A 72,089-nucleotide genomic window follows, 5' to 3' on the forward strand; every position below is an offset into this window, starting at 1 on the left:
CTGCAGGAGGAAAGCTGAATCAGTGAACATGTGAGAATCTCAGCACTGGCAGGGGTCTCCGCGTGGCTGCTCCAGCACTCAGGACTTCATCGTGGTAGGCCCATGTGGCTTCTCCTCAGGGATGTCTTGCAGAAAGTGAACCTTGCCAGCTAAAGCAGGGAACTGGCAAAGGCAGCTTCACCCTGGTGCGACCATCACAAAGCAAGAATTCTGAGAACTAGAAAGGCGAGCCATTTATCTGTTTGTCCTTCAATTAATTTCACATGTGTTTATCGGCCAGGTTGGCAAGGTAAATTTTAACTATATCAAAACATAACAACAGTTGTGAGGATGGCTGAGGACCATGCATTGCTTCACTTTAGTGTACATAGGGCGACTATGAGTCGACTCACCTGCACCTAACAACCACATAACATATTCATTTACACAGCTTCTGAGACCCGATCTGTTCAATTAAATGATAGTTACTCAGGGAGGAGCTAATGGTTTTAAAGACCTGGAAAATTACTCTGATAACCAGTGAACTACTATAAGAAATACATGAACTCTTCTTCTACATTGTATCTTGCTTCTCTAAATTTTGAACACAAGTAACTAAAGTTTTCCTTTAGTAGTGTGAGCAATCTTCTCATTGATCCTGGTATTTTCCTTGTGCTAATTGAGTCATAGTTTTAAAAACTGTTTTATTAGCACTTCATACACGTCATACAGTTCAATAATTCAATAATATCAAGAAGAGTTGTACAATATTCAATTCTAGAACATTTTCTTCTTTGTAGTAATTGTTACTCATTTAATTAATACTTTTTTCTAATTGTGGCAAAAATACACACAACAGAATTTTCTCCAACTCTACAATATCTACTTGTATAATTCATTGTCATTGATTAATGCAATTATATTTTACTGGAAAAATATCATCATGCTACTTGAAGTTGATATTTTCTTGAGTAGACATAATCTCTGGTGAGTCAATGGAGATTGCTGGGGAATGGACAGTGAACATTACATGGAGAACTAGTCATTCCTTTTGAGGATGTTCCTCAAATTTGTCTGATAATAAGAGACTTCAGAGATGTGGTTAAAACACATCTTCTATAGCCCTCCTCGGGAGATGCTGATTCAATGAGGTTAGAACATGCCCCTGGAATTTCTTATTTTCAAGAGCCTGCCCTGTGATTTCTGCCATTAGGGAAGTGTGGGGAGCAACTGCTCTCTGAGGTATTTTTAAAAATTTAAACAGGAATTTTTATTTTATAATAAAAGGGATCATCAGTAAGGTCATGGGAAAAGGGAGTCATAAGAACTAAAGGAGGACTGGGAAAAAATGGCGACCCAATAGGACTCACCCATCCGGAGCTCCTGCTGTCAGACCAGAAAATTGGGAGGTAAGGCAAAGAAAACGGGGAGGTGGAGTTCTGAAATTAGAATTAGGGTACCAGGGTTTCTCCTGAACCCCTTTTTGTGTGTGATTTAGACTCACAAAGCAAACCAAGAGCACTTTAAAGTGCTCTAGCGTTGGCAAGCCTGTGGGCGCCAGCTGTGCCCTTGCTGGGAGCAGGGATTCCTCCAGGCTGACACCCTAAAGGGGACAGAATAACAGACACTAGGAGAACCGCACACCAGAGATCTCCACGCTGTAGGCTGCCTTGAGCTCACAGCCTGGGGAGTGGCGGGACGGGTAGCCATAATTTAGAGTAGAAGAAAAAGCAGATTCTTACCTGAGGTAGATCGCGGTGTGGGAGAAAATAGGCAAATAGTCAGAGTCAAGGGAGAGAATTTAGTTCCAATTGGCCGAGAAGGAAACAGCCCCCCTGATAAGCTGGATATCCCCCTCTGGGTGTCAGCCTGACAGCCCTAAAATCAGAACATATCACAAGGATAATATAAAAAAAAGGTGAAATATATATTATTGGTTAAAATTCAAACCCCATTCTTGTCCCTCAGCTCCAAGAAGCACAGGGGCAGGGGAGTTTCCCTTAACATAAATCAGCATAAGAAGAAACCTAGCTAAGGAATACTAGAACTCAGCTACAGGGCCTGGTGGCTTTTTGAGTAACAAAGACCCGCTGTAGCAAATCTCAGCTTCAAACATAAGGAAGCTGCAGCCCAGAGACTGTGAGAGACAATATAATTTGATTTTATTCTAGCTGACCAGTGGGATAAAAAATAAAATCCTCTGATCTAGAAGGACACAAGCAGTCTAGATAGGACTATAAGCCTAGCTTTCCTCTTAGTGACTCTACACATAGCTGGGGAGGCACTCATAGCACAGGGCAGGTACACCAGTGAACTCCAGCTCTCAACTGATGCCTGGACACGGGTGTGATCTTGCCTTTGAAAGTAATCTTACACAGCATCTGTGGAACCCTACATCAAACGGGTATACCAGCCCGCTACCTTGAGGAAGAGTTGGAACTCCTCCAGCCTCAGGGACAGGTGATCAAGTCTCAGTTATCTCCTTAGCTACTACTCTATTTCTTCTCACTTTATTCAATAGCCCTTCTATCTTTCCCACCGGAGTCAGTCTCAATGAGCTCAGGTTTGTATTGGGTTTGTTTTTTCTCTCTTCTTTTTCCCTCCCGCCCCCCTTTTTTCCTCTTTCTCCTTTTATCTCCCACTCTCTCCTATCATATGCCACTACTGGCTTTCAGGTCACAACCCTTCGCTTAGGGCAAATCAACCCAAATAGCAGGAGGAACTCCAGCCTGCCCTCGGTGGGAGTGCTGTACACCACACAGGGCAGCTGGGACAAACATCTACACTGTGCTACGATGCTGAGGAAGCCTCCGTCGGACTTCTAAGGCAATCTCATCAACTAGGGCAATTCTGCCCAGCATTACTGGGTCCCTGCATTAAAACAGGACACCAACCTGCCATTGTGGGGCAGGGTCTAAACTGTTGTGGCTCCACATTGAAGCAATCAGGGATCAGCTATCGCTTTATACTTTATTTCCTCCTTCTCTCTCTCCTCCCTCTTTACCAGCACAGCCAATCTTAGTGAACTCAGTAGGTTTTTCCCCCTTCCTATTCTATTTTCTCTTTTTCTTCCTTTCCTCTTTCTTTCATTGTTCTCTTTGCTTCTCTCTCTGCGTATATGGTTACCTCTTCTCACTTTCATTCCTTACACATGCCACTGCTGGTTCCCAGATGCCTACACTCTGCCTACAACAACCCTGTACTCTCAGTGTGCAGCCTGACCCCCAAGACAGTGATGCACACAGGGTGTGTCAGTGCTACACACAGCACAACATAGGGTAAGCTATTTCTTTACCTATTTTTCAAATTCCCTCTCCTTCTTTTTCTCTTTCTTTGTGTTCTTCATGATTTCTTCTTTTCTCCTCTTCTAGATCTTCTTTATTTCCTACCGCAGCCTCGTAGCCTCAGCAGATTCAGTTCTCCTTCTTTGTTGTTTTGTTTATTTTTCTTTTCTTTCTTTCTTTTTTTTTTTTTTTACTGTTTTCACTTTTGTTTACTCTGTGCATTTTTAGTTGTGTGTGTGAGAGAGGGTGTCAGTTTGCTTGGCATTGTTACTCAAGTCTGTGTCTTCCTCTTTCTCTCTTTTTCCTCTCCTTTCACTCTCTTTCCTGTCACAAAGCACTAGCGGCATCCAGGCCACTCTCCTCTGCCTAGGGCAACTTTGAAGACCCAACTGGGAGAGCTCTCAACCATATTTATTGGCTTGGAAAGCAGCTGGAGAATTCACATCGGTCCGCTTCCACACACCAAGCAGCGGGGGATTCTCCCCTACAAAACAGTGAGCATTGCCAGGCTAAATACTGAGGCCCTACAAGTGACTGGGGGAAATGCCTGACCACCATTGGAGGGGCTCCACGCTACTGCACAAACATCCACCCAACCTCCAAGGTGATCTCTCTGTCTACGGTAATTCACCTGCAAGCTACAGCGCTCTACAACAAGAAGGGTATCCCCCCACACGCCCTCCTCAGCACTATAGTTGCAGAGGGAAACACGACAGGCCAGCCGAGGTGTTCCAAGAACCGTGAGATCGTGAGATCGGCCAGGGAAGCAACACCCTCATGGGCCCAAAACAAACAGACCTGTGCATATGAGAGGAATATCCAACACACATTCCAAGTAATGGTATACTGGACGGCTAGGATGAGAGAAACTACAGGAAGATATAGCTATAGCCTCACCCATCAGAACAGCTACTGGCAGGTAGTTCATAGAATTCTCATATGAATCCCCTGAGAGCAAGCCCAGGGCTCTTCAACTCAGGAAGATGGCTCCGGGCTACAAAACATCCTTGCCAATCCAGTATGGGCAGAAGATCAACACTCACCGAGGGCAAATAAGAGACCATCACATAGAACACCACCACCCATAGGGCGACAAAGAAGAAACAGCACCCAGGATAGCATCAGCTCAATAGTGGAAAGAAAGCAACTATAAACCACACACACAACACAAATGGGCAAGATAGGTAGATATGTAAATATCCAACCCAAATGGTACAAGATGACATCAGAGTCCACACATGGATGTAATAGCACTGAATATCAATGGCTTGAACTCCGGCATTAAATGGCAGAGGCTAACAGACTGGCTCAGGAAACATAACCCATCAATATGCTGCATGCAGGAGACTCATCTCAAGCTTGCAGACAAAAACAGGTTGAGAATTAAAGGCTGCAGAAAAATATACCAAGCAAATGGTAATGTCCAAAACAGCAGGTGTAGCAATCTTAAAATCTCACTAAATTGATGTCAAGATATAGGCCATAACAAGAGACAAGGAGGGGCAGTATATAATACTCAAGGGAACAATACACCAAGAACCAGTGAGCATAATAAACATATATACATCTAATGAGAGACTAGCAAAATTAATAAATAAAACATTCCAAGAGATTAAAAAAGAGATCACAGGCTCAACAATTAGTCAGTGACTTTAATATACCACTCTCTGAAAAAGACAGATCATTGGGAAAGAAACTCAACAAGGAGGCTACAGATCTAAATAGCACAATTGGACAACTTGACTTGATAGATATTTTCAGAGCTTTCCACCCACATACAAAAAATTCACATTCTTTCCAAGTCAACATGGCACATATTCGAAAATAGACCACATGCTGGGACACAAGTCAAACTTGAATCAATTCAACCACATAGAGTTTATACAGACATCTCTCTCCAAAAACTGTGCCACAAAGCTGGAAATTAACAGAAGGACGGTGAAGAAAACAAGGGCAAACAATTGGAAGATGGACATTTCCTATTGCAAAAGGAGTGGGTATTGACCTAGATCAGAGATGAAATCAGGAAGTTTCTAAAAACAAATGAGAATGAAAATACGACGTACCTAACCTGTGGGATCCAGCAAAGGCATTTATCAGAGGAAGGCTGATAGCAATAAATGCACATATTAAAAAAGAAGAGACTCATGGATGATATGCTGGCACAAAACTTACACCAATTAGAGCAGAGTCAACAGAACAACCCTACTAATAGCAAGAGGCTAGATTTTTAAAAGATAAGAGTAGAGATACAGGAGAGGGAAAACGAGAACACTATGGAAAAATTAATGCCTCTAAAAGTTGGTTCTTTGAAAGAATTAACAGAATTTTAGACCTCTGGCAAACCTAACAACGAAAGGCAAGAACAAACGACATTTGCAAGGATGAGGGAGGAAACAGGGGACATTACAACAGACCCCAATGAAATCAAAAGGATCATTACACAGTATTATGAAGGTCTATACTCTATCGAATTCAACAATTTGGAAGACATGGACAAGTATTTGGAAACACTGTCCCTCCATAGACTATCCCAGATGGATGCCAAAACCTCAACAGACCCATAGCAATGGAAGAAGTAGACAAAGTAATCAAGGGATTACCAACAAAAATCCCCCGGGACAGATGACTTCACAGGTGAATTCTACCAAGCATTCAGGAAAGAACTGACACCAATCCTATACAAACTCTGACAGAACATAGAATAAGATGTAAAACTCCTCAATTCTTTCTATGAATCTAGTATAGCTCTGATACCTAAAGCGGGCAAAGATGCCACAAGAATCGAAAACTATAGACTAATATCCTTAATGAACATTGATGCAAAAGTCCTTAACAAAAACTGGCCAATAGATTACAAAAGCATATTAAAAAATAATTCACCATGACTAAGTGGGATTCATACCAGGGACTCAAGGATGGTTCAATATACAAAACACCATCAGCATTATTCTCCACATTGGGAAAAAACTATTAGAATCACATGATAATATTAATAGATGCAGAAAAAGCATTCGATAACATCCAACACGCATTCCTGTTTAAAACACTCAAGAAGATAGGAGTAGAAGGAAAATTCCTCAATATTATATAAGCTATATATGAAAAACCAATAGCCAATGTGGTAGTTACGGAGAAAAGATGGAAACAATTCCACTGAAAAGGGGGAACCAGACAAAGATGCCCTTTGTCCCCACTCCTATTTAACATCGTACTGGAGGTCCTAGCTAACAACATAAGACAAAGGAAAGATATTAATCTAGGGAAGGAAGAGGCCAAATTATCACTATTCGTAGATGATATGATTCTATATATTGAAGATCCCTTAAGCTCCACAAGCAGAGTGTTAGAAGCAATAGAGGAATATGACAGAGTGGCAGGATACAAAATCAACAAACAGAAGTCTATTGGACTGCTCTACACATTACACAAGATCACAGAAGAGATGATTAAAAAGGTTGTACCCTTTACAATAGCCAAGCACAAACTGAAATACCTAGGAATATATCTGACTAAAAACGAATGATTTGTATGAAGAAAATTATAAAACATTACTACAAAAAATCAAGAGTGACCTCAACAAATGGAAGAATATCCCATGCGTGTGGATTGGCAGACTCAATATAGTAAATATGTCAGTTCTGTCCAAGACACTATATAAGTTCAATGCTATCCCAATATGAATACCACCATCCTATTTCAAAGAATTAGAAAAACAGATTACCAAGTTCATATGGAGAGGGAAGAAGTCCAGAATCAGCAGATAACTCCTCAAGAAGAAGGAGAAAGTGGGAGGGCTTTCTGTATCTGACTTCAGCACATACTATATAGCCACAGTAGTCAAAACAGTGTGGTATTGGTATTATGACAGACATTCAGTTTAATGAAAATCGCTGAAGACCCAGAAATAAAAACAGTAGCATACAGGCAACTGATCTTTGATAAGAGCCCCCAAAATATTAAATGGGAAGCAGATGCCATCTTCAATAAATGGTGCTGGAAAAATGGATATCTACCTGCAGAAAAATGAAGCAAGATCCTTACCTCACTCCATGCACAAGAATAAACTCAAGGTGGATCACAGACCTTGAGCTAAAACCCCAAACAATTAGGGCCATTGGTGAGGGAATTGGGACAAACTCAGAACCCTGGCACAGGGAATACATAGGCTATCAGAAATAGGGGAGGACACAAACACAGAGGAGGCACAAATAGACAAGTGGGACATATCGAAGATAATACACCTGTGTACATCAAAAGAATTCACCGAGAGTAATACGAGAGCCCACTGACTGGGAAAACATCTTTAGCAATGACACACCAGACAAAGGCCTTATAACCAAAATCTACAGTACTTTGCAAGATTACAATAAGAGAAAAACTAATTGACCACTGAGAAGGTGGACAAAGGACCTGAAGAGAAATTTTGAGTCTGAAATATGAATGGCCAATAAACATATGAGAAAATGGTCCCGATCATTAGTCATACGAGAAATGCAAATCAAAACAACTATGAGATAGCACTTAACCCCCTCAAAGATAGCCCAATTCAAATGATCATAAAGCAACAAGTGTTAGAGGGGCTGTGGCGAGATAGGAACTCTCATCCCCTGGTGGTGGACCTGTGGGTATGTACAGCCACTGTGGAAATTGATTTGGCGATTTCTCAAACAGATGGAAATTGAGTTACCATATGACCCAGCAATTCCCCTACTGGGCATATACCCAGAAGAGGCAAGAAACAAACCACGGCCAGATATCAGTGGTCCAATGTTCATTGAGGCACAGTTCACAACCGTAAGGAGTTGGAAACAACCCAAATTTCCATCAACAGACGAATGGATTTAAAAAACTGTGGTACATACATACAACGGAGTACTATGCATTGCTAAATAGCAGTGATGAATGCATGAAGCATTTTGCCACATGGGAAGAACTGGAAAAAACTATACTAAGTGAAGTAAGTCAAGCACAAAAGGACAAGTATAACATTGAGCCCCCTGAGGTAAGTTTATATATATATGTATATATGTGTATATATACATATATATAAAGAACAGAAAGATAAATGCAAAAGGGGCACAGGGAAAAAGCAACTGTATACAAACACTCCAGGGTTGAGGTCCAGGGAGTATGGCAGGGGCCAGACCAAATCCAGGAGTACATGGGTACATATGTCAGCCAACTAAAAAAGGTGGTGGGGAGGGAGGAAAATGGAAAGAAAAAAAGATGTGTGGTGGGGGAATAGGGCGCTGACCCCCCAAGGGGAGGGTATTGTTTGTGTCTCCACAGGGAAAGAGGGGCCAAATATAAAGCCAGTGCCAGATGAATGCAGTGTGCTGGCAAGGAGTCTGGAACCAGTGGAGGGGACTGAGGGCTCGGCCCCAATACCAGCTAAGTGGAAAATTGCCCCCTACCCCCAGAAGGATTTACTTGAGAGAACAGCACTGAAGCTGCAGCTATGGGAGAGAGACATGTCTGATCAGAGCAAAGTGGAGCAAGCCTGGAGGACGATATCCTTGCTCTGAACAGCCAATGCACAGAGTGGACAATATGGCTGATCCCATTATGAGACGCACCATCCTGAAACCACTAAAAGCATGTTGCTGAGCAACGTGGTGGGAGCAGAGCAGGGAGCCCCTGAGGGAGTACAAAGGACAGACTCTGGGGTCAGACCATGGTACCCCATCAGACCCAACTGAAGGACATGCCTATAGATAAAAAATCAGACCTTGATCTATTTATAGGTTTATCTTTCTTTTAAAATGTTTTTAAAAATTAATTTATTCTTCTATGGGTAATTGGTTTTCTTTTTTGTTGTCATCGCTGCGTTCTCATTCATTGCCTATCTTGCTATGGTTTGATCTTTGGTGCATATTATTATCTCTACAGATCTATCTGGATAAGGTGGACTGGATGAATAGTCTGGAGGAGAAAACAATGGGACCAATGGTTCTGGGGGGACATGGGAGAGGGGGAGGAGAGGTTAAAGAGGTGGTGCTGACCAACCCAGGGACAGGGGAGCAACAAGTGATCCAAAATCAGTGGCAAAGAGGGTGTGAGAGGCCTGATAGGGATTTATCAAGAAGAATGTAACCGAGAGAAATGACTGAAACCCAAATGAGGGCAGATTATGATAGTGGGACAAGAGGAAAGTAAAAGGAAACAGAGTAAAAAACTAGGCGACAAAGGGTATTTATAGAGGTCTAAAGACTGGAATGTACATATGTAAATATATTTATATGAATGTGGGGAGACAGATCTAAGTGCATATATTTATTAGTTTAGTATTAAGGCAGCAGATGGACATTGGGCCTCCACTCAAGCACTTACTCAATGCAAGAACATATTGTTCTATTCAATTGATTCCAGGATGTACACCTTCCCGACACAATTGCTGAAGAAAAATGAGTGCATAAACAAATGTGGTGAAGAAAGTTGATGGTACCCAGCTATCAAAAGATATAGCATCTGGGGTCTTAAAGGCTGAAGATAAACAAGGAGTCATCTAGCTGAGAAGCATCAAAGCCCACTTGGAAGAAGCACACCAGCCCGTCTGATGGCAAGGTGTAGAAGGGACCAGTTGTCATACATCAAAGAACTAAAAATCATATCAGTGGGTGCCCACCTTCCTGATACCATTACTGGGGACACACGAGTGCATAAGCATATGCGGTGAAGAAAGCTGATGGTTCCCAGCTATCAAAAGATATAGTGTCTGGGGTTTTTAAGTATTGAAGGTGGACATTGCCCATCTAGCTCAGAAGTAAGAAAGCCCACATGGAAGAAGCACACCAGTCTGTTTGACCACGAGCTATCGAAGGAATCAGGTATAAAGCTTCAAACAACAAAAAAAATCACATCATTGTAAATGTGGGTGAGTGCAGAGTGCAGACCAAAGCCCATCGGTAGCCAACCGGACACCCCGTTACTGAAGTGTAGGGGGGAGGAGATGAGCCAGTCAGGGTGCAGGGTAGCAACGATGAAACATACAACTTTCCTCTAGTTCCTAAATGCCACCCCCTCCCCACTATTATGATCCCAATTCTAACTTACAAATCTGGCTAGACCAGAGGATGTACATTGGTACAAATAGCAACTGGAAACACAGGGAATCCAGGACAGATGACTCCTTCAGGACCAGTGGTGAGAATGGTGATGCCTGGAGGGTGGAGGGATTGTGAGGTACAAAGGGGGAACTGACTACAAGAATCTACATATAGCCTCCTCCCTGGGGTATGGACAGCAGTAACATATGACAGTGTAACATATGACAAAATAATAATAATTTGTGAACTATGAAGGGTTTATGAGGGAGGGGTGAGGGGGAGGGAGGGGGAAAATGAGCAGTTGATATAAGGGCTCAAGTAGAAAGCAAATATTTTGAGAATGATGATTGCAACAAATGTACAAATGTGCTTGACACAATGGATGTATGTATGGATTGTGATACGAATTGTATGAGCCCCCAATAAAATGATTTTAAAAAGAGAGAAACAGCATTAAATTTAGTCTCACACAAAGAAAACAAAAGAACTAAAGGAATTTCCTCTTTTAAGTGATGACCTGCAGTGTGGGAAAATAAATTTTGATGTCTTTTAAGCACTCAACTCACTGGACAAAAAAATGAAGGATTACAAAACAAAGGTCAAATTGGAAGAGAGAGCCTTTCTTTTTTTCCTTGTGAGTGTAGATTTGAGATTGCTCTTAATAGTATTCAAAATTCTGAGCATTCTGCAAAACAGAAAACAACTGAGATTCAGGAGGCGTGGATTTGAGGGCTATTTCCTGCCTGCTGTTTCTCCTCAGTCTTTGTCCACAGGCGAGAAGCTGTGGGACAGTGCAGGCGCAGACTTGGCCTCCGACACTGCAGTGAGGCCTGGCTTGGCCTCCGACATAGTGGAAAAGTACTGTCCACCATGGGGCACTGCCCTGTGCTCCTCCCTGGCACCTGACAGAGGTGGGGGATAGTGAGCTCCTGGGAGCATCCACGTCGGGGTGATGTATGCTTTTAAAAAGGTGGGTCCCTAGTGGGTTAGCATCAACCCATTAGTGCGTTTTGTTTTGAGTTCAGTCAGAAACAAGGAGCCTTTGATTTCCAAATATCTCTCATAATGTCTATGAAGGTTGTTCTAACTATGTTTCCCCATCTCCATTGTGCACCTCATCACAATTTCCATTTACACCCACCTCAAGTTTATATGTCCTCATCAGTTCCTCATAGCCTAAAATCCTTTTCATCTAATTTCATTCTCCTGCCACACCATGAGTCAAAGGAGTACTAAACTATTTTAGGTTTCATGCCTACACCAAGCTCTTAATTATTATTATTATTTTACTTTTTTGTACATTCCATTCTCTTCATGGAATGCCTTTTCTCAGTAGTTTTCCCACTGGACTGTTATTTCTTCATTAAGAGTTCCAACATTACTCCCTTTAGAAGGCTTCTTCAGCTCTCCTAGGCAGAGCTCATTCTTGCCTCTGCGTTCTCTTGCCACTTGGATTTCTCTTATAGTTCATGCACTAGTGTTGTTGTGGGATGCCACTTAGTTCATTCCAACATCTACAGACTCTGTGTACAACAGAACAAGGCACTACCCATTGCTGTACCCCCTCGAAGCAGTTATGCTTTAGTGTATTGTCGCACCCACTCTCTCAATTCATCTCCTTGAGGGACTTCTCGTGTTCTCTCTGCTGTATCATGCATGACATCTGTCTTCAGGGACTAGCTGTTCCTGATAAAATGTGCAAAGTATGTGAGAAAAAGTCTCCCCATCATTGTTTCTAAGGAGCATTTTGGCTCTACTTCTTCCAACATAGAATTGTTCATTATTCTGGCAGGCCATGTTATATGAAAACATGCAGTGTTGTTACTATTTGTTTACTTCTCTTGGTAGGCAGTAAGGATAGGGAAAATGTCTTTATCATTTTATCCCAGTGCCTAAGTAGGACACAGTAGGAATTTAATAACTTTTTTGAACACCTTTTAGACCTAATTATATATATATAATATTTATTATCAAATGATAAAGATTAATTAATTAGCTCTCAGCATTCATTCATCCTTTGATCCATTTATCTGAACAGTTATCTGCTAAATACCTTTAAGGTAAGCATTAGCAATACAGTGATACATAAAAATATCCATATTTTGTTTATGAGGTTTGCCATAAATATATTTATAGAATAACTATATGATTATTAAAATGTTTATTCCTTTAAAAATTTATGAGAAAGATCGGCATATCATAGCTAAGAAAATACATAATGGGGGACCATTGGGAATAACCACTGCTGTCTGTCAGTTTGTCACATGGTGGTGGCTTGTGTGTTGCTGTAATGCTAGAACCTATGTCACTGGTATGTCTAATCCAGGAGGGTCGCTCAGCTTCCAGACTAAGAAGAAACAACAAAGAAGGACTCGGCTCCCCACTTCGGAGGAAGGAGACACTGAAAACCTTCTACATAGCTGGGAAACACTCTCAGATATTAAAGGCCTGCTGAATGGAAGCAGAATGGTGTTGACGATAGCACCAGATGATGGATCCCATGGGTCCCACTCAAAATGTGACTGTGGAAGGGCTGATTTCTCGGGGTGGAGTCCATTATAGAGACGCGAGGCAGGTAAAACCTGTGGGAGCAGAGCCTTCAGGATCCTCATTTGCTGATGGGGCACAATTCATGGTAAGGAGGAACAGCTGGAGAACCCACTAGTGATTGAAACTTGGAATGTGCAGATCCTAATCTGCGAAAATTGGAAGTCATCAAAAGCATAATGGAATACATAAAGATTGATAGCCTAGGCATTAGTGTGCTGAAGTGAACTGGTATTGACCATTTTGAATCAAAACCATATGATTTACCGTGTAGAGTAACGTAACCAAAAGAAATGGCGTGGCCATCATTGTCAAAAAGGACATTGCAAAATCAGTCTTGAAGTACAAAGCTGCCTGTGATAGGATTATATCTCGCCGCTGTCAAGGAACTCCAATCACTACAACTATTATTCACACTTCTGCAACAGCCACAGAAGTTAGTGAAGAAGAAATTGAAGAATTCTACCAATGACTTCAGTCAGAAATTCATCAAACATGCAATCAAGATGCATTGATAATTATTGGAATACAAAAGTTGGAAACAAAGAGGAAGGACCAGTATTTGGAAAATATTGACTTGGCGATAGCAATGAATCTCGAGATCACGTGCTAGAATATTGTAAGACCAAGGACTTGTTCATAACAATGCCACCCCAATAACATAAAAGGTGACTATACAAGGGGACTTCCAGAGATTGAATACATAGAAATCAAATCAATTACAACTGTGGGAAGACATGATACAGAAGCGCAGTTTCAGCAGCTAAATAGGCTGCCTGTGCAACGGACCACCAATTGCTCATCTGAAAGTTCAGAATAAACCTGAAAGAAAATTAAAACAAGTTCTTGAGGGCATTGATCCTATCCCATCTGAATTTTGAGAACATCTCCATTACAGATTTGGCACATTGATCACTAATGAAGATGGCTTGTTGAGCTGGGGGAGGGCATCAAGACTATCATTCATGGAGAAAACAGAGGTATTAAAAAAGAAAAGAAAAAAAAGATCAAAGAGAGAATTTGGAACTTGCTCTTATTCGTAGACTAGCGAAAGCAAATGGTGGAAATGAAGATGTTAAAGAGCCAAACAGAGAATTTCAAAGGACCCAGAACAAAACCATACCCAAGGTGAATGGGGGGAAGGGCAAGGAGTGGGGACCCAATGCCCATCTGTAGACAATTGAAAATCCCCTCACTGAGGGGTCACAGGGAAGAGATGAGCCAGTCAGGGTGAAGTATAGCACCAATGAAACACACAACTTTCCTTTGGTTCTTTGGTGTTTCTGTCACCCCACTATCATGACCTCAATTCTGCCTTACAAATCATATTAGACCAGAGCATGCACACTGCTACCGATAAGAGCAGGCAACACAGGGGATCCAGGATAGATAAACCCCTCAGGATCAACAAGGAGAGTAGAGTTGCGCAAACAGAACAAGGGCATACTATATGGTTTAAAATCAAGAAAGGTGCATGTCAGGGTTGTATCCTCTCAACATACTTGTTCAATCTGTATGCTGAACAAATAATCAGAGAAGCTGGATTTTTATTAACAACCTTCCACATGCACATGATGCAACCTTGCTTGCTGATAGGGAGGAGGTCTTGAAGCACTTGCTGATGAAGATCAAGGAATGCAGCCTTCAGTATGGATTATGACTCAATATAAAGAAGACCATAATCCTCTTAACTGGACCAGTAGGTAAACTCATCATGAATGGAGAAACGGTTGAAGTTGTCAAGGATTTTGTTATGATTGGATCTACAAGTTGTGCTCATGAAAGCAGCAGTCAAGAGAAAATGATGATGGCAACATATGTACAAATATGCCTGATACAATTGGTGTATGGCCTGTTATAAGAGCTGTAAGAGCGCCAATAAAGTGATTCAAAAACAAACAAACAACAAACAAAATGACGCATTTCAAGGCAGTACTGACTAGAATTTGGTGCTTGGTGAGCCCCTGCCTTAGTCTCAGCGGGGATTGTAGGATCCTAGAAAGACAGACGGTCTATAAAGAATATTTACATGGTGTTAAAACAGCACACACACCAAGTTTCCAAGCTCCAGAAAGAGAGAAAAAGATTTTTTTTAAGGAAATAAAGGATGAAGGAGCAAGGAAATGAACCTACTAGTCTTAATTATAATTTCTAATTTGTAAAATAAGGTCAGGATGAGAAAGTGTTTCAAGGTCATCTCCACACAGGTGCCTCACCTCATGGGCCTGTGTTAGTCCTTTATGGGTAGTAGGATGAAAACTACACGGTCACGCTCCTACAAAACTTTAATTAGAAACAGAATCAAGATGCTCTCTCAGATTACATTTGTAGAAATTCTATTATCAATTGTGCTTTTATTGTTTCCATTTTATTTTAAGGGACAAACAAAAGTCTCAGGCTGCCAAATGACTTTACACTTTCCTTGGCCATATACCTGCCCTACCATGTTAATCCACATAATTTTCAAAAATACATTTTTAATGAGAAATTTAGTTCCTTGAAATTTGTCTTGAACAATTTTCACCCTTGAAACCTCTTAAAAGGTTCTGGAATTTCCATAAGTTTGTGCCAAGAGCAAGGCAAAGGAATCTTGCTCAGTTTAGTAATTATCTCGTGTTAGTCTAGCTCAAAGTTGTCTTTCTCCTAATGGCTTAGGAGAGCAGTTTGAATGCTTTTATTCTAGTAATAAAGTTCCAACAGGGAGGGGGGGGTGCATGCCTGTGCAATGTTTACCTTATTAAAATGGCCGAGCCCTAAGCTTTTGCAGAGAAGATTTTTTTTTACCAGGGATTCTAAATAAAGGCTGACAACTTGAAGGGAACATGTGACAACAAGGGGACTAACGTGAAGTCCTAAGACCTTTCCCTGACTGAATTAGGTCCCATGATTATAGCTTTGCTTCTGTCACCCAATCGTTTGTGGGAGGTACAAACAGTGAATGCTCTTGAGCACTAAGTGAAATGTTGGAGATTCAAGCCCATCCAAGAGGTACTTCAGAAGAAAGGTCTAGGGATCTATTTCCTAACACTCAATGATTGACGACATTAGTTGAAATTGACTTGATGGCAACTGATTTTGGTTGTGAATTCCCTTCCGAATGTGTTTCTAGTGTAGCTGCCTTTGCCTCAAGACTTCATAGTGCAGCGTGTACAATAGAATAATTTCTCAGCTATCTGTGATGAAGGACTAGGTTTTCTTTTTTCCCCTTCACAATTCACTGTGGAATGGTACTTGTGGACAATATAATAAAAATGAATTATGCAAGGGGGAATCCTGGACAAAGGCATATGGTAAAAAAAAGGAGGTGTCTGACCTCCTCTGACTTTACAAGGAGGTAGAATTAAACTCAACATTAGTTCAAGGCCCAAATCTCTAAGGTTCAGAGTATCATGGACTGGCAACAGGGCAAACTGCTCTGGGGTGGAAGAAGTATGGACTGAGTGCTCTACCAGAGGCAAGGATGGCGAGGCTTCATCTCGATACTTTGGTCATCTTGTCAGGAGACACCAGCCCCGGGAGAAGGACATCATGCTTGGTGAAGTAGACGGGCAGCAAAAACACCAGGAAGCCACCTAGAAGGTAGATGGTACTGTGTCAACAACAATGGGCTCAACTAGAAGAACAATTGTGAGTACGGACCAGGACTAGGGAGTGGCATTTCATTCTGCTGTGCATAAGATTGCTATGGGTTGGAACTGACTATCTGGCACCTCACAACTACTTCTGACTGTATTTAAACAATATCAGAAATCTATAAGCTTGGACAATGCATATGGCTTTATAGCTTTATACTCTTGCAAGACCTTATGAGTAAAATATAAAAATATTTATCCATATAAAGCCGCTTTTTAAATGAATATTCACAGCAGTATCACTAACTAATTGTAGACAGAAGATTTTACTAATTAAGGTTTTGCTTGAACTTGGCAGGGTTACGATTGTCAGTGGGTTGGCAGCTAACCCTTAGTCATATCCCTCGACCTGATCTAACACCATGTCATCACAGCCAATCGGGTGTGAGATGCTACAGTGATATGAAGTTAGGGTGGAATGCAACACCCTACTCAGGTCACAACTCAGATTCAATGCACTGCCTCAGGGGGATGGTCGGGAACTACTATATTTGGAAGCTGTGGGATGTTTGTTGTCCTATTGCTGGGTCTGGATCCTGTATCTGGTTCACTGACCTTGGGGTTTAGACTTGAGAGTGTCATATTGCTTGTAGAGCCTGGGAATTCTGATCCATCCCTTTCTGCAGTCATCAGCCTGTCATCTACCTGTTGATCATCAGTCTCTGTAACTCTGAGAGTCAGAAGGAATCTTCATCATAGCATCTGGCCCATGGGCTTAGAATTTGCCTCGATTTAGACTTGTCCACTTCCATACCTATGTGAGGCACTTACTTAATATAAATTTCCCTTTATATACATACAAATCTATACCTTTGATATAAAATAAGATACAAGATATTGGTTTTGCTTCTCTAGAGAACCCAGCCCAAGACATTTTAATATGGTAAATTTGTAAAATAAATATACTATATCTACTAATATAGAGACATGAAACACTGATACATATTAAATATTAAATAACCTTGAAAACACATAAAGTTAAAAAAGCCAGATATTGTGTGGCTTTATTTGTAAGACTACCCAGAATAGAATATTCCAATTGGTAGTTTAGGATTTTAAAAATGTGGAGGCCAGAGATGGATGGACATTCAACTGGATCTTTTAAATGGACACATTGTCTGGTATGTGAATTACATCTCAACATATAAACTCACTGCCATATTTCTAAAGAAATGGTGAAGTAGGCAGTCACACTACACAGACTCTTTAACACAAAGACATAAGAGATCAAATATCATAGGTACAGGTGATAATCCTGGAACTCTGAGCCTCAGAGGAAAGGATAGAAAAGTAGATTGAATGCTGACTGGGAAGCTGGAAAAAAACCAGCAGGAGGATGATGATGATGGGTTAATGTCAGCTAGTCTGACACAGAATGGTTATCTTGACTTTGTAAGCAGAATTCCATCCAGGCAGTGATCTGGCACACACACTGAACTTGCCATTAACTGTGATATTGGAACAGAAGACTACGCATACATTTACTTTCTCTGTTATACCTACTAAGAGACAGGTGGTGAATGACCAAGGTCTCAACAATATACAATCATCAATTAAATATAAATACAAGAAACCATAATGTCTTGCAGCCAAAAGACAATTTCAGCTCACCTGAACAAACAAGAGCAGAGTGGCTCAAATCAGTGACCAATATAGAGGCGCAGAACGAAACACTGCCCAGTCCTGCGCCATCTTTACAATGATTTTTATGTTTGAGACTATTGTTGCAGCCATGGTGTCCATCCTTCTTGCAGGTCTTCCTCTTGGTTCGCTGCCCCTAACAGGCAGAGTCTTTGATGGTTATTAAGGGTAGAAAGTGAAGTCATGGGCTAGAGATAGACCAACATGAAGTTGGGATAAGGAAAGGAAATATACCATAGGAAGGAGGTTAGGAGAATATGATGGCGTCAGGGGAAGACACTGGGAGTTTTGTAAGAGTTAAAGGCAATAGTGGTAAATATTGTTACATACACAAGCGTCCAATAATGGCCATCTGTAGGTAGACTCTCGGATTGACAGACAGGGCGAACAGATGTGGGGCTGAAGGTGTGAGTATGATCACAAATTTATGTAGATTTCACAAAGGGTATTTGTATGTGTATATTTATTTGCCTTCACTACAAATCAAATACATGCGGTAGATACAGCAAAGAGGCGGCAAAGTTATAAAAATGTTTTAGAAATAATCAAGCACTGCGAGAATAAATCATTACAACTGGAGGATCCAGACCATAATTTTTTTTGGTGGTGGTGGGGTACTAAGGTCGTATAATTCACCAACACAGTGTTCTACATCATACTTAAAACTCACGAGCAACCATTTAAGGTGCAACTGCTGGTCTCTCCACACTGTAGATGGAAATAGAGTTGTAGATGGAAATAGACTATGTACCTGACAAACATGACTCTCCAAAACGCTAAGATGAAATCATCTGCATAGTGTCTAGCTAATGATACCAGCTACTCTGAACACGATCACAGTAAAAGGTCCTAAATGGAGTGGGAGGAAAATGTGGCACAGATCTCAAGCTCATGAAACTGACCAGGCGACTGGTTGGATAGCGATGGGTAGACTAGCCAGGACTGTAGCCCATTGTCACCCTTCCACTCTGGAATGGAAAGCACCCCTTGGTAGACTAATTAAACATTGCATATCAAAAGAGCAGCTCGCATTCACAGACAAAATTCAGAGTATTAGGAATAGAAGCAGGAAGCATGAGGAGGAGCCGGAGCAAGATCACGACAGATGGAAAGGATTGCAATGGACGACTTAAACAAGACCACTCTTAATAATGGGCCATCACAGGGAGGAAGGAAAAGGTTGAGAATAGTTGCTAAAACCAGAAATCCAAGTACAAATGTCCAGTTACAAATTCCAAATCTGATCCCCTCATAGAGGGGTTCAGGAGAGGAGATGGGTCAGTCAGGGTGCGAGGTAGTACCGATGAAGAACACAGCTTTCCCCCAGATCCTGGATGCTTCCTCCCCCCAACCACCATGATCCGAATTCTACCTTGCAGGGCTGGATAGGGCAGAGGTTGTACACTGGTGCATATGGGAGCTGGAGGCACAGGGAATCCAGGGTGGACGATACCTTCAGGACCAGGGGTGTGAGGGGCGATGCTGGGAGAGTGGAGGGTGAGTGGGTTGGAAAGGGGGAACTGATTACAAGGATCCACATGTGACCTCCTCCCTGGGAGATGGACGGCAGAGAAGGGAGGGGGGGAGGGAGACTCCGGATAGGGCAAGATATGACAAAATAACAATCTGTGGATTATCAAGGGCTCATGAGGGAGGGGGAGCGGGGAGGGAGGGGAAAAAAAGAGGACCTGATGCGGAGGGCTTAAGTGGAGAGCAAATGCTTTGAGAGTGATTAGGGCAAAAATGTACGGATGTGCTTTATACAATTGATGTATGTATATGTGTGGATTGTGATAAGAGTTGTATGAGCTCCTAATAAAATGTTTAAAAAAATAATAGAAGAGAGAAAAAATTCCAAATCTGAAAAATTAAAGATATTGTTTATAACTCCCAGCTTCTTGGTGGGTGAAAGACAAGGGTTTCTATTCCCACAAAGAGTTACAGCCTGGGAAACCGACAAGGGCAGTTCTACCCTGTTCCAAAGGGCTGCTAAGGGTCAGAATTGATTCAACGAAAGTGGGTTTTTTTTTTTTTTTTTTTAAGAACTAAGAGCCATTAAAACAAAAGACACATTGCCATCGAGTGGATTCTGATTGAGAGATTCTGTAGGATAGAGCAGGGCAGCTTCATGTAGTTTAAAAGTCTTTAATTATCGTGGAAACACTGTCATACCTCTCTTTCACAGACTGGCTGGTGGGCTCGAACTGATGACCTTTGGTTAGCTGCAGTCCAGTGCTTCACCAAGACTCTTCTGATACCTCAAAAACTGTCAAATAAATAAATAAAGGGATCTTTTATAAAGGCTCATCTCTATTCTTACCAATCTCTTAAATCCTGTCCTGATCCTTCTCCCCTTTCATTCTGAACAAGGACTAATTACTCCCTCCTGTCCCTGTTTTGCAGTATGCTTGCTTCTTTTGTCATTTATATCACATTTTACTGGATTTGTTTCCACTTACTGAACTGTAGCCTGCCTGAGGGCAAAGGCAATGGCTTTTGTTAGTATTTCTGCAATATGAGAGTTACTTCACGGTTGAGCTCAATACAAGTTTTCTCTATGAATGAAAGACATCTTACAGGTGCTGTTTTAGAAATGCAGTGCTAAAGGATTTCCCGCAGAATCTGTCCTTCCCCTTGGTCTTCTGGGACCCTAAATTAGATGCTCCAAGTGGCTCACGAAAGGAACAGTAGTCGGGATATAGTGAGAGAGCATTTGGGACTGTCCCTAAAATATTAAAGACACAGGAAAATATGAATCTCATGAAAATTGTACTAAATTTTCTAAAATTCTAACCTATTATCTAGTAAGTCTTTTGGAAAATACTTTTCCTTGGAAACAATAATACTAAGAACAGTGTGAAACATGGAACCAGACTTCTAGGTTGATGATTTAGGGCAACTGGGAGGATGGAGTGAGATTCGGAAGTGGAGACTTCGTTTTACCCAGGGCCACTTCACCATTGTCTTGTTACTCCTGGAACCCACTGGTGTGTGCTTTATTGCCAGGCTTAGAGGTGAGCTATATGTAAACTGTGCAGAATAGAGTCCTTGGAAGGATAACGTTTTAACCTCTTATTAATTTCCACCTTATTATGAGTGATATACAATCTAATTTTCCAAGCAAGTGTCAGAGAGGGAGATAGCCACGTTGTAAAGGCAAGAGTGCTAAGGGTGTGGAAAAGGGATAACTCAGAAGTGAACAGACACCAAACATAGCAATTTGTCAATTTCCAACTTAGTAGGCATTTAATAGACACATGTGGCTACCCGTAGCCACAACAATAATCATATGAGTATGGCATTCTTTTATTTAATAGGACAATTAAAAAATATTGTTCAAAACAAAAGGATGAGGATATAGAGGATTTAATAATCAAGACTCTACTGCTTACTTTTTGTGTGATCCAGGAAAGTCAACTTCTCTGAGCGCCCCACTGTCCCTCACCCTTCATAAATTTAACACCGTAACATCTGCCCATTTTTCCTTCTAAGATGGTTGTGGAAATCTACTGTGATCACTGAAGTTAAAATGTGTTGTACATTAGACAAACAAAATCATATGTGCTACGAGATGCTCTCATTCAGTATCAATGAAGTTTAGTGATTTTATTATTTTTAGTGAAGTTTATTTTTGATGGTACAAAAAACACCGTGCCCTTAAATTTTCAAGCCGTTTGTATCAGGTGCAGATAAGCAATCTCATTAGCATTTTGGAAAAACTCAATTGAAATTCTAAAGATTTTTAAATCTATGTGATGACACATAAATTATATCTAAAGATATCTAGGTAACACATGCCATATTAGAAGAGAAAAGCTGCCTTTGATCATTTTCCTAAGGCATCGTTCACTAGTGTCAGAATCTTGAAAAGAGAAAACAGGCAGGCATGCCTTCAGAACTCACAGCCTCTGCCCTCTTTGATCTCTTGCCTGTTCCCTTGGCCACTAACAAATGCTGCCTTGGGACCTCTCCAGGTTGTAACTCCTAAACTGTGTAGGACTTCTCCCAACATCCCTGCTAGGAAGGTCCGAGGGGCAGAGACTATGACCTACAAAGTTTCCAGCAGTAAACATTTACTAAACAAAGACATAGTTGAAGCTGCATTCTCAAGGTGAAGAGGAAGATGCACCTTTGGGTAGATTTTTTTTTTTACCTCAAGGCAGGTTGCCTGCTTTTGCGCAACAGAAAGGAAGCTTATCTTACCCTTTAATAGGGATCGAGTGAAGGTCCAAAGTCAGTGATGCTTAAGACAGACTCGAGAATTAGGAGACAGTTGAGAGGACAAGTGTCATGACATCAAAAATTTGAGAACACAAGATGGCCTGAGAGAGAGGACTAATAGTGGGACTATCAGGCCTGACAAGAGGGGCCTGAGTAAAGTGGGACATGTACGTGGTCTGGAGCACAAATGGGGCGACTATTTAGAGCAGAACTTCTCAACCTTTCTTTCTAGTGGAGTCCTCTTCAGAAAAGATCACATTTAGATGGCCCATAGGGGTGATCAGGTATGACTGCTCACCACTAGATTTTCTTTCCAGCCTTGGACACCCCTAAAACTCCACATTGTCATGAGAAGGGCGGAGATCAAAAGTGTAGCATTTGGTGATGTATATTTAGCTTTGTGAGGAAAGAGGATCACCTATCTGTTAGAAAACTTGAGTAAGTGGGCAGGGACTGTCTATGGTTAGTCAGGGTAAGATTGGGAGGGAGACAGGAAATCAAAGCATGTGGGAGGGGTTAACTGATGGGGGTGGATGAGTAGTTTTGACCATGACTTACAAAGTTAGCCATCTAAAACATAAACCTCTACTTATGCTATTGTTTTAAAATGTGGGATCAAGTAATAAATGATATATGAAAATAAAAGAAGGAAGTGCTTGATTCTTGGATTTGAAAACAACATGTTACCAAAGGTTGTAGTGTTTGTGCATGTCTAGCTTTAGTACATATCTGAGAAGGCAATGCAATTTAATCTTACCAAATGTCAAACATCTTTGCAGAGAACTTACCTGCCAAATCACTTGAAGGCTTCATTATTCATATTCATTGCATAATTATTTAATTTTGTGAATACTGAGTAATGAATCATTAAGCTTTCTTATATGAGCCAGTCCCTCTGACTGAAGAAGGCAAAGGCAGACTAAAATTGTTTTTAGTTACTATTCAACATTCACAAAAGCAAATTCTTAAGTTCATCATCCGAATTGGTGGAAGGTAATACCATTCTGTAGGAGAGATCATTTCAATCCATATGAGAGTGTCAGTGTGGCAGTTACATGATCTACTGTCAATTTTAGGAAGGGGTGGGTTGAGCCTGTTAATCAGGTTGCAACTCAATGACCTCATTTGTAGGCACCATGGAGATAAATTGCTCCCTGGAATCCAGACATACTTTCTCTGCTGCATTTTCCTGCTTACAAGCCACATGGAGCTACACTGATGGAGCGAGCTTTAGCCTTGGAGCTTGAGGAGCCACATGGAGAGCCACGCCAGAGCTAAGATGCTTCACCACCACTGGATCCACAAGACTTTCCATCCACTGACCAGTGATCTTCCTGCATTTGGCATCACTGCATGTGTTGCGTGAGTTTAAAGAGGAATTGATAGATGGTATTGGACATATTGGCAAATGTTGGACTTACGGACTTGATTTGGACTGGACTGGGATGTTTTCTTAATATATAATTACACTTTTATATAAAGCTCTTCCTTGTATACACGAGTGTCTCTGGATTTGTTTCTCTAGTCATCTCAGACCAATACAGTCAGTGTCCCTGTATAAGGAAGAAATCTGGGCAACATGTGAGACCTTCAAGGTCCGAGGACTTGGTGGTGTCCAAGCTAAAGTCCCTAAACAGTAAAGGAACTTAGGTAGTATCTGGTTTGCAGATGGAATAAACTGGAAGAAAAATCACTTAAAAATCTACTAAGGTAGATAAATGATATACTAACAGGATGGAGTTTGATAACAGGATGTTGAAGTGAAGCTGGACAGGATGATGGGGGAGGGGCAGGAGGCATAATTTCCTCATGGTGTCCCCTCCCCCGCCATCATAAACCTTTTGTGACTTCAAAGCTTTGTGATGTGAGCCTGAGACTATATATAGCCGAAAGTGTGGTCCCTCAGTGCTCACTTGCCTGAGGCAACAGTGCTGTTCAGAATCATGGAGACCCTGTTCTCATTGCTGAATGGCCATCCTGAGCCCTCACTGAGCTTCGGCTCAGGCTTCTTGGATAGTGACCCCTGGTTGAGCTTAGGCTCAACCTTCTTGGATAGTGACCCCTGGTTGAGCTTCGGCTCAGACTTCTTGGATAGTGACCACTCATTGAGCTTTGCTTCAGTGCTCTTGGCTACTGATCCAATTTTCACCATCCTGTGTGGACTGGGGGTCTTCCTTTTCTTCCTGTGCTACACCGTGTGGGATCCCTATTTAAAACCCTGGTGGAACAACAAAGACATCAAAAAGGTAAGGGGCCCTGGGCTGTGCTTCCAACAAGGAAGCTTTCCATTTTTATTCCCACTTTTCTCCATCACAGACATTAGCGTAGACAGCTGTGATGGGGGGAGGCTGAGAACAGGAGAAATCATTTTCTAAGGGAAAGGGTTTGACAGGGGTAGGAGTTTAGTGGATTAAAGTTTCCACCTAAAACTCACAGACCATCTGAGTGTGATGGTGGATTACTGGATAAGGTTCCCAAACATAGATTGGATGAGAGTTTTCAATCCTTATAGGACAAGTGAGTGTTAATATTTTGTTTACTTATTTTTGTGCTAATATTTCATCATCAAACACATTCCCAAAGAGTCACTTAACCAAACCTTTCCTGAAATTGGTCCTGCTCGTAGTGAGTGTTGAAACTGAAAATCTCAGGGCTAGGTGTGATAGTCCTATCTGCTGGAGCATGTATGGCTATTGGTCTTTAAGCAGAGTTAGGGATACCTTAATAGGAATATTAACTGTAGTTGATATTTTACAACTTTTAAAATGAATAAAAAGAATGAAATTCTATTAAAATCTTATTACTTGTCCTCGAGTTGGCTCAAACCCATGGCAGCCTTACGCATAACAGGAAACAATATTCAGTTGTGTGCCACCCTCAGGTCTTGGTGTGCTTGAGCCACTCTTTCAGTGATCGTGTCCAGCCATTTCATAGACAGATTCTTGATATTTTGCTGACACTTTATTAAAATAGTATTCATTGGGAATGAATGTCCCCAGCTTCCTAGAGAAAGGTGCAGGAACTGAATACTCAAACCTCCGTGTGCTACCTTTCCCCTTCAGGGTGCAGGTCAAGTACAGAGGAGGAAGACAAGAGGAACATCTCAAGGTAAGGTTCTTCCATTATTCCTACGTTCTCCACATGTGATTCTTCCTTCCATGAAGTACCCTGCTCCGAATCTCTGAGGATATCAGTTACTAGAAATAGTTTGACTCAGAAACTGGACCCACAGAGAAGAGGCTCATGGGAAGCAGGTGGAATCTCAGATTCCCTGCTCTGGCCATGAAGTAATAGTGGATATGGCAATGAGTCGAGTCCAACTATTGGGTGTCAAGGAATTTATAGCCAAACGTCTATTTCTTGACTTTGAGCAAGTAGTTTAATTTCCAAGATGTCCAAAGTCCCTTTAAGATGACCACTGGTGTCAGTTCCTCCCTGTGCTATTTTATGATCACATAGAGTGCGCGTGAAAGTACAAAGGAAGCAACACGTGCCTGAGGACCTTGTTAATACTATCATTAAAAATTCGAATGAATAACTTGAAACCACCAACTGCTCCTTGGGAGAAAGACGGGGTTGTTTGGGGTTTTTTTTTTTTGGTAATACCCAGAGTTGTTTTGGGTTGCTTTTTTTTTTTAAAGGAACTCACTGTATGATGTCTGTATTTCTATTTTTGCAATCTGTCAGCTCCTTGTAGCTTCTCAGGTGGGAGCAATTACCAGAGTGAAGTAGAGGAGGCAAGAAAGCTGCGTTCTCTTCTGAAAAGGTGATTCATCTTTCCCCAACTTCCATTTCTCTCTTTTAGCATAGTCTATGAAATTTTAGTCTACATGAACTCTTGTGATGCAGTGTTTAGGCACAAGATTGCTCACCAAAAGGTGGGGTGTTAATCCACCAGATAGATGTTCTTCGGGAGAAAGACATGGTTGTCTGCTTCCATAAAGTTACAGCCTGGAATCCTCATGAGACAGTTCCATTCTGTTCTCATGTTACAAGTCAGATTGATAGCAGGTCTTTCATTTGATTGGAGATGCTGTTGTAGGCGGGTCTGGGTGGTGGATTGCTAAATGAAAATATGGAACTTCAAATTGAACTAGAGGCATGTTGGTAAAAATGCCTAGCCATCTACTTCTGAAATATCAGACCCTGAAAACTCTGTGTGACAGTTCTACTCTGACATCAGTGCAGAAATGGTGAGTTGGACTTGACTTGTCAGCACGCAATTTTTGATGCTATTCCAAGGTCTCAGTGCAGCCGGGAGGCCTCAGGATGAGTAGCTATCACAACGAGGATGTGAATGAAGGTCTTGGGGGGAAACAGGCTGAGTGTATTGTGAAGTCACAGATGTGACTTCATCAGAAGGGACTGTAAGCCTCAGGTAACACCAGCCCTGTTAGGTCAATAGACCCTCATATTCTTGTACTAACTCTGGTTATAGCTTTGTACCCTCCTATCTCTGCAGTCCCCTGGGCCAGCATCATGATATCACTTGCTTTCGTCAACTCTTATGTCCAGATCCCTCTTGTGAGGTGTGTAACACAGCAACTATTGAGATGAGTCAGCTGCTCTTCGGAGAGTCAATCGAAGATGCTGCTCCCTGTATGTCTCCTGTGGCTTCCACAAGTACTTCGATTGTCTCACCATCATATTTAACAACGACCTATTCAGAAGAGTCTGCAGAAGACCCACTGGCAGGGCCTCTGCCTGAGCTCTCTGTACCTCTCTCCACCAGTCTATCACTTGACATGACAACCTCCGCAGCTAATATTCTCTTACCTTCACCAGCAGGTGACTCTGTGCCCCCAGAGCCTGTGTTTCCCTTGGAGTCTTCTTTCCCAACAGACCATTCTCTGCCACAACAACACACCTTTACCCCATCCACATTACACTGCATGCAGAGAGTTGATAACATACTACAACCGAAACCAGCTTTGTCTAAGAGCACTTCGTCACTTGAACCCACCCTATCTCAGGATATGAACCCGTCACCATCTTTATCCCATGAAAAGAATCTTACAGATTCATTGATGTTCCAGAGCACAATTCCACCCTTGTCTGCTTCACCACCACGAGACTCCACTTTAACTGCAACTCCATCTGAATTCAATAGATCTGACTCAGAGACTGTCCTTGAGAAATCATCTGTAGCGAGCCCTAGTCTCTTGGTCCCACATTTACCAACATTCACAGGTGGAAATGATCCCAGCAAGCTCATCCCAGGATTACCCTTGGGTCCAGCTCAAGACAAGGGCAGAATCCCCACGATTTTGAAAAAAAGTGGTTTCATTCAAGAGAATCTTGACTCCTCCGCTTCAGAGGACTTGGCTTTGGATAGCTGTCCTTCAACCTTGATCTTTTTCAACACAATCTTAAATATCAGCCCAGTCAAAACAGAGGATAAAGAATCCCCATTACCTTCCCATGCCCTACCTCTGTCTTTACCTGAAGTTCAGCCTCAAACTTTGCCTCCAACCATACCGCAGTCCCAAACCCTGCTCCAGCCTAACCTTCAAACCCAACCCCAAATCTTGCCACCACCTCCATCCAAAACTGGATGTGATGCAACTTCTCATCAATTCCAGCAGGAAGCCCTGTCTCTCAGTGAAAATGAAGTTTCCCAACTAGAAATCCATGCGCTGCAGAAGCAGTTGCATGGTTGGTTGAGCATACCTTCAGTGGTTCAAAAATCCGAGGAAACCATTTGTCCTCCAGCTCCTCGCTTTCCTGACCGCATCCCACGACATCCAGACCAACGTCCTGTCACAATAATTCCGGGAGACTTTCCTTTCAGAAGTGAAATAAAAGAAAGATTAGAAAACCACCTTACAAAGAGGCTGGTCCAACAACGATGGGGTCTACCCCACAGGATCCTGAAATCTCTGTCAGCGATGAAGCCGCCAGCTAAAATTCCGAAATCCATTCCAGAGGAATGGAAAACAAACGGCACCTATGGCCTCGCATGGATCAACAAATACAACTGCTGCGGCCAGAAAGATCTAAATTGCAATGAGATGGCCTTCTATGAAAGGTGCTTGGGAACGCTCCAGGGTGACAAGGACATCAAGAGAGAAGTGAAAGATAGTCCGGAAGATCTCCCCGGGGATCATCTACTAAAAGATGCAAAAATCTTTTCCGATGAGATCCTGGGGAAAGAACGTAGAAAATATCCAAAAGGTCACAGAATGTGTCTATCAGGGAACTTGGGAGTAAAGTCAGGTGAGAAATATTGCTCAAAACAGGAAAGATCCTTGGAAACACAACCTAAAGTGGATAGTTCAGGGGATAGTGTGAAAATGATATTGCCTCTTCCTAAAGCACCCTACACCCAAACCGAACAGCGTGATTCGGTACAATCAGTGAATGGAGACCAGTTCCTAAATGCCTTTAACCGCCTTCCAGTCAATGATTCCACCACAAGAAAGAGATCGAAAGGCTCTACTTCCATGGAGTTCAAACAAGAAGACAAGAGCCCTTCCATTCCCATTATGGGTGTTTCTGTAATTCCCACCTCATCTATGGGCATGAGAGGGCAGACAGCTCTGAGAAACCCACCCTCCAATACCATTGAGAAACTTGTAGAGGGCTCCCCAATAACCAAAGATGGCAGAGAGTCAATCAAATACCCAAATACAGACAAAACAAATTGGAGTAAGACCGTATTAATGAATAGACACAGCCCAAATCTGCCCCAGAAACCAAAGGACAGGAGTGTGAATTCCTGGGACACGGGACAAATGCTTCTGGGCAAAGGGATAGAACAGGAGTATGTAAAACAGTCTCTTAAGGTCAATGGGCCCGAAGAGCTAATGAAGATGCGGGAGCTCTCTGCTTTTTCTTTACAATCTAACACAAAACTAGACAACTCGAGAAACTTCCAAAGAAAGCATGTGCTTGCAGGTGAAAAAGAACCAAACAACATCAGTAGAAGTTATCATGATCCCAATTCTTCCCATCTTAAAGAATCCCTCATTAATGGATCAGAGTTTAAACTCAAGGCCAGGCAGGATAGCCAGGCTCAAGGCTCCTCCACTGGCAGATGGTCTGCCCCCGAGAGCTGGACTAGCCCTGATTCATTTTGGATGGACTCCCACAGAAATACCCAGAATGTCCCTGTTGGGTACATGACAGCTCCCCGGTTACTGCATGTCCATGCAGAGGACAGAGAACTGAACATGCAGCAGCCAAATGAGCCCAGGGTTTCTAAGCTTGTCTCATTACAGTTCCAAGATAACTTCCCACCAGTTGCACATAGAAGTACCCCTCTGAGAGCAGAAGGAGAAGAGCTGGCAGGAGGGGATGGAGAGTGGAAGACATTCAAGGTTACCGTTGCCAACAGGATTATCAATTCCCCGATACAGGTAGGGCAGTCTCCTTCTGAAACCCTCTTCAAGGAAAAAATGACCCACTTTTTGCAGCAGTTTCATGAGAAGATGAACTCCAAAGACCAGGAGAATTTCCTGGGAAAAAGCACTTTCCTGCAGGCCTCTCTGCAGAGCGGAGGCCTAGATCACAATAGAACTGTTTGCAGCAAGACCACCAAAGGGCAGAAACGCACAAGAGATGGGAAGTTCTTACAGCATAAGCTGGGGCACAACCAAAGACTAGATACTACTTGCTTCCCAAATCCACTTCAAATCTCTAAGACTGTTGGAAAGACTCAACTAAAGGTGAATGGGAAGGCCTGGGTTGAACCTGTCCAGGAGCCTCTTTTCAACTTCTCCAGTGGTCCCTTGAATAAGTTGAATACCAAGGCCTGCAGGCAAGAAGCTGTCTCTGCAGGCCAGAAGGTTCATACAACTCTGGTCGATTGATCAGGGGAAAATGCCCCTAACAATTGATGGGTGCCTCCTCACAAGCCCCCTCCAGGTAGTCTTTATATCTTATTCAGTTTCTAGAAGCATTATTCAAGTTTGACAGACTCTTCAGGTCACTACCACCCCACCCCCCCAACTGCTTAAGTTTAGAAATCAATCTCTTCACTTAATAGATAGCTATCACTTCCCAATAAGTCTCTAAAATAAAAGGTTTTTTTTTGAAAGTGGCATTTTTTTATGGGTTCTCTGTTTGGGGCCTAGGTTTTGGGTAACCAGTTGATGCTTAAGGAGCCCTGATGGTGTAGTTGTTCCACATTGGGATTAGATCCATAGTTGGCAGTTCAAAACCACCAGCCGCTCCTCAGGAGAAAGATGCGGCTTTCTACTCCTATAAACAGGTACCGTCTTGGAAACTCACAGGGGTAGTTCTGCCCTATACTACTGGGTTGCTATGAGTAGGTATTGATTCGATGGCAGTGAGTTTTTGAGAGAGTTTATGCTTAGGGAAAGGAAGGAATTAGTTTAACTCCAGGTAATAGTTCACTGTACAAATAGAAGCGACCAGATAGCTTTTATCCTACAATCTTTTAGAAAGCCACTTTCTCCTTCCTATTATAATACTGACTTCTCAGAGGGATTTCTACTCTCAAAAGAATTAAATTTACTGAAATGTACTTTATGAAGATGGTAAACTCTAGTCTCGACAGACTCATCCAAACTCCCCTATGGTAGTAGTCTTAGTCATCTTTTCCTATCATTCTTAGGCAGTCAGTGCTTTTTTAATAGTTGAAATGTTCAGATAGAACTCCAAAACACCCACATAATGACCTCTGTGGTGATCACTTGGCACTTATGAAACACCACAACTTTTTTTTCTTGCATCACAGTGCATAGATTCATTTAAATTTTCCCCATCCAATTCTAAGAATCTATGTGGTGTACACGAGTTCAAACTCACAAACCTTGGAGAGCAATCCATCCCATTGATATTTATCATGAGGAACATACTTTTTCATCATATATCTACATACAGAGAAAGGGAGAGAGGAGAGAGAGCGAGCCCTGGTACTAAAACATTGAGCCTCGAAGGTTTTACTATCTTTTCTGGTTGACTTGTAACTCAGTGGAATTGCTTGTCCCTGCCCCACATAAATAATAACCTTACTTAGCAATTTCAGTGTACAATATTACAACCACTGCAATTATAGAATGAAACAAATGATTGTGAGCATTTCCCCATCTTGGGCAATGTTTGTTCTGATGTCCACAGGGCTTCTGAGTTCTAACCAACTGAATGGTGCCCAATTTTCAGGCAATTCCTATGACAGGCAAACTCCCGGAACTAAAACAACATACATGTTGGTAAAATCTTGAGATTGCTCATATTTTGGCTGAAACAATTCTTTTCTGTCACATTTTAAAGGAATGGTGGTTTTCCAGATAAACATAGTAGAGGAGCACAGTTGTTGATCTCATCTCATTCCAGCAATGTCATTAAAAATGGGTGCGTAACAAATGTGATGAAGAAAGCTGATGGTGCCGGGCTATCAAAAGATAAAGCATCTGGCATCTTAAAGGCTTGAAGACAAATAAGTGGCAGTTTAGCTGAGAAACAACAAATCCCACATGGCCTGTGTGATCATGAGGTGTCGATGGGATTAAATATCAGACACAAAGATCCAGAACAAAAAAAAAACATCAATGTGAATGTGGGGAGTGCAGATTGGAGACCCAAAGCCCATCTGTGGACAATTGGACATCCCTTTACATAAAGGGTCACAAGGAAGATGCGAGCCAGTCAGGGGGGTGCAGTATAGCATGGATGAAACATACAACTTTCCTCTAATTCTTTCATGCTTCCTCCTCCCCACTATCCTGATACCAATTGACCTTACAAATCTGGCTAGACCAGAGCATGTACATGGGTCCAGATAAGAGCTGGAAACACAGGGAATCCAGGACAAATAAACCCCTCAGGACCAATAATGAGACAGCATACTGGGAGGGGAAGGGGGAAGGTGTGGGTAAAATGGGAACAGATCACAATTCTTTACATATAACACCGTCTCTGGGAGATGGACAACAGAAAAGTGGGTGAAGGGAGACATTGGTCAGTCTCAGACATGAAAAAATAACAATAAATTATAAATTATCAAAGCATGAGAGAGGGAGGGTGGGGGAAGGAAAATGAGCTTATACCAAGGGCTCAAGTAGAAAGAAAATGTTTTGAAAATGATTATGGCAACAAATGTACAAATGTGCTTGACACAATGTATGTTTGAATGTATGTATTGTGATAAGAGCTGTATGAGCCCCCAAAACAATGATTAAAAAAAATAAAGCATCCTTAGCCATCTTGAAAATGCAAATCAAAGCCATAGTGAAGAGAGTATTTCAACACTTAGATGGTTAGGTAGCAGCCCCAGTGGATCAAAGGTTGTTTTCAGTTAAATTGAATGAAAAGTTGGTTGCTCAGCCACACTCAGCAGATACGCAGGAGAAGGATCGGGTGATCGACTCCTGTAAGGGGTCTACTTACAAAAACCTTACAGGCCACTTTCACTTGGTTACATGGCGTCAATATGAGTCAAAACTCAAATTGATGGTAAATAACAGCAAAGTCATTGGAATCAAAGGGTCAGATATGTTGGCAGGAAGTAGTGAAAATGGAGCTTTCATATACTGCTGGTAGGAATTTACAATGGAATAGCTGTGTTGGAAAACACTGTCAGTCCTGAAATGGTTAATCACAGAGTTGTGCTAGACCTTCCAAGTTCCCTTTCGGACATATACCCAAGAGAAAGGAAAACCTATAGTCTTACAAAAACTTGTACACGAGTATCTAGAGAAGCATTATTTATAGTGGCCGAAGGTGAAAATAATCCGAAAGCCCAACTGACCAATAAATATTATTAAAGAATGAATTTATGTTACATGCAGTAACAAAAGATCTCATGATTCCATTTTTATTAAATGTTCAGAATAGAGAAATATAAAGGTACATAAATGTTGATTTATGGTTGTTCAGTGATAGGGGATGGAGAAGAGGTAGGTAGAGAATGGGGAGGAAGGGTGCGATGTGTGATGAGGACAGCTTGTTTCTGAGGTGATGAAAACGTTTTCAATCTGACTGAGATGATGGCTGTACATATCAGTGAATATACCAAAATTCACAGCATTGTATAACTGAAGTGGTTTATAATTGTATGCTTTAATAAACTATCGCAATAAAGGTTTTAAAAACTAAAGGAGCAAATGACTGCGGAGGTTACTTACTTTCATGTCAACTTGAAGCTATATAGTGCTGTAGGTGTGGTATACAGCCTGTTAATCAGTTCACAGCCTGATGGTGCCTTCCGGTGGGGGTGGCCTTCTCATAAGGAAGATCCTGGGAAACCTCCCTCCCCCCCCCTCTCTGCCTTCATCTTCCTGCTGGCTGACACTGCAGGCAACTAGAGCCCAGGAGCTGCATCCACTGCCATTGGAGCCGCAAGACTTTCCAACCACCTGCCTGGGATATTCCTGCATTCTGCATCATTGTTCATAACTGCATGAATCTGAAGAGGGATTTATGGACTATTATTGGATTTATGTACTTGGATTGGACTGGGCTATTTTCCTAATATACAAAGTTTCTTGAAATAAAGCTGTTTCTTACACATATACGAGTGCCACTAGATGTTTCTCTAGTTAAATCGGCCTAACTGATTAAACCCTTTACGATGGTAAGAATGTGAGTGGAGACAATAAAAATGTCAACAGATTTTGGAAGATAGAAATCCACTGGAGGAGTGGTATGATAGCAGAAGAAGCCATCTGACAAAGTGCCTGCAAACCAATTCATACCAGGAAATGCTGAAAGACCGACAACTTGGTGATATCAAATAAAAAAGTAAAAGTTACATGTTATAAATATGGTCATTTGAATTTTTACTCTTTGTATTTTATAAGGTATAACTCTTCTTTTGCTATGTAATTTTTTAAAGAATATATCGATAAGTCAGAAAGCATTGTTCCAAAATCTTTAACTTGCAACCTTTAATGTTGAAAAGGTGAAGTTATTGTTTCTCATCTAGGTCTGTATGCTTCTGAAAGCTGTCTCTCCTTTAACCCTTTCACAAAGCATTCTAAGCACTTTTATTTTTACCACATTCACATGATAATGTGAGCATTCTTGAGGGACTCAAATCAAGTTTCTTTCAAATAATTTGTGTTTTGAAAACAAAACGTCTGAAAGAATAAGATTGTGTAAGGTGGGTGGAGTAAGGTGTTCCAACAAGATGCTGTTAAGACTGTTCCTTGCTGGCACTGAAGACTGAGGTGTACTTTTGTGATGATGAAAAAAAAAATCCTCAGTTCAAATTCCCTGTAAGTTTTTCTGACTGTAATTTTTTCTCCTGCAATGAATTTAAGAATTTCTTCATAATAAACCCTTATGGTCAGCTTGTGTTCTTTCAGAAAAATTTATCAATATTACCCCTTTACAATTCTCCTGAGCTGGCTTATGTGACTAACTTCTCTTCAGAAGTCAGTGGTTTTTCTTAAACAACCATTTTATTGGCATATAAATCATATATCATACAATTCAATAGTTCAATCACATCAAGAAAAGTTTTACAATCATCAGCAATCAGTTTTAGAAGATTTTGTTTATTCTTGCATTTATTGCTATTAGCTCCCCATTTTGCCACCACAATCCCTCTAAGGAACTATTAATCCAGTTACTTTCTCTCTAGATTTACCTAACCTGAATTTCATACACAGAAAAACATAAAAAACAAAACTAACAAGAACAACAAACAGGTAGAAACCTCAATGGAAAAGAAAGCAGAAAAGGCTGAAATCTAGAACAGATTTAAAGAATCATAAGGGAGATGATAAGGTGCAAAAATTTAACCTACCTGCATCGGCAATAGCTCCACTTTCCAATGCAGTCTGCACGCTAGCAAAGCTACCATGGTCTAGGTTCAGAGGGGATTCACTGAGCGCTTAATCCACATATTTTTCCCCTTCACTTCTTAAATTTAAACAGAAAAAGCTTTAAAATTGGTCAATAAGGCGATCAAATGACAATATATACCGTTATAACACAATTATGTCTACCATAATTGACTTTACAATACTGTCTGATTACAGGGATTTTCATATCCCTCAAATATGATGAGGGAATACACCAGAGACTCCATCCATATGTGAACCTGCAAATAGATTTTGGGCTTCCACGGTCAAATAGATTTGGGCTTCCATAGCTTTCTGCAAACTAGGTGTTAAAATTTAAGCTCTGATGCCATTCCCTCCTTTAGATTTGGATTATATTATTCACAGTCCTTGGATAATACAGGCTGGTGTGCTTCAGCTTTGGTTGGATATTTTTTGAAGTAATTCTAATGAGACGAATACAACTGAATTACTGAAAGAATGTGTCCACAGCCATTCACTAATTGCTGAGACATGTTTAAAGAAATTTTATCAGCAATACTTTTTTCCTTAATATCATACATTCAACACACCAGTTTATAGTCCAATATTCTCTTAGGGTTCAGTAATAGATTTCAACATCTAACAGTACTCATGAACTATCAAGGAAATGTCTCAAGTGGTTGTGGAAACTGACATGTGTCATATTTGAAGTTCAGGTGTATGTCTGAAGTTTTTTCATTCACACAATCAAAACATTGGTTCCTTGTAGAAGCTCTTTAATGAAGTCAGGTGGTAGGCTGTTGGCTCAGGTCAACATACCCAGAAGTCAGGCAGAGGCAAGCCAGATGGAAGAGAAGCAACTTTTTCCCTTATCATTCTATTGGGGGCTCTTACAGCTCTTATAATATTCCATACACCAATAGTATCAAGCATATTGTACTAAGGTTGCCATCATTTTCTAAACATTTACTTTCTATTTGAGCCCTTGGTATCAGCTCTGCTTCCCACTCCCTCATGACCCCTTAATCAATTATAAATTATTATTGCTTTCATATCTTACACTGACCACTGTCTCCATTCACTCATGTTTCTCTTGTTCATCCCCATTTGTGGGGCGGGGGTGCGGGGGGCGGCAGTAATGCATTGATCATTGATCCCCTTCCCCCCCTTCTCCCTACCCTCCTGGTATCGTTACTCCCATTTCTGTCCCTGAGGGGGTTATCTGACCTATATTCCGTGTGTCCTGAGCTCTTATCTGTACCAGTGCACATGCTTCAGGCTAGCCAGAACTGAAAGGCAGACCTGGGGTCATGATAGTGGGGGGTGAGGAAGCCTCAAAGAACGAGAGGAATATTGTGTGTTTCATGGGTGCTATACTGCGCTCTGGTTGACTCCCTCCTTCCTTGTGACCTGCCTATCTTTTCTTTTGATGCTTTTTACACCACTATTTTTTTTTTTACCATAGAATCTTTCAATATCAATTTAAGATATAGTGGTGTGTTCTTCCTTCTTTATTTTCTAACTCTAGATCTTTTAACATTCCAATATAATATTTTAATTTGTCTTTTAGAGCTTCCCTTTGAAATATTCTGTTCAGCTCGTTGACATCCTCATGTCTTCCATTTTCCATAGCAAAGTTTTGTTGGCTCTTCTGCCATCCAGTTTGATATTTTCTTTTTTGTCTTTTTAATGATCTTCTGCTCTCTTCATGTATGAGGCTCTTGATGATGTCCCACAACTCATCAGGTATTCTGACATTAGTTTCAATGTAGTCAATCTGTTTTTGAGATGTTCTTGAAATTCAGGTGGAATGGACTCAAGATCATATTTGACTACCATGGACTTGTTTTCATTTTCTTTAATTTCAACCTGAGCTTGCATTTGAGCAATTGATGGTTTGTTCCACACTCAGGCCATGGGCTGGTTTTACTTGCTGATATTGAGTTTCTCCATTGTGTCTTCCCACAGATAGTGTCAATTTGATTTCTGTATATTCAAGCTGGAGAAGTCCATGCACATAGTTACCTTATATGCTATTGTAAAAAGGGATTTGTAAAATTCTATCACTTGATCTCCAGCTGCATTTCTATCAAGACCAACTACGTATTTTCCAGCTACTGCTTTCTCCTCGTTGTTTCTAATTCTTGTATTCCAATGGCCAATAATTATCAATAGAGCTTGATAGCATGTTTGACAAATTTGAGGCTGCAAATGTAGAATTCTTCAATTTCTTCTTTTTAAAATCATTTTATTGGGGGCTCATACAACTCTTATCATAATCCATCCATACATCAATTGTATAAAGCACATTTGTACATTCATTACCCTCATCATTCTCAAAACATTTGCTCTCCACATAAGCCCATGGCATCAGCTCCTCATTTTTCCCTCTCCCCCCCCACTCCCTTCTCCCTCATGAACCCTTGATAATTTATAAATTTTTGTCATATCTTAAACTGTCCAACGTCTCCCTTTACCCACTTTTCTGTTGTCCCCCCCCCCCAGGGAGGAGGTCATATGTAAATCCTTGTAATTGGTTCCCCTTCTCTACCCTCCCCTCCCTCTACTCTCCCGGTATCTTCACTCTCAGCACTGGTCCTGAAGGGATCATCTGTCCTGGATTCCCTGTGTTTCCAGTTCCTATCTGTACCAGTGTACATCCTCTTCAATTTCTTCTTAACCTGCCTTACTGAGTGGTGCATTCAACAATAATGTATTGATTGGATATGCTTATATGCAGAGAGACATTATCTTATTGCAGATGGCATTGTACTTCAAAATATAGCTTGAAATGTCCTTTATGAAGACAAATACAATGCCTTTCCTCTTGATTGTGCAATTCCTTGCAGAGTAACATTTATGATTTTCTGATTTAAAATGGCCAACACCGCTCCATTTCTACTCACCAATGCCTAGAATATTTTTTAATATTCCATTTCATTTTTAACGACTTCTAATTTTTCTAGATTCATACTTCATAAATTCCAAGTTCCAAGTTTCAATCATTAACTGATGTTTGGAGCTCTTTCATCTCATTTTGAGCCATGCACCATTAACAAATAACATGTTTGAAGCCTTTACTCTTGCCAGCTGTCCTCCATCTGGGTCATTGTGCTCAGCTCTAAGTTGAGAAGGCAGCTCTTCCTCAGGCATGTTTTGAGTGCCTTCTGACCTGAGGGGCTCATCTACTGGAACTTCTCTCCGTCAATATTTTGTTTTGTTTCTGTTCATATGATTTTCAGTAACTGACAATGTTTTGGCGCTATTCACAGGATTTTCAGTGGCTAATTCCTCAAAGCTGGACAGCCTAATTCTTCTTCATAGTCTGTTCTTAGTCTGGAAGTTCTGTTGAAACCTGTTTACTTTGCATGCCTCTGAAATCATGAGTGACATAATTTTCAGCCTTACAGAAAACATTCAGGCTACCAGAGTATGTCAAGCTGATACACAAGAACTCTAAAAAATCAAAGAAAACAAAATTGAACTTACCAAACAAACAAAAACCATACTGTTGAGAATGAGGGGGGTCAGAGCAGAGACCCAAAACCCATCTGTGGACAATAGGACATCCCCTCACAAAAGGGTCACAAGGAAGGAGGGAGTCAACCAGGGCACAGTATAGCACTGATGAAAGACACAATATTCCTCTGGTTCTTTGAGGCTTCCTCACCCCCTGCCCCAATCCTCACTATCATGACCCCAGTCTTTCAGCACTGACTAGATTGGAGCATGTACATGGGTACAGAGAAGAGCTCACAACACACAGAATCCAGGTCCGATAAACCCCTTAGGAACAGAAATGGGAGTATAAATACCAGGAGAGTAGGAGGAATGTTTAGGAAGGGGAGGAAGGTGGAACCAATCTCAATGATCAATGCATACCCTGGCCCCCTATTACTCTTCCCCCCGTACCCGGGGAATGAACAACAGAAATGTGGATGAAGGGAGACAGAAGTCAGTATAAGATATGAAAATAATTTATAATTTATAATTTATCAAGAGGTCACGACAGTGGGAGGGGGAGGAAGGGAAAAAAGTGGAGCTGATACCAAGGGCTCAATTAGAAGGTAAATGTTTACAAAATGATGATGGCAACATACATACAAATATGCTTGAAACAATTGATGTATGGAATGTTATAAGAACTGTGAGAGCCCCAGTAAAATAGTTTAAAAAAAATCATATACAAGGAGAAAGAAAAAAAATATTTTTAAAGTGTATATAGATGAGAGAGAGAGAGAGAGAGAGAGAGAGAGAGAGAGAGAGAGAAGAGAGAGAGAAACTTGAACTCTAAAGTAAAATTGAAATTAATTTGGAGCCTTTAGTGACAAATTCATCACAAACAAACAAAAATAATTCTAAATATCTTTTTTAGTCACTTAACATACCCCTACTTCTGTGTTCCCATTTCCAACACTTTCCTTTGCTTAATCTTCTCTAGCCATGCTGTCCTTTTTGCCATTCTTTGAGCAGAGAAATACTAGCCTTTTGGAGGGCCTTGGCAATTACTATTCCTTCAGACCAGATGATGTTTCCTCTGATATCACTTTGGCTTAACTAAGTCCTCTGTCCCACCCCACAGTTCCCTTCTAAAATATAACCTTAAGAGAAAGCTTCCTCATCCTGCATATTTTCCTTGTCTTAACTTTTCTTCATAATACCCATCACTGTCTAACATATTTTATACATAACTTACCTATTTCATATCACAGTGTCCAAGGGAATTACTGCACCCACCTTCACCCAAGATTTCACTCCAAGGGCAAGAGAACAATGTATCTGCATATTGCTAAGGAAGAATCTCTGGCAGGAAGAACTGAAGTTCTTTGCCAGAGTTCTCAAGAGTTCACCTCTTCAACTAATGGTTGCCCTGTTTTGAGGAATGTTTATCACAACACACAACAGTCTAATTGTCGTCTATGCATTTGTCTTCTTTGCTGGTCTCAGCTAAAAAAAAAGAAGGATGTGTGTGCAATATTTTATTAATCCTTGTTTACACAAGAGCCATGATGTCTGACATTTAGCAACCATTTATCATATATACTCATGCATAAGCCAAGTTTTTCAGCACATTTTAATGCTGTTTTGTGGTAAACTTAGCTTCCTCGGCTCATATTGGGGTCGGCTTATACTCGAGTTTATAGGTATGCCTGTTGAACACCACCCCTCCACCATCTCAATTAAAAAATGTCTTGAATACCCAAGTATCTTGGTATTAAAAATGCACTATTTCATGCTACTAAGGAACCTTCTTGGCGCTGTGGGTTAGGCCTTGGGCTGCCAGGCACAGAGCACCAGTTACGATCTGCCAGCCACGCTGCAAGAGAAACATGGGCGTCCTGCTCCTTTAAAGAATTAGGCTCAGAAAACCTACAGAGGAGCTCCAGGATTTAGAATCAGTGGGAGTCACAATTTTTTGCTTTGAGTTTCAGTAATTTTCTATGTAAAGAAACACATGTAAAAGGAACACATTTCCCAGGGTGTACTTTGTTTTTTCCTCTTCCTCTTGGCACTGATCTCTCTTTCGTGTTTCAGTAGGCCATGGAAGCAGATTTTATGGAGTCCAGTGCTTAGAATAAATGCTAAAACTAATCCCTTTCGCTCCACATCTCAAATTGTCCTGATTCCTCTTTAAAAGCAACTCCTATTTAAAAGTTTGAACATAAACAATTCTATTCTTGTGATAAATGCAAAAGATTTGACAATGTTTTAAAAGATTGTGGATAGGGTGTGTATATATCTATATAAAACTACAGCATTATTTTTTTATTTTTTTACATTTTATTAGGGATTATTAATAGTGTCCAGAGATGAAATGTTATAAAAGATTTTGGCTCAAAAAGGTGCTACATGAATTTAATAATTTTCATGTGGATAATCATTTTCCAAACAAACTGTAGCCATGACTTAATCTCTCCAAGAAAGACAGAAGTGTGCCTTCAAACAAACTGCCTAAGCTATTTGTTCACAGTTTGCTGTTTTGATTCAGCAAGATGGATTATGAGGGGTAACAACCAGAGCTGTGACAGCTTTGGCTAAATCCCACCTGGCGTTCAATCCCTTTCTCCTTTAAAAAGCTCTCCAAGTTCATAATTCTACAAAAGGCTTAATCAAAGTCACTGGAGGAGTGCCTTGGCTTGGGAGGTGGAGGTGGGATTTCATATGCCAATTAAAAAATCCATTGGTATTGAAAAATTCTTGCGTTGCTTTATTTGCATAGTGAAGGCAACCCAAGTATAAATGCTATTTGAATAACATGGCATTGAGCTGACAATGAAGTGTAGTAAAGCCCCGTAGAGCTTATCCTACTGCTTTTAGTAAGTCTTTCCTGGTAAGTGACAGCCCAGTGAACCTTCTTGGAACAAAATGAGGCTGCCAATTCTTTGCCTCTAGACAGGGTCTCATTCACAGCACCTATCCACAATGGCATTAGAGATGCAGTAAGCCTCCTCCATATGTATTCATCTGCCAACCCATCTTTTTTCTGCTTTGGCTATGTCCCTTTCATTCCTCTCATCAAGGCTAAAATTGTCAGCTTATAGCATACAGTTATGATGTGTTTTTCCCAGTTTATGTGAGTATTCCAGAGAGAATGGTTGCAACATACAGAGAAATCTTCCTTTAGGTTATTAATTGTTAATAAAATAATGTTTCGTTGTTAATTTTATCATTATTTACTTCTTGAGTTTTGTGATGATACATTACATAGTTCTTGACTGAGATTATGTCATTTAGATTTCTTGACATCAGTAGTGGTTCCTGTTGACCTATCAATACACTAGTATTGGGATGTCACCACAAAGCAAGTATGCAGGAGAATTGCCATTAAGGACTAAAAGGATAACATTTAATACTAAGTTACTTTTAAAATGTGAGCTAAGTCAAGGTTATTATTATAGCAACGTAATTTCCCATTTCGTTTCACTGAAATCACAGAACAAAGTGTGGAGTCACCATGAAAAACTCTGAATTGTGTCCCTAGAAGCGTGATATTCCTAGAAGCACAGATGTTAAGAATTACTGGTCTAGATTCAAAACTCTAAAAAGTAGAAATAATAGGAGGCAGTATTAGATTATCTAAACTCTCCCAATTAGTGTGTGAATCCTTGCATGGAAAAGTAATTTTGTACCTGATGCTTCGTTCTTAAAACTCTTCTTGAGAATTGGTTTTTGATACATATGATTACATAACATACATTTACTCACAATTGCTAACAGAAAAAAAATCAGGAAGAAGCAGTTAATCAATTCTTGCTTTAATAATGAACTACAGATTTCAACCCACTCTATCTTGCTAAAACAATTTTAGTGGAATATAACTCATACATCATACAATTCAATAGCTAAACCATACTAAAAAGAGTGAAGTACTATGTATGCATCACTGAAAAGCACTGATGAGCACAGGAAGTACATGTTTTCATGGAAGCCTTGGAGGAAATTATGCTAAGCGAAGCCAGCCAATCACAAAAGGACACATACAGCAAGAGTCCCCTGAGGTAAGTATAACCAGGACAGTAAGTATAGAAGAAAAGTCACATATCTCACAATATGTTGGTTGAGGTACACGTAGTCGGTTGGAGGTCAGACCAAACCGAAGGAAGTAAATGGTAATCCAACACAAAGAAGGGGACAGGGGGAAAGGGCGAGGGAGTAAAGGGTGGGGATGATATCATGGGGGTGACAGGGCACTAACCCACCCATGGGAGAGTTTTGGTTATGTCTCCACAAAATTGGGAGTATATATACAGACCCCACCATGGCCCAATAAACCATGAGGAATGCATGAAAAGATTGGGTTACAGGGCTGTCCCCAATCAGAGCCGAACTGACCCCCTCCCTAGAAGTATGGGTGACAGAGAACAACACTAAACCTACAGGTTGGGGAGAGGGGTCGGCATATCATGTCCACGCAGAAGCAAACCAAGAAGGAAAAAGAGAAAGGGGTGGTCTAGATTCCATACAGGTACACCAAGCTCGGGGAACAACATCCCTGACCAGAGCTGCTAAGCCACAGAGAGAACTGCAGGGCCAACAGCAGCTCAATATATTTGTCCCCTCACTGGAGCACACCACGATAGAGGACAATACTGGCTACTCACAATGGAGAGTGTGTCTGGTCTGAACCCCCCACAGCAGGGCAAACCCCTAAAGAGCCCCCAAATTAGATTTCCAGCTAGGAGGGGCAGCTCCCAGAATTCCCCCAGGACCAGTGTTCTGTCATAAAGACCAGAGGACAGACCTGGAATTATGTACAGGTTTTTTGTTTTGTTTTCCATTTTATTTATTAAAAATCATTTTATTGGGGGTTCATACAAATTTGATCACAATCCATACATACTTACATTGTGTCAAGCACATTTTGTACATCTGTTGGCATCACCATTCTCAAAACATTTTCTTTCTACTTGAGACCTCAGCTCCTCATTTTTGCCCTCCCTCTGCCACCCTCCCTCACAAACCCTTGATAATTTATAAATTATTATTATTTCATATCTTACATTGTCGGATGTCTCCCTTCACCCAATTTTCTGTTGTCCGTCCCCAAGGGGGGGGGTGTCATATATAGGTCATTGTGATTCGCTGCCCCCTTTTTCCCCACCTTCCCTTTACCCTCCTGGTATTTCTATTCTCAGTATTCCCGAGGGCTTTATCTCTCCTGGATTCCCTGTGTTTCCAGCTCTGATTTGTACCAGTGTACATGCTCTGGTCTAGCCGGATTTGTAAGGTAGAATTGGGATCGTGATAGTGGGGTGGGGGGATTATTAAAGAACTAGAGGGAAGTTGTATGTTTCATCAGTGCTATACTCCACAATGAGTGGCTCATCTTCTCCCCCTAACCTTTCTGTAAGGCGATGTCCAGTTGCCTACAGATGGATTTTGGTTCTCCCTTTCATATCCCCATCATTCACAATGATATGATTTTTTGTTCTTTGGTGCCTGATCCTATTGACAACTCATGATTACACAGACTGGTGTGCTTCCTCCATGTGGGTTTTGTTGCTTCTCAGCGAGCTTGATGGCTACTTGCTTATCTTGCTTTAAGACTCCAGACGCTATATCTTTTGATAGCTGGGCACCATCAGCTTTCTTCACCACATTTGCTTATGCACCTGCTTTGTATTCAGCCATCTTGTTGGGAAGGTGGACATCGTGGAATGCAAGTTTAGTAGAACAAAGTGTTCTTGCATTGAGGGAGTACTTGAGTAGAGGCCCAATGTCCACCTGCTACCTTAATACTAAACCTATATTTTGAGGAAAGCCGATTCTAGGTTGACAGTTTTTACCCCTTCATTACTCTGTATACATCTTTCCATAGTCTTATTGCCTGCATGGTATCTGCTGAGAAATCTGAGGATATTCGAATTGCTGATCCTTGTCATGAACAGTTGATCTTTTTTCTCTGGCTGTTCTTAGAATTTTTTCTTCTTATTTATGTTAGCCTTGATCTTGACAACAATATGCCAGGGAGTTTTCCTTTTGGGATCTCTTTTGTCAGCTTCCTAAGTAGTTATCTTTCCTCTTTTAGACAGCCAGGAATGTTTTGTACAGAAGCTCCTGGACTTGTCTCTGTGGAGTTTTTTTCTTCTTTCTCTTCTAGAATATCTGCAATTTGAAGGCTGTTCCTCTTAATTAGTTCCCTTATTCTCAAGCGTTTCTCAGTCTTTTTTGGTTGTTATTTATCCTTTTATAGGTTTGAATCTATATATTTGTATTCTAGCTCACTAATTCAGGTTTCTATCTTATCAACTCTGTTTTTGTGTTCATTTATAGGATTGTGCTGTTTCTCCCCCCCTCCAATGGTTTTATTGGCATATGTTTCACATATACAATCTAATAGTTCAATCATACATAGAAGAGTTGTATAATCATCACCACAATGTTGTTTAGAACATGCTCTTCATTCTTGTACTCATTGTTATTAACTCCCCATTTACTCCCAACTCCCATGCCATACTCCCAAGGAACCTTTAATCCAGTTACTGTCTCTTTAGATTTACCAATCCTGGGTTTCATGTACAGAAAACATTAAAAAATAAACAAACCTAACCAATAAGAATAATAACATAAAATAGATAATACTTCAATGGAAAACAGAAATATTAAAAACTAGAGAAAATAAACAAAAAATGGTGGCATAAAGGAGATGAAATGGTAGGGTGATAAATTTTAACCTTCTACATTTGCAACAATCCACTGCCCAAGCTTTCTGCATGTTGGTAAGGCTGCTCACACAGTCCTTGTCTGTAATCAGAGGGGATTCGCGAGAGTTTTAATCCATGTCTATTTCCTTTCCCTTAAAAAACAAACTGAAATAGCTTTAAAATGTGTCTTAAAAAAGGCAGATCAAATGATAAGATATTACATTTTGACCTAACTGCATTTGCCATAATCAACTCTACAATGCTCTCTCTCTGATAGCAGAACTATTCACATTCCTCACCTCTGATCAGATGGGATTCACCTGAAGCTGAATCCATGCGTGAAGACTGCAAATGGATTTTGGGCTTCCACAGTCATCCATAACCTTTTGCAAACCAGGTGTTCACAATTTAAGGTCTAATTCCATTCCCTCCTTTAGATTTGGATTGTATTATTTATAAGCCTTGGATCACACAGGCTGGTGAGCTTCTTCCATGTGGACTTAGTTGATGCCTCATTTAAATGGCTGCTCGGTTGAGATGATACATTTTTCTTTAAAAAAATCATTTAATTGGGGGCTCTTACAGCTCTTACCACATTCCATATATCAATTGTGTCAAGCATATTTGTACATATGTTACCATCATCATCTCCAACATACTTCTACTTGAGCCCTGGGTATAAACGCCTCTTTTTTCCCCTCTCTCCCCTCCCCTCCCACACTCATGAATCCTTGATCAATTATATATTGTTATTATTATGTTGTATCTTGCACTGTCCATTGTCTCACATAATTCACATTCCTGTTATTCAACCCCTTTGGGGGTGGGTAGGGGCTTAATATCCAACCTTGTGCTGGGCTCCCCTTTCCCCCACCCCTTCCCCATCCCTGACCATCATGATATTGCTACTCCCACAACAGTTCCTGAGGGATTTATCTGTTCTGAATTACATGTGTCAAGAACTAATATGTATCCCTGTGTGCTCTCTGGTCTAGCCAGAGTTGTAAGGTAGAACTGGGTCATGATAGTGGGGTGGGGGGAGGAGCCATTCAGGAACTAGAGGAATGATGTGTGCTTCATTGGTGCTGTACTGAACCATGGTTGAATCATCCTTTCCTTATAACCCTTCTGTGTGGGGATATCCAATATTCTATAGATGGGCTTTGGTTCGGCCTCAACTCCAAACCCCGCTCATTTGCATAGTTATAATTGTTTGGGATCTTTTGATACCTGATACTAGATCCCATCAACACATCATGATCACACAGGCTGGTGTGCTTCCATGTTGGCTTATTTACTTCCCTGCTGGATGACTGCTTGTTTAGTTTGAAGCCTTTAAGACCCCAGATACTATATCTTTTGATAGCTGGGCACCATGCAGTCTCTTCATCACATTTGCTTATGTGCCCATTTTGTGTTCAGTGTTTGTGTCGGGAAGGTGAGTATCAAAGAGTGTCAGGTTATGAGAACAAAGAGTTCTTGTGTTCAGGCAGGCCTTAAGTAGAGGTCCAAAGTCCATCTGCTATCTTAATACTTAACACATAAATATATATGCATTGGCTTATATCCCTTAGATTGTAATGAACATGCCTATAAATAGATCTATAAATAGCTTTTGCCTCCTACTTCTTTCCTCTATTTCCTTTCACCTTCCTCTGATCCCACTATCATACTCACCCTACATTTGTCTCTCTGTACTTCCTCTCAGATACATTCTACTTGATTAAACCTCACCATGCAGTATACACCCGCCTCACCATCAATTTTAGATCTCTGTTGTTCCCTTATCCCTGAGTTTGTTGGCTTCCCAATCCTCCTCCTAATCCCTTGCTTTCCCATGTCCTCCCAGAACTGCTGGTACCTTGTTTTCTCCTTGGGATTGTTCATCTTGCCTATCTTTCATAGATAGACATAGGGCAAGAGAAAAACAAACAAAAACAGAAAACAAACAAAGCAAGAAATAAACCAAAAACAATAGATAGGCCCAGGTCTGTCTGCTGACCATTATGAATGTTTTCTGATCCAGTCTGATGAGGTGCCAAGTCAGAAGCATTGTCCTCTGAGTCAGATGTCTATGTTCAGGATTCCTCAGAATCTCAGTTAATTTGCTCCCCTAGTTGCCCTGTTGCGTTGCCAGGAGAGTCTCCAAGGGAGTTAGCTGGAAGAGAATGTGTCTCCAGTCTCCAAGGAGGGAATGCCGGAGTTCCCAGAATCCTCAGGAGAAAGCCAGGCCCACACAGAGTCCTCACTGGGTATGATCTGATTGACAGGATAGACTCCATCCTTATACTCTTTTTTTTTTAAATTGTTAAGTAACTGTTTTACTGGTGTGTGGGGGTTTTCCGGGAAAACCAGAAAACCTGCTAGACAAATTCTAAAAGAGCTGTAACACTTATTCTTAGTCCTCAAATTGACACCAGATTATGTTACTATCACACTTCCCATGAGATGTTATGTTTCATGTGTTTTTTCACTGATTTTAAGGGCTGCATTATACCTCATTGTATGTACATACCAGAATTTTAAAAAATCATTTTATTGGGACTTCATACAACTCTTATCACAACCCATCCATCCATCCTTTGTGTCAAGCACATTTGTACATGTTATCCTCATCATTCTCAAAACATTTTCTTCCTACTTGAGCCCTTGGCATCAGCTCCTCATTTTTCGCCTCTTGGTATCAGCCCCCTCCCCCACCTCTTTCATGAACCCTTGATAATTTATAAATTATGGTTTTTTCATGTCTTACACCAACTAGTCTCCCTTCCCCCACTTTTCTGTGTATACGTCCCCAAGAAAGGGGGTTATATGTAGATCATTGTGATCCATTCTGCCTTTCTTCCCAACCTTCCCCTTACTCTCCTGGTATGGCTATTTTCATTATTGGTCCTGGGGGGTTTATCTGTCCTGGATTTCTGTGTTCCCAGATCTGATCTGTACCTGTGTAAATCCTCTGGTCTAACCAGATTTGTAAGGTAGAATTGGGATCATGATAGTGGGGGTGGGGGGGTGGGTAGGAAGCATTAAAGAACTAGAGGGAAGTTGTATGTTTCATCGGTGCTATACTGCACCCTGACTGTCTTATCTCCTCCCCACAACCCTTCTGTAAGGGGATGTCCTGTTGCCTACAAATGGGCTTTGCGTCTCCCCTCAATACCCCCCTCATTCACAATGATATGATTTTTGTACTTTGATGCCCGATACCTGATCCTATTGACACCTTGCGATCACACAGGCTGGTGTGCTTCCTCCATGTGGCTTTTGTTGCTTCTCATCTAGATATCTGCTTGTTTGTCTTCAAGCCTTTAAGACACTAAATGCTATATCTTTTGATAGCTCGCACCATCAGTTTTCTTCACCACATTTGCTTATGTGCCCGCTTTGTCATCAGCGATCATGTCGGGAAGGTGAGCATCATGGGATGCCAGATGAATATAACAAGGTTTTCTTGTATTGATGGAGTACTTGAGTTGAGGCTCAATGTCCCTCTGCTACCTTAATACCAAACCTATAAGTATATTCACCTAGATATATTTCCCCATCGTGATTTATAAATATATTTACATATGTGAATGCCTTTATTTAGACCTCTATAAATGCCCTTTTCCTCCTAGTTCTTTTCTCTTTTTCCTTTTAGTTTTCTCTTGTCCCACTATCATGTTCAGCCCTCATTTGTATACCAGAATTTTTTAATCCATTCATCAGTTTATGGAAATTTAGATTGTTTCCAAGTTTTCGTGATTGTGAACTGTGCTGTAATGAACATTGGAGTGCAGATGTCTGGTTTGGTCTGTTTCTTACTTCTTTTGGGTTTATGCCCAGTAGGGGGATTGCTGCTTCACATGGTAGCTAGATTTCCATTTGTTTCAGGTATCATCAGACTGATTTCTATAGTGGCTCCACATATCTACAGGACCACCTATCTCACCACACCCTCTCCACCACTTGTTGCTTTCTAATTTTTTCAATAGGGCTATCTTTGAGGGTGTTGGGTGGTATCTCAGAGTTCTTTTAATTTGCAATGGCTATATATATAATGCAATGGCTAATGACAGGGAACTTTTTTTCATGTGTTTATTTGCCATGCGGCTTTCTGCCCTTGTGAAATTTCTGTTCAGGTCTTTTGCCCACTTCCTCGATGGGCTCTTTGGATTTTTTCTTGTGATAGGCTAGCAGAGTATTGATATTTTAGTAATAAGCCCTTTGTCTGATGTGTCATTGCTAAAGATGTTTTCTCAGTCTACAGAATTTCTTATTACTCTTTTGACAAAATCTTTGATGTGCACAAGTGTGTTATCTTCAGAATATCCCACTTGTCAATTTGTGTCTCCTGTGTTTGTGTACTTCCCTATTTCAGATAACCTGTGTATTCCCTGTGCCAGAGTCCTTAGGTTTGTACCAATTCCCTTGTTGATGGCCCTAATAGTTTGGGGTTTTATTTTGAAATCTTTGATTCACTTTAACTTCATTCTTGTGCATGGAGTGAGGTGAGGGTCTTGCTTCATTTTTCTACAGGTAGGGTTCCATTTTTTCCAACACTGCTTGTTGAAGAAGGCATCTGCTTATGATTTGATATTTTTTGAGCCCTTATCAAAGATCAGTTGTCTCTAGGCTGATGTTTATATTTCTCAATTTTTTGTTCTTTTCCATTGGTCTGAGTATCTGTCACTATACCAATACCACATTCTTTTGAGTACTGTGGCTGTATAATAAGTGTTAAAGTTAGGTAAAACAAGCCCTCTAACTTTGTCCTACTTCTTGAGGAGTTCGCTGGTAATTTTAGCCTTTTTCCCTCTGCAGATCAAGTTGGTAGTTAGTTTTTCAAATTTCTTGAAAAATGATGTTGGTATTTGTATTGAGATAGCATTAAATTTATATAATACCTTCAGTAGGATTGACATCTTTACTATATTGAGTCTTTTGGGACTGTATATTTAATCTCTTAATTTCCTTAGAGTCTGTTGTAATTTGCCCTATTTAATTTCTCACCTTGGGTATTTATGTTTGTTCCTTCCCTTCTTTGGTTAGGTTGTCAATGGTCTATCATTTCTGTTAATCCAGTTTGCATTGATTTCCTGTTTTCTCACTTATCTGTGCCTTGGTTTTTATTATTTCTTTTCTCTTGCTATTGATAGAATTATTCTGTTGACTCCCGTCTAATTGCTGGAAGCTTTGCAACAAAGTCTTAATCATAATTCTCTCACCATTTCATATGCAAATTTTTCAAAATCAAGCTTCCTCTGACAACTGCTTTTCCTGTGTCTCAAAGGTTTTGTTATGCTGTATTCTTGTTATTGGTTTCTAAAAACCTTCTAATTTCAGGTTTGATCTGCTCCCGTCTCCGCTTATTTTGCAGGAGGGAGTTTTTCATTCTCCAATTATTTGCCAATTTTTAGTTTTAAAGTCATTTTATTGGGGGCTCATTCAAATCTTATCACAATCCATACATACATCCATTATGTCAAGCATGTGTGTACATTTGTTGCCACCATCATTCTCAAAACATTTGCATTCTTTGATCCCTTGGTATCAGCTCCTCATTTTCCCCTCCTTCCCTGCTACAGCCTCCCTCATGAACCCTTGATCATTTATGAATTATCATTATTTTGTCATATCTTACACTGTCCACTTTTCTGTTGTCCAATCCCCAGAGAGGAGATTATATGTAGATCCTTGTAATCAGTTCCCACTTTCTGCTCCACCTTCCCTTTACCCTCCAGGTATCGCCACTCTCAGCACTGGTCCTGAAGGGTTCATCTGTCCTAGATTCCCTGTTTCCAGTTTCTAAACCAGTGTACGTCCTCTGGTCTAGCCAGGTTTGTAACGTAGAATTGGGATCATTATAGTGGGTGGGCAGAAGTATTTAAGAACTAGAGGAAAGTTGTGTGTTTCATCATTTCTACACTGTACCCTGACTGGCTGGTCTCCTCCCCAAGACTCTTCTGTAAGGAAAAATGTCCAGTTGCCTACAGATGGGCTTTGGGTATCCACTCCTTCCCCCCTCATTCACAGTAATGATTTTTGTGTTCTTTTAGACCTGATAACCTGCTCCTATCAACACATGGTGATCACATAGGCTAGTATGCTTCTTCCATGTGGGTTTTGTTGCTTCTGAGCTAGATGGCTGCTTGCTTGTTCATATTCAAGCCTTTTAGACCCCTAATGCTATATCTTTTTGATAGCTGGGCACCATCAGCTTTCTTCACCACATCTGTTTCTGCACCCATTTGTCTTCAGCGATAGTATTAAGAAGGTGAGCACACAGTGATACGATTTTTTGTTCTTTGATATCTGCCACTTGATCCCTTTGACACCTCATCATCACATAGGCCGGTATGCTTCTTCCATGTGTTGCCCCTTTTTGCTTAACCATCCTTCTGTTGATTCCCAGCCTTATTGTGTAGTAGTCTGAGAGGGACATTTGAGTGATCTCTATGCGCTTGAATTTACTCATGCTTGACTTGTCCCCAGCATGTGGTGTATCTTTGAGAATGTGTCATGCATACTAGAAAAGAACGCGAATTTCATTGTTTTTGTATTTGGGTAAAGAGCTCTAAAAATGTCTACTAAGTCAAGCTGCCTAATTGTAGAGTCTATTTCTGTAGATTCCTGGTTAAGCTTCTTTCACTGTGATCTACCTTTCTCTGAGAGCGGTGTATTAAAGTCACCTACTATGATCGTTGAGCCTGTGATTATTTTTAATCTTTTGGAGCATTTGAATTATGAATTTTCCTGGTCCCTCATTGAACGTGTATATATATTTTTATGCTCACCGGGTTCTTGGTCTACTGTTACCTTGATCATTATATAATGACGTCACTTATCTGTTGTTATGGCTTTCACCTTGAGATCAATTTTGTCAGAGCTCGACTTTTCAACCCCTGCTTTCTTTGAATTGCCATTTGCTTGGTATATTTTTAGCCATCCTTTAATTCTCAGCCTATTTTTATCTGCGAGCTTGAGATGTGTGTCTTGCAGACAACAAATAGATGGTTTGTTTTCTAAGTCAGTCTGCGAGTCTCTGTCTTTTAATGGGCGAGTTCAGTGCATTGACATTCAGAGTTATTACATCCTCTGTGATTGCTGTAATGTCATCTCATATCTTTTGTATTGGAATTATCTAAATCCTTTCTTGTCATTGTGTTGTGTGTGATTGTGTATGTGTGTGTTCACTCTCGCTGTCTTTTCAACATTTTGTTAATGTTATCTTTCAGGCTCTTTTGTGTTGACCTCTTGGTGGAGTTGCTCTATATGTTGGTCCTCTATTGTGCTGAGTGCATGTTGTTGTTGTGACCACAGTGGGTCAGTAAGAATTGTTCATAGAGCTTTATTATTATTTATTTTACATATTCTTTGAGATTTTACTTGTCCGGGAAGACTCATACTTCTCCATTTATCTTGATAGATACTTTCCTGGGTAGAGGATTCTTGAGTTGGCATTGTTCTCTTTCAACTTTTTGAAGGTGCTCTGGTAATCCAATTATTCGAATGTTGTTCCCCTTGATGGCATCACACATTGTTCTTAGGTTTTCTTCAGCTTCTTTCATTGACTGCCATTTTTTTGAAGCCTGCCTTGTTGTCTTCAAGGTTCCTGGTATGGTTCTCCGCTTCTTCTAGTCTCTTAGGGATGTCTCTTATGTGATTTTTATTTTGCTTGTTATATGCTTTTTTTTTTTAACTTCGTTCCTTATCTCTTGTATTTCCCTTTGGTGTGCGGTCTTTACCTTCTCTATAGTTCCATCTCTCCCCCCTCTGTATTGCTTCTCTTATATCCCGTATGACCCCAAGCAGCATTATGAAGATTTCTTTCTGTGGTAGATCAACATCTGTTTCTTCTATGTACATCATTAGTTTCAGGACTTCTTCCGACATTGCCTTTTCTTTCTCCTGTGTTTTTTTTTTTTAGTTGAAGTTATTTGGGCTAGTTGCTGTTCATATCATTTTAGAGGAGCCTGGCACCCTTTTCCAGAGCATCAAAGAGCACTGGGCTTTCTCTTTAGGAGACTCATAGGAATGTTTCTTTGAACTGCCTTTCACTACCTGTGCTGTGGGGTTGGACTACTGCTTTATCCTCCTGTAGTTTCACTCTTTCACTAACCAACTAGTATTCAGTTATTTAGAGGGAAAGTTGGATGGCCCTCTTAGGGGATGCTGTTCAGGAGGCGGTGGGGCCGTGAGGATGGTGCTGTGCTGGATAATCTCACAGGAAGCCATGGTGGTGTGGTTCATGGCAGCTTGGAGTACCTCAAAGGGCATGTGGGACTGCCTATTGCTTCAGTGCAACTGAAGGTAGGTGGGTGTGCCCATTGTGGTATAGATACCATGGATGGGGTGTGTCATTTTCCTAGTCAGCAAGATCACTACAAAGGTTTGGTAGAGGTTCCTGTAACAACATGGAGTGCTGGGGAGAGCTGGCATTACTGCCTGAAGCTGTGTGAAGCACTTTGGAAGAAAGTCCCCTCAGCCAAGTGTAGAGCCATGAAGAGCAGACTTGTGATTCCCAGCCACATGGAATACCATGGAAGGGGTGCAGAGGTTCCCCCAGCCAAGTGGAGCATTACAAAGTACAGACAGGGGTTCCCAAGTCACTTAGAGGGCATTGTAGGGCAGATAGAATTTCCACCAGCTGCTAAGAGGGTGGCGGAAGTTCCCCCAGCTAATTGAATGGTAATACTGTCAACCACATGGAGGGTGTCGAAAGGCTGGTGGGAGTTCCACCAGCTGTTTGGGGTTGGCAGAAGGTGGGTCGTATTTCACCAACTGCTTGGAAGAACATGGATAGCTGGTGGGACTTCCTCAGCTGTGTGGAGAGCTGTGGAAGGTAGGCTGGAGCACTCCCTCCCCCCATAAGATGGAGGGTTCTCAGATTTGTTCTAGGTTGAGGGCAGCACCTGCTAGGCCAGCAGTGTTCTGTGAAAGGAAAGAGAGAAAACAAAACAAACAAACAATAAATCTGAGAGAAAGAAAACACAGGCTGCCATGACTGAGGAAGGAAAGAAAGAAGAGAGACAAAAATTTAAGGATATAGATGACCCCCTACCACCTGACTGTGGGTCTGCAGGGGTTTAAATCTTGCCCAAAGGTGGCATCAGCTCTGGCTACGTTGAAATAAAGCCCCTGTACAGGTCACAGTAACCTGGCAACAGCTATGATTGGTGGGGCTAAAGCTAAGCCCCAGCCAGCTTCTGTCGTGGTAAGCCAAATACCTACAGCTCTTTAAACCTTAGTGTTTCTGCATCTACTTAACTTATGATGCTCCTCCTGTGATCTGGAAGAGTGGAGTTTCCTCTCAGTGGCTCTCCTGCACGGATTTCTGCAGAGTCCCACTGGTGTGTGTTACTCGGTTGCCATCTTTCCAGAACTCTTCCTGTGCCTTTCCTTTGTAGTGTTGTTTAATGCTGATGTTGTAGTATTTGATATTTGTGTTTCTGTTTTCAGTTTTTCTGGTGTGGATACTAGCTTTTTTTATTGTTTCACTTTTTCATTCACTCTTCCTTCAGCTTTTTCACAAGTACAATCATCATTCTTTTACATTATTTTTTCTGTTAAATCCATAACCCATTAATTTTCTGGCATGACGTTTAGTTCTTGTTGGTATTTAGTTATTTTTTGTTCCTCTATTTTGTTGTTCATGTGTGTGTCTGAACCAATATCTTCTGCTGTTTCCTTGATGTCTTGGAGATATTGTTAGGCATGTTAGTGAGGTGGTGTTATGTGGGAGTGGTTAACTCAGGTGGTTTAGTGAAGGGATATGTGGACAATATTAAGTATCTGTAGCATAGTGTTAGAATAGGTGTTTTGGGAGTGATCATAAAGTGAGAGAGGAAGTGTTATTGGAGGAAGAGCGGAAAGAAAAGATCCCCACCCCCCCCAAAAAAAGTGAAGGCGGTCAGGTGGTGTTATTGGTAGGGAAGTTACATAAAAAAACAGGTGTTTTCAATGCTGGAGGAATGGGCACAAATATTTAATAGGAAAAAAGAATTTATAAATGTAAGAACAGTGTTAGCTATTGGTGTTTTTGAGGATGAGAAGGCAAGAAAAGGTTTGACAAGAAGAAAATGGAAACTTTCAGTAGTACTCACTTTGAAAGAGGGTGAGGGTATAGGAGTGAGGGCACACAGAGCAACCACACCTGCTAAAAGAGCAGCTGGGTCCGACACGCTGCCCTGGGCAGGGCTGGTGAGTCAGGACTGTGTGGAGCACAGGTCTTTTAAACAGTTGGGAACACTGTTTGGTAGTTTGATGTTTTACTAACTTATGATCTTATAAATTGTCAGAGTAGGCTCGAGCCTTAAAGCTAGGGGAAATATTTTTGCTGTTTGGTATGGCTGCAAGTGTTGTATATTGTTGTGATTTAAGTTAATTATCATGAAAAAATGGACCTTTAGTGAATCAGGTCAGAGGGGATGGGATTCTTTCTTTTGCATGGTGGGGTGACCAAGTAGGGTGGGTGAATTGAATCTGTACCTACCACCTACCTAGGTGATCTACAGTTGTGGGATAAACCTAACCAGGGTTCGGGTATCATATGTGACAGGCTTCGGGTATTAACAAGGGGCTGGGGTCATGGGATAGCTTAGTGGATAGCTAGCTAGGTATGTACCACAGAGCAGAACCTAGGACCCAAGGTGTCCAGTTTTTCAAGTCTAAATCCCTGCCTGTACTGCAGTTTCTACTTGTTTTGTTATGCCAATAGTTCATTAATATCCAGATGTGTGTTAGCTGCAACCCAGAGAAGTTGAGAGAGAGAGAGAGAGAGTGAGAGAGAGAGAGAGAGAGAGAGAGAGAGAGAGAGAGAGAGAGAGAAGAGAAGTCTCCTAATTTTGCCAATTGGGCTGGAGCTCTGGGATTGTGTGAAGAGTCGGTCCATTCACTATTTAATCCCACTTTTTCAAAAGATGGGGATGACCAAGTGGGGGTGGAGGAATGGGGTCTATAACTGCCACCTACCTAGGTAGGCTGGAGTGGGAGTGGTTGGCTGGGGGATAAAGCCTACTCAGAAGGCAGGTTGCTATTGCAGAGTCTATTTGCATTGTTATGCACATACTTTTTTTTTTTCCTGGATGAGCTATATGTTGTGTGTTACGCAGAGAAATTAAAAAGAGAAAAGAAAAGATAAACCATTGAATGGCCATATTTTTTAAAAGCTTTATTTTGGGTGTATGTGTGTGTGTGTGTTAAGATTGGGGCTATGCCTACCTGTACCTCAGGAAAGGAGTTTAGTTTTGCCAAGTGGGGATGGAACTTCCTGGGTTCATGCTTTCTCTTTATGCCCATTCAGGATGCCCCATAGATTTATTCCCACTCAGCTTGGTAGGCTGTGGACAACACAGCCTGCTATTGGGAAGTTGGGCCTGTAGAGTATCTACCAGCTCTAGCCCTTGGCAGAGAACCAAAGCTGTTTCTACTTTTATCCACCTTAGGCTCATCCCAAAGAGCTATGTCCCTGCAGCTCCACCACTTCGACACTCACCTGGTGAGTGTCAAGGGCTCAATACAGAGGGGAGTCAAGACAGAGTTTTGCTCTTTAGGTTTACTAAACTTGTTTCCACGTATCTTTATGTTGTTAACCCTGTGGTCTGGAAGTGTAGGATATCGCCCTCTGTGGCTTGCATGCACTGTCCTCCGTGAAGTCCCTTTGGTGTGGGCTATTTGATCACCATCTCACACGCTACCCTTCAATGCTATTACTTTCAGAGGAGAGAGTAGTGGTGCCCAGTCACCCTCTAGTTCTTCTGCTCTCTGGAATATGGAGACTGATGTTTATGTTGGACTAATTGTTTTCATGTGTCATTCCATTTTCATCACTTGTCCTTCCTCTAGGTAAGGAAAGACCAATAGCTACACCTTAAAAAGCTACTAAAAAACTTTTAAGACTGTAGTCACGACTCAACAAAGTAGACTGCAAAGTATTGTCTTTGTGAACTATTTTGTGTGTATCGACCTGTTCCTCCAAGGTCCAGCGATTCATTACCTCAAGGTGTTTGCTTATGTCTAAGTTCTCAGTATTTTACCCTCGGTATGTTACACCACATTCACAGATAATTTGTAGGAAAGTAAATACACATATACAAATACCCTTTGCAAAATCTTATATGTAATATGTATTCATGTGTATATTCCCACTCCCCATCCCTTGCCTACTCAGCCTGCGTGTCTATCCAAGCATCTACTTCTAGGTCACCACTATTTTAGGATTATGAATCTATTAGTAATTGCTTCTGTTGCCTTTAACACTTGCACTCTTACTAGGGTATTCCCCTCTTCTGTCTCTCTCTCTCTCTGTCTCTATATACACACACACACACGCACATCAATATATAGAGAGACATATATATATGCCAACCTTCCTCTTCTTGAATATTGTCTTCCTTTACCCTAATAGCCTTTTTCTTTTTCTTGTATGATGTGTTCAATTTTATCCCATAACTCATCTATGTTCAATTAGTCAAATATCAAATGAGATATACTCAAGCTCATATAAAAAAATCACTGCCAGCAAGTCAATTCTAACTCATAGCAATTCAATAGGGCAAAATAGAATTGCTTCCTAAGCTTGATGATACCGTAGATTTTGACAGGAGCAGAATGTCTTATCTTTCTGGCTTGGAAGGGCTTGTGGGTTCAAACTGCTGATCTTCCAGTATGCAGCCAAGGGCATAACTCATGATGGCAACAGAATTCCTTCAAGGTAATAAACGTATCTTAATTTTCATGGATCTCTTTCAATTTTCTTCAGTTCACCTTGAATTTGCATATGAACAATTAACACTCTGTCTTACATATGGCCTCTGGCTTTGCTTTGACTCATAATATTGAGCTTCTCCAGCATGTCTTTCCACAATTGTAGTTGATTTGATGCCCATGTATTTCATCTGATGAGGACCATGTGTACAAAGTGGCTTCAAAATGTTTGTGGAAAAATAACGCTATCTTTCAATTCCATTTTTCAATTAACTTTTGGAAGTACCCTCATATAATCACCATTTACAAGGCTCAAAAAAGTGTATTTGCAGTAAGCCATTGGTCCTGTGAAATGTTATCATGAGATTTCCAACATCATTTCTATCACCAAGGCCATACTTTCAAACCACTGATTCTTCTTTGTTTCCAAATTTGAATTGCATTCATTAGTAATTATCAGTGCATCTTGATAGAATGCTGGACAAATTTAGACTTCGAAAGTTGGTAAAAGTTTTCAATTTTCTCAATTTTGGCTTTAGTAGTTAGTGAATAAATATGATCAATAAACCCGTTAATGGTCTTCATTGTAGACATATGGATCTTATCCTACCACTGACAACATTGATTTCAGGCTAGATCTTAGAATATATATTTTTAATAGTGACTTCAATACTATTCATCTTAAATTTGACATTCCCAACATAGTAGACCATATGATTCTTCTCATTCAAAATGCCAATACCAGTCCATTTCAGTGCACTAATGTCTAGGATATTGATCTTTATGTGTTCCACTTCATTTTTTATGACTCCTAATTTCCCTAGAGTCATACTTAATTTATTCCATGTTTTATTCATGGATGTTTCTAGTTGGTTTTTTATTTTCATCCTACTTTAGTTGTGCCACATCAACAAATGAAGATCCAGAAAGTTTTTGCTCCATCCACATACTGTATATAGTCGAGTCTAAGCCGAGATTTTTTTTAGCACATTTTTAATGAAGTTGCTGTGGTAAAATTAGGTGCCTCAGCTGATATCTGGGTCGTCTTACACGTGAGTCTATATAATTAAGATGGACTGTTTGAGTAGGTAGCTCTCCTGCAATCATAGTTTGAGGACCTTCTAACTTGAGGCACTTCTAGCATTGTGTCAGGGATATTTCACACTGCTTTTACAAGCCTTTCAGTGACTTAACTTCTCAGAAGTGGACTACCTCTTCCTCCTTCAGAGTTAGCATCAGTATGACTGTTTCACTGAAATCTGTCCACCACAGGGACCTTACTAGTGTTTGAACTATTAGTGACATAGCTTTGAACATGACAGCTCTCACATGAGAACATCCGAATCGTTGTAATCTTTTAAAATATCGACATGTGCAGATGGTGTCATCTGTTTATAAAATCTCAGTAGGATTCTGACTTTGTGATTCAGTCCAAACTCTTAAAAAGTATAATATGAGAATGAATAATTATGCAAAACCGTTTACCATCTTTTAGTCTTTGATGGGTGTATGTAATATATGTGGCAATTTAATGTAATTATTTTTATTAGCAATTTTAATATTTTTCTGTTTTCTGTGTTTTATACATTTTATATTATTATTACCAGGGCAGTGAGTTATTTAACACAGTTCTTCTAGCCAAAGTTTCTAATGCCTGCCAAGTGACTTTTTCTTGTATGGCTCTGGTAAGAAGGTTGGGGGATGGTACGTGATGATACTGATAGGATTCACCTGTGCACAAGTGTGAATAAAATTCACTGCAATTCCATTCTTCTTTGTATAAAATGGGCCTATGAGAAGCAGGAGGGGGAAATCTCAAGCAGCATCCAGGGTGGACCGTGTCCCAAGATTTCTGCACAATAAACATCCTGAATCTAGAAGAGCAGCAGCAACAAACCCAGAAGCAACAACATGAAACCGAGCAGTGGACTTCCCAGTGCACAGAACAAGTAATGATGAGCATTTGGGGGCAGGAAGGCGGCTTGTGGAGTGGGGTGCCTCTGGTCACTTAATTGGGGAGCTGGGTTTGCTGGCTCACAGATATGGAGCTAAGTGCCTTTGAGCTAACACTTTTAAAGTGGAGTGCTTCTGTGCACTTAGTTGCTGATCTAGGAGCACGGGCTGAATGCCTTTGGATTGGTAGAGCAGAGTGGTATGCCCCCTTGCCATTTGTTAGTAGATCTGAAACCTCTAACCTATCCTGATGAACAACAGCATTTAACCGCCATGCTTCTTATATGTAGCTTAAATGCCTGCACACACATACACACACAGAAAGATATTGAACGCATATTTGTTTCTTATCTATACATGCTTATTTTCTAGTTTATAAACATAAAAAGGTTATTGTTAATGTACAAGGGGTCCCCCCGCCAAAAAAGGGGAAAAAAGCAGTTTTGCTTGGACCTCGTTCTTTGTGATGGCTGATTTAAGAGAACAGAATGAAGCTGTGAAATTTTTTGTTCTGCTTGGGAAAAATGCTACAAAAACTGAGGTGATGTTGAACACAGCTTACAAGGACAGCGCTATGGGAAAAATTCAAGTGTAAGAGTTAGTTTCTTATTTCAAAAAAGATGAAATGTTGATTGATGACAAACCTCGTTTGGGATGTCTATCAACTTCCTGAATGGATGAAAATGTTGACTTGTAGGGCATTTGATGTTCGTTCCACCAGTTTAGTGTGTTAATCGAGCATCCTAGTTAGAGGTTCTCAAAAAATTTCATAACAGAATGGGACAAAAAAGGCCTGATCTATGGCAGACAGGGAGCTAGTTTTGTCACCATGACAATGTACCTGCTCATGCAGCCATCTCAGTGTGCCAGCTTTTGGCAAAAAAACCGGGTGCCTCTCTTGCCCCATGCACCTTACACACCTAACCTTACTCCGTGCAACTTCTTTTTGTTTCCATAAATGGAAAGGGTCATGAAAGGACAATGATACGAGGACACAGAAGAGGTGAAGAAAAAAATGAGGGACGTGCTGTCAGTTATCCAAAGAGATGAGTTTGAAAAATGCTTCCAAGATTTGAATCTCAGATTTGACAAATGTATTAAGTGTAATGTAGAGTACTTTCAAGGAGATTAGGTGGTTTTGTAAAAAAAATTAAATACATAGCTTTGGTTTGGGGGTTCATTTTTTTGGGGGGGGAAGGGGTACCACTCTTGTATGTAGAGTCATTAAAAGTTTCTTTTACATTGACACCTGAAATGAAGTTTAAGGTTTAGTTCTGTGTTTCTTTTAAAATGATAAGCATGACAGATTAATATGCTTTTTATCTTTTAAAGTATGAAGTACATATCCTTTCTTTTTAACTAATACAGTTGTTTTAGGACAATTAGGGTTTGGGTATGTGGAAAGGAGTAGGAAGGTCTCAAAATGAAAGTGTAAATTCCCTAAAGAAATAGACTTGGAAGCAATATAGTGCCAATTCTTCGGCCCAAGCTTAATCTAAGTTTTAATATGCAAACCTTGTTTTTGTTGCTCTTATTTATCTGATACCAAAACAAAATTAAGATAATCATTTTTATCCTACCCAGAACTGCTGAAAATTGGCTCTTATTGAATAAAGAAAATAGATTTAATTATTTATTTTTGATGATTTTGAGTTCTGTACATATTCTCAGGCTGAACATAGGGATAGAAAAACCAAATATTTGTGAAGTGCTGAGTGTTTGTCTCTAATATTGTACTAAATGATATCAGACACACGAACAAGTGCTAAGATTTCTATAAACAAGGACTTAAAGAAAGAGAATGTGTTGGAGGAAAATAACGAGGATGATATTCTGTTATCTACAAGATTTGCATTGTCTAAAACTTGGGGTAATGAAACACTTGAACATCTACTAAAAATTTCACATCACATTAGAGATTAAATTCTGAGCACTAAGTTGTGGAGGGCTGTGGTTTATAGTGAAAGCCAGAATGTATTTTTCAGTCTCCACATAGTTCAGGCCTCTATTGGAGTCTTTCTGAACATTAACCGGCAATATAAATAACTTTGCTCTCAGACAAAGTGTTTTAGAAAGTGGATGGCTACCGCTTCCTAGCCCGCCCAGAGACAGGCAGCCTGACTCTCAGGAATTTGCCTGAGTGTGGCCTTTATTGAATTTTGGATACTAGGGTCCTCATCAATTATGATCCAAGTTCTGACTGCCAGGTCAGAGAACCCTGAACTATTCTTTTCTATCCAGAAACTGTGCATGTCCCAGTCAACGTATCCCTAGTTTGGTCCTTACTCCCTACCCCCACCCCATCCCACTTTGGACTCCTGCCTGCCTGTAACTGTAATGCACTGACCCAACACCATTCATGCTTTGGGGACACTTTGCCTTATTCTACATGTCTTATTTAAGTGGCCATGTCTCTGTAAATCCTCAGATAACATTCTGGCCTCATACTGATGGTCTGTCTCGTCCAGAGTATGTGCCTTTGTCTTTGTCTCACCTTTGTCCTGTTAGGACTTAAAAATGGATCTCCATAAATTATATTTGAGACTGGGGTCTCTTTTCTCCCCTTTAATAATACAACAAAAATTTGTATGTAGTTTCAGAGATTCTAAGAAAAACCCCTAAGACAAAGACAGAGAATAGGGCAGTAATTTATGATATCATTTCTTCTGATTATTAATTCATTATTTCTTCATTATTAATTCAGAGAAGTCATACAAAAGTACATTTTCTGCCTTTATGCTCTCTCACAGACCGTATGCTTCTCCTTCTTAGGTTTATAAACTAACACTTATTTGTGTGATTTTTGATTTATATCTGTACCCTTAATTTCAATGTAAGTGCTGTGGGTAGAGATATCCTCACTCATTGTTTCACCTCCTGTGATGAGCACAGTTCCTAGCACATAGTGACAACACAAATATTAGTTGAATGAATCAATGAGAATGTAGATCTGACATTAAATGCAGTAGGAGTTAGAGAAGACAGTTTAAAATGTGCTAGAATTTTCAGGGTAAGTTTTATGAGGCTGTATACTCCCACAAAGACTTAAAGTACAGGGAACACAAAGGGACAGTTGTATTTTGTCCAATAAGGTTGTTACAAGTTGCCTGGCTGACAGTAATGGACAAAGGTGTTCTGATAGTGTAGTGGACTACACACTGGGTGTCTAGTGCAAGGCTGCAATTTGAATGCACCAGCCACTCTGAGGGAGAAAGATGAGGCTTTCTGCTCCCTTGAAGATGTACAATCTCAGAACTCCAAAGGGAAAGTTCTACCCTACTACACCCTGCAAGGTCATTATAAATCAGAATCAACTCAACGGCAGTTAGTTTGGTTTTACTTTATCATGGTTGATATTTTGGGTTATACATGGAATGAGGTGAATATCTAGAACTTTTCTTGAAAGGTAGAAGAGTAAAGATGGTTCTGTATGAAAAAAACATCTTGAAAGAGGAAATGGAAAGCTCAGAATGGTGTGCAAACAAGCACAGTGGATGGGAAAAACAACATCCCTTTTGGACCATGTGTTACTGCAGAAAGTATTATTGTGACCAAGTAATGAATGACTTTGTCAAAGCCATTTTCTTATGTTGTTCTCCATAAGAAGATCCTTTAATAAGGACTCACGGCACGTGTTTTCTTACGGAAGTGCTCTCAGAAGAAACGATTAAAAGAATGAAGGGAAGATGTAGAAACGAAGAAATCGAATATTTTCAAGCAAAGTCAAGGTGTCAGCTGATCCTGCCATGGAACCTTGAAATATAAATTATAGGTAGACTCTGGATTATTGCAAACATCTAATTTACATACAATCCATAGTTTTGAGATAGATGCAATTGTTTGTAATAACAAAGTTTCTATAACACCCATCAAAATATTATTATTATATTATGTTAGAGATGTTTTTCTTTAATGTGTTGTATGAATCAAAAGGTACCGAAACATTTAACTGACATTAAATATGAACCACGCCTGTATTAATTTGCACACAAACTTAACTGAGGGATAGAACATGTACATTATCTAGCTACTGCCTGTACGTACATGTCAGGTATATCCAGATCCAGATAAGGGACCTAGGCCTTCATACTCCCACCCAAGCCCGGCAGTTAGTCACTGACGCACTTTTCCAGCACATGTGAACAGGTCGTTCCTGTTTTCTCTGGGGTTGTTGAAGCAAAGTAGTTCCAGTAGCTCACGGGTGGACACTGGAAGAGAGTTGCAGGTTCTGGCTGTTAGAAGAAGCTTACACTGAAGTCAGGAGATGGGCACACAGAAATTGTCAAAGAGATGTGAGAAAATCAGGTCAGCTAACTGGCTCTTTCTAGTCCAGAAGTTCTAGCTGACTTCACAGGCAATATGGAGTGATCACAGTGGTCCCTAAACATGGCAGCACATTGGAAACACCTCGTTCACTATCATAGAGTCAATTCCAACTCACATTATCCCTATATGACAGAGCAGAACTGCACCCATAGGTTTCTGAAACGATAATTATTTTGACCTAATTTAAAACATTGTGAATTAGGTGGGGTTTTTACCTTTTAGATAATGAATTTTATATTCAACAGTTTATACTACGTATCAACCCCCCAATAGCATACCCTAGCACATCATCCTTTGCTTTCTCTTATCCTTCGTGTGGATTACTGTCATCCTCTTCATCCAAGTTCATACCTGTCAGTCCTCTGTGATTGCTTCATCTTCGTTCCCTACATCTTCCCAACTTAGTAATCTCCAAAGTATGTTCCCTTGACATGAAAGTCTATTTTTGTTGTCATTGATGATGTTTTTTCTTTATAACAGTGGTCCCATGGAATATTTGTCCTTTCGAGATTAACTAATTTTACTCAGTGTCATATTCTCTAGTTCTATCCGTGTCATGAGGTGCTTTGTGCATCGTTGCTTTTTAGTGATGCATAGATTCCATTATGTGCTTGTAGCAAAGTTTCTTTATTCATTCTTCTACTAATAACTTAGGATATTTCTGTTTTCACTTTTGTGAATAGTGCTCTGACGCACATGGGTGTGCATATTTCTGCTCCTGTTACGACTCTTACATCTTAAGCTATATATCCAGCTAAGGGATTGCTGGATCATAAGGAATTTCTACTGCCAGTTGTCGGAGGTATTGCCCCATCCCTTTCCACAGTGTTTTCACATATTTACCATTCCACCAACAATGTATGAGGTTTCCATTTCTGCTCAGCCTCCCCAGCATTTCTTTTCTTTTTATTTTTTTGGACTTAACAAATTGTCAGCATAAGATTGTATCCCACCGTTATTTTTATTTGAATTACTAGTGATCTGGAGTATTTCTTTATACATTTGTTAGCCATTTGATGTCATCTTTAGTAAAATGCCTGTTTGTGTCCTTTGGCCATTTTTCATGGAGCTATTTATCTTTTTCTTTTTGAGGTATTGTCGTTTTCAGTAGATTTTAGAGCTTAGTCCCTTGTCCTTTGTGTCTTTCCTAAAATGCTTTTCACAGTCTATGGACTCTCTTTGTAGTCTTTTGATGAAGTCTTTTGCTGAACACAAATGTCTATGTTATCTGCTATGTGTGCTTCCTCATTATATTTGATAGTGTGTTTATGTCCCACAAAAGGTTCGTCATTGATGGCTTTTATAGCTCTTGGATTTGCATTTAGGTCTTTGCTCCATCTTGAATTCATTTTTGAATGTAGGGCAAAGTACGGGTCCTGTTTCATTTGTCTGAAAATTGAAAGCCAGTTTTTGCAGACACTATTTGTTGAATAGACTATCTTGCCCATTTAATGTTTTTTGGCCCTTTGAGATAGTAAATCTTCTTTATGGAAGTAGAAAGCCTGCCATTCTTTCAAAGGATAGCCCGGAGTTTTGGATTGCTCACCCTGTGGTTAGCAGCACAACATATAACACACCAAGGCTCCTTAGAAACACTAGAAGAGTGTTAAAAATAATTGGACCACATCTCCTCTGAAGCAAATTGAGTTAGAACCTATTCAAGTAGAACCTGGGCAGTCATACTTTAAAAAACTCTCATGTGGTGTCAGTCGGAGCACTGACATAAAAGTGGGTTAAGCACTGGGCTGCGAACTGTAAGCAAAGCAGTTCAAATTCACCAACCCTTCATTGGAAGAAAGATGAGACTTTCTATTACCCATAAATATTTCTCAAAAAATTATGGAAGCATGAAGGAGCAGTTTTTCTTTGTCCTTTAATACCACGAGGAGTCAGAAATGACTCACTGACTGGGCTTTTCTGGTTTGGTAAAGCAAATAGAAATGCTGGTGGCGAAGTAGGTTAAGTGCTGGGGTACTGGTGGAAAGGTCAGTGATTTAAATCCACCAGCTGTTTCATAGGACAAAGAGGAGGCAGCCCTGAAAGTGCTATGGTGCAGCTCTACTCTGTCCTCTAGGGTCAGGATTGATCCAACTCAAAGCTAGTGAGCTTTGTCGTTGGGGGAGTCAAAGGGGTGTGGACTGCAGGCTGAGGGGTAAGGCTGTGGCAGAATGCAGTGTTTAGGGGAGGGATTAATAGCTGGATTGAAGGGGGAGAAAATTGGAGGGGACAATCAAATTTTAGTAAGAGGTGATAACTTGAGCGGCAATAGGAGAAGAGGAAATAAGGAGAAAGCAATATATCTCAAAACTATTTTAAGGAAAAATCCAGAAGATTGAATAACACTTTCAACATACTTAATGAGTGATTCTGCTTGAAGGGCTGAGGAGATGGATGAGTCAAAGATGGCTTGAAGATTTTGCGACTGGGCATCTGGCTTTTAATCAATGTCCTTTGAAGTACTGTGAGGTTCAGACTATGTGGAAAATTATGTCAGTATAGAACTTTGACATTTCCAAAGGAAAATGGAAGTCACTTATGAATAAAGATGCCTATCTCAGGGCCTGGAATATCCTACGGCCATGACTTAGAAATTCTGTTAATTCTTTCAGGTTAGAAATAGCTGCAATCACTTTATGGCCAAGATGGCAGAGGCCTCTTTAGAACAAGGTGGGCTTAGTGTCCAGGTAGACTAGTAGAAAGATTCTGATGAGTGAAAGATCCCCCTAGGACAGTACCTCACCCCCACCCCACGCATTTGTCCTGAGCCGGGCCTCAGTGATCTAGGAACTGATTCTTGGGGCATCTTGGCTCATCAGGCTGAGCATCCCAGCGCAAGCCGCCACTGCTGCCCTGATCAGCGATAGACCCATTCCACCCCCAGACCAGGCCTCTGTGCCAGGAGTTGCTTGGCTGCACTGCTGAGACATGCGCAGCTGTGGTGGGACCCCCAACAGCAGCTAGCCACTCGCGGGACCACACTAGGAGAGAAGTTTCCCTCTCCTGCAGTTCTCCTCTCCCCAAGTGGCAGCGATCTGCACTTGGGCTTGGGGCCGTCCCTCCATTCACCCATGGCCCCCATAACTGACCTGCAATCTACTGGTGGCTGCCTGGGTGACTTGCACGGGGACGATCCACGCCCCCCCCCCCCCCCACTGCTGTCTGGGACCTCACCACCGGCACCCTGTTTGCCTGCCCGCTCCCACCAGCTTCACTCCTGCTCCTGTTCCTTGCCTCGGAGGCCGCGCTGCAGTACAGTGCTCTCAGCCTCAGTGTCTGGAACTTCCTGCGGCTGCAGGGGCCACTCGCTTCTACCCAAGGCGCTGGGTTTCCAACGAGCCACTTCAGGCTGGCTCATGCCACTGTGGGGCGCGGTGCCATTTACGACGCCGGTGGCCGGGAGCGCTAAGCCAGCCTGCGCAGCGCGTTCCTCCTCGTGCAGTGGGCTGCCACCACAGCCCTCTGGCTCCCCTCAGAGCTGCTGCTTCCTTCCAGCTCGGCCCAGGCACCTGTGGGAGCCTGTGCCGTCCCCAGCACCTGCGGCCGGAACAATAAGCATTCCTGCCTACTAAGAAGGCTAATGCTGTGGCTTTGCATTTCCCACTGGAGCCATCTTTGTCTGCCCTGGACAGCCCACGTCACTGCGGTTCACTGTGGGGTACCCAGCGCCGGCAACTCCAAGCGCTCAGCCTGCCTGCCCCAGCGAGTTCCTCCCAGTGGGGAGGGCTAGCGCCCTTGTCCTCTGTTTTCCTGCCAGAACCACCGCTGTCCGTTCCTGGGTGGGCCCGGGCCCCCCACCCCCCACCCCCACCCCACAGTGGAGCTCGGCACCGCTCACAGGGCCGGTGGACCAAACGAAAAGCATTCCTGCCTGCTAAAGAGCCTAATGTCATGGCTTTGCATTTCCCGTCAGAGCCGTTTCTTTCTGCGCAGGTCAGCTCATGCCACTGAGGTGTCCTATGGGGTACACAAGGCCAACTTCTAAGGCTGCCTGCCCCAGCCCTTTCCTGCTGGCATAGGAGGCGGGCCCTGCGACTGGCATCTACCACAGCACCCCTAGCTGCCCCAGACTTTTCCAGCCGGTGGAGAAGGTTCGCTGTTGAGGTGCGTCTCCTGCCCGTGTAGCCTCTGCCTACCACATAACAGTACAGGCGTGTAGGAACCTGGGGAGTGCATGCTCAATCTGTAGAGCACTTTCCCCAATACATAGCCTGGCTCCACAGCGCTACATCAACACCACTTCCCATGGCAGTGAGGCCTCCCTAACCCCACCTTCTATTAGGCATCTCTAGAAATTGGAGGGAAATTTTTTTTCTGTTGTTTTTATCTTTTCACTCTCTTTTAAAAATTATTATTATTACTTTTATCTCCTCTTTTATGCCTTTTCTTTTCTCTCTTTCTTTCTTTTTCCTCCGAATTTTTTTTTTATTAAACATGTGAAAATACTGGAAGTGTTCAAAGCAGCCTAGGGGCATTCACTGAGGCTCCATCTCCCACTCCTGTCACTGAAACTTCTCACCACTGTTGGCCACTAAGCCATTGAGAAACTCTGCCACCCAGCAGGCTGACACATCTCTATAGTAAGCCATAGGCAGCCCCTTGAAAGCATCCTTAACACACAGAAAGGGGAGCCCTAGTGTCCCAGAGACATGGTGCCTACGAAAGGATTGAGGAAAAAACAACAGACCACATAACTCCCAACAACAACAACAAAAACAGAGACAAAACACAATAGCAGAGCTCACATCTCTGAAGAATCAGACACAGATCTGTCACAGAAGGAAATCTTTAGAAGTCTGCTCATAGCAATACAGGAGCTGAGGGAAGCAACCCAGAATAAGGATGCAATGATAGAAGAGATGAAGTCCATAAAACAAAGAGAATTACTGGACCTAACAGAGGAGGTAGCAGAAGCCACACACAAGGTCACAGAATTTACAATTAGGCTTGAAGAGTCAGAGAACCATATCAGTGATCTTGAGGACACTCAAACAGACCTAAGCAAATGGTTGATAGTCACATAGGAAAATTAAAGAAGTAGAAGATAACCTGAGATCAATGACATATGCTATGAAGAGAAATAATGTTTGAATAATTGGTCTACTGGAGCACAACACAACACATAAGCCAACAGCCAAGATAGTGAAGGAATTTCTGGAAGAAAACTTTCCACCCTAATGAGAGAATCAGGCACTAATACAGGAAGCAGAAAGTACACCAGTTAGACTAGACCCAAAGAAGAACACGCCAAGACATATAATAGTAAAAATATTCAACTTTGAGGAGAAAGAAAATTTTAGAGCAGCAAGAGAAAGGAAGACAGTCACCTACAAAGGCGCTCAGGTAAAAATATGCTTTCATCTATCAGCAGCTACCGTGAAGAGGAGGAGCAACATTTTCCAAAAGCTGAAAGAAAAAATGCCTTCCCCAGAATCCTTTACCCAGACAAGTTATCCATTAACACATTAAAGACTTGATTTTTTTTTAACCAACTTACTTAAGTGACTGTGTATTTTTTTGGCTGTTAGTTTTTTTGGGTTTTTTTTTGCATTAAACCATAAATGGGTTTGTATCTCATCAACTTTTTATCATATTTATTTATAACTTTCAGTTTTTGAATATAAAACATCTCACATTATGAAATAATATTTTTCAATGTATGTGGAACATTATTACTTTTATGAGCTATAATATTCATGAAATTATAGACTTCTTGTAAAAATAATCAACATAATCCATATTAGTTTGAAAAACAGAAAAATAAAAACAGTATATCAAACAAAAATACATTCTTTGTTCCCCAGTGTTCATTTCTTCATATGTTCCTTTGCTATACAATGTACTATTGTTACTATATTCTACAACTATATTATACAACTACATTGAGAAACAAAGACAGTGTGCAAATATTACCCCTGAAACACTGCAAAATTATCTCCTAGTCCTTTGGTTTGATTAGTTGTGGAGACCTTATCCTAAACAGTTACAATTATTTCAATCGAGTTTGATACATTCACTACTGATGTAAACACTTAAGTAGATGAAGTAGTTAAAATATATCCAAGCATATGGCATTGAAGACAGCGTGTATAAATCACAAGTTGTCTCATGATCTATTCGCAACAGATGACACGTGAAACACGAGTAAACTCGGGATCCGTCTGAAATGTGTTAAGATAGATGGGGAGGGAAAAGCGTGTTCCAGGACAAAGAGTTTTATGGCTGACTTTTATGGCCAGAGGATCAATCTCCACCAAGAACAAATAGGAGACCACCATATATCCCATCTGCATCTAGAAGTCAATGCGCCAGCAACAATTACCAGGACAACAGGGTCTCAGAGGGAAAAGAAGACAAAATAGAAACTCTCTACTCAAACACAGCACACTGATATGAAGGGAGATAGGAAAACATCTAAAAACACAAGACAGGGTATGAAAACTATGAACCCACAGATTGTGATAATAACTCTGAAATCCAATGTACTCAATTCATACATTAAAAGAAAAAGACTGGAGCACTGGCTCAGAAAATATAACCCAACAATCTGTTGTCTAGGACAGGCACATCTTAAGTGCACAGACAAAAATAAGCTAATAAAAAAGGCTGACGGAAAGTATACCAAACAAATGGCAACTTAGGAAAATCAGCGGTGGCAATCTTAATCACTGACAAAATGGATCTCAAAGTACAAACCATAAAAAGAGACAAGGAGGGACACTACATAATGCTAAAAGGCTCAGTAAACCAAGAACCAGTTAGCATATTGAATATTTATGCACCCAACAATCATGCGGCAAATTTCGTCAAGCAAACTGCCAGAAAGATGAAAAAAGAAATCACGGATTCAACAATCCTAGTAGGTGACTTTAATGCCTTGCTCTCAGAGCAAGACAGATCATTTGGAAAGGTCATTAAAAAGACTCTAGAGCTAAACAATTCACAGCAGAATTCTACCAAGCATTCAGTGAAGGGTTGACCCTGATCCTTCTATAGCATAGTGAAGGATGGCAAACTCCCAAACTCATTCTACGAAGCCAGCATAACTTTGATACCCAAACAGGGAAAAGACTTCACAGGTATAGAGAATTACAGACCAATATCTCTAATGAACACAGATGCAAAAATCCTTAACAAAATATTGGCCAATAGAATACAAAAGTATATAAAACATATCATCCACCATGACCAGGTAGGATTTATCTCGGGGATGCAGGAATGGTTTAACCTCTGAAAATCCATCAATATTATATACCACAATGAGAAGAAAAAGGATAAAACCATATGATAATCTCCATAAATGCTGAAAAAGCATTTGACAACATTCAACATACTTTCCTAATTAAGCCACTCACAAAGATAGGAATGGTAAATTCCTCAAGCTAATACAATCTATCTAAAAAAGGCCAAAGGCCAACATGATAGTTAATGGAGAAAAGACAAAAACAATCCCATTGAAAAGGGTACAAGACAGGGATGCCCCTTGTCCCCATTTCTATTCAAAAACGCTCTGGAGGTTCTAGCTAACAATATAAGACAGCAAATGTACATCAAAGGAATCCAAATGGGAGAGGAGGAGGTGAAACTATCGCTATTTGCAGACTACATGATCCTGTACATTGAAAACCCCAAAAGCTCCACAACAGGAGTACTTTCAGTGATAGAGGAATATGGAAGAGTAGCAGGATAAAAGACCAACAAACAGAAGCCAGTAGGTTTGCTATACACATCAGACATCACATGGAAAAGGAGATCAAGAAGGAAGTAGCCTTCATAGTAGTGAAGAACAAACGGAAATACCTAGGAATATATTTAACCAAAAAACTAAATATCTATACAAGGAAAACTACAAGCCCCTACTACAGGAAACCCAAAGTGACCTCCACAAATGGAA

At 40.9% G+C, this 72,089-nt stretch overlaps 1 protein-coding gene and 1 non-coding gene across 2 annotated transcripts; one reads left to right on the forward strand and one right to left on the reverse strand.

Moving 5' to 3' along the window:
- The first annotated feature begins 24,296 nt into the window (after positions 1 to 24,296).
- SPATA31D1 (SPATA31 subfamily D member 1) lies at positions 24,297 to 30,164 on the forward strand. Its single transcript, XM_075550862.1, has 4 exons — positions 24,297 to 24,599; positions 25,416 to 25,461; positions 26,041 to 26,119; positions 26,792 to 30,164. Exons 1-4 carry the CDS (start codon positions 24,297 to 24,299, stop codon positions 30,162 to 30,164), a joined length of 3,801 nt encoding a protein of 1,266 aa, XP_075406977.1.
- A 17,401-nt stretch (positions 30,165 to 47,565) lies between these two features.
- On the reverse strand, positions 47,566 to 47,626 carry LOC142449543 (U7 small nuclear RNA). Its single transcript, XR_012784692.1, has one exon. It is a non-coding gene; the product is annotated as a U7 small nuclear RNA (small nuclear RNA).
- Between the last annotated feature and the right edge of the window lie 24,463 nt (positions 47,627 to 72,089).

Source organism: Tenrec ecaudatus, chromosome 5 (genome assembly GCF_050624435.1).
Source record: "Tenrec ecaudatus isolate mTenEca1 chromosome 5, mTenEca1.hap1, whole genome shotgun sequence".
Taxonomy (NCBI): domain Eukaryota; kingdom Metazoa; phylum Chordata; class Mammalia; order Afrosoricida; family Tenrecidae; genus Tenrec; species Tenrec ecaudatus.

Excerpts from the sequence above, each read along its gene's own strand:
- SPATA31D1 (XM_075550862.1), top strand. The coding sequence starts at position 24,297 with ATGGAGACCCTGTTCTCATTGCTGAATGGCCATCCTGAGCCCTCACTG. Across the intron at positions 24,600-25,415 it reads ACAACAAAGACATCAAAAAG|GGTGCAGGTCAAGTACAGAG; the intron begins GTAAGGGGCCCT and ends TTTCCCCTTCAG. Across the intron at positions 26,120-26,791 it reads CTGCGTTCTCTTCTGAAAAG|CTTTGTACCCTCCTATCTCT; the intron begins GTGATTCATCTT and ends CTCTGGTTATAG.